Source organism: Nicotiana attenuata, unplaced genomic scaffold (genome assembly GCF_001879085.1).
Source record: "Nicotiana attenuata strain UT unplaced genomic scaffold, NIATTr2, whole genome shotgun sequence".
NCBI classification, from domain to species: Eukaryota; Viridiplantae; Streptophyta; class Magnoliopsida; order Solanales; family Solanaceae; genus Nicotiana; species Nicotiana attenuata.
Window position 1 is genome coordinate 798,333 of NW_017670365.1, and position 72,089 is coordinate 870,421.

The 72,089-nt window shown below is 38.8% G+C and overlaps 3 protein-coding genes across 3 annotated transcripts; 2 read left to right on the top strand and 1 right to left on the bottom strand.

Annotated features, from left to right (window-relative positions):
• Positions 1 to 16,900: 16,900 nt before the first annotated feature.
• Positions 16,901 to 17,418, bottom strand: LOC109238411. The gene is made up of 2 exons (XM_019404861.1): positions 17,081 to 17,418; positions 16,901 to 16,967 (listed from the first exon to the last, which is right to left on the bottom strand). Exons 1-2 carry the CDS (start codon positions 17,416 to 17,418, stop codon positions 16,901 to 16,903), a joined length of 405 nt encoding a protein of 134 aa, XP_019260406.1.
• A 27,655-nt stretch (positions 17,419 to 45,073) lies between these two features.
• On the top strand, positions 45,074 to 53,871 carry LOC109238428. Its single transcript, XM_019404894.1, has 6 exons — positions 45,074 to 45,310; positions 46,820 to 46,887; positions 49,062 to 49,845; positions 49,919 to 50,451; positions 50,745 to 50,849; positions 51,403 to 53,871. Exons 3-6 carry the CDS (start codon positions 49,725 to 49,727, stop codon positions 51,835 to 51,837), a joined length of 1,194 nt encoding a protein of 397 aa, XP_019260439.1. The 5' UTR covers positions 45,074 to 45,310; positions 46,820 to 46,887; positions 49,062 to 49,724; the 3' UTR covers positions 51,838 to 53,871.
• Positions 53,872 to 57,590: 3,719 nt separating this feature from the next.
• On the top strand, positions 57,591 to 59,747 carry LOC109238429 (UDP-glycosyltransferase 92A1-like). The gene is made up of 2 exons (XM_019404895.1): positions 57,591 to 58,686; positions 59,109 to 59,747. Exons 1-2 carry the CDS (start codon positions 57,631 to 57,633, stop codon positions 59,583 to 59,585), a joined length of 1,533 nt encoding a protein of 510 aa, XP_019260440.1. The 5' UTR covers positions 57,591 to 57,630; the 3' UTR covers positions 59,586 to 59,747.
• The last annotated feature ends 12,342 nt before the right edge of the window (positions 59,748 to 72,089 follow it).

The following is a 72,089-nucleotide window of genomic DNA, read 5'->3' on the forward strand; positions in this document are numbered from 1 at the left end:
AGGGAAGCTGAAGTTTTTTAAAAAGTGGGTACGGATGCAAACAAAAAGACAAAGCGGCTACAGGTTAAAGAGGGGCGCTCAAATAGGGCGCCCCGTGCAATTTTTACAATATATAGGGGAAGGAGATGGACCTTAAATTCCAAACGGGCTTTGAGTCGGCCTTCGGACCGGAGCTTGACCAACGACCTCAATTGCACCTCAATGAATCCAACAACCTCGACCAATACTAATAAGCTAACATTATAAAAACTATTTTGTATTTTTAAACTTATGTTTTAAAATTAAAACTAAAAGTTGACTGGAATCCTATTAAAATAATAAATAAATAAATAATTTTAAAATACTACTTTTAAAAGTTGCGTAAGTCAAAAATTACGTGCTTACAGATGCGGTATTGGTTGTTCAAGAGGGTAATAAGGATCACGCCATGGCGGTGACCAATCATTGTACTCCTGCCGGGTGTACTGATATCCAAGTCCAAAAGTCGTACCATGGCGCTTTAACTGTACCGGCTTGGTAATCCCTTAGAGATTCTTGCCGAGACCCTTGCCGGGTTCATACCCTGTCCATAACAATATGTTTTCAATCTTGTTACTCCACCATTTGTCTTTCTCAATTGCATTGACGCGCTCGATGCGATGGTACGTTTCTCCACCCAACTTCCTTCTATTCTCGACAACTGAAACAGTTTGATTGGTAATGGGATTACTTCCATCCCCATGGATGATTACTTCCTGATGATTCCATTCGAACTTCACGGCCTGGTGTAGAGTAGAGGCTACAACCCCAGCAACATGTATCCATGGTCGTCCCAACAGCAGATTGTATGTGACGGATATGTCCAATACTTGAAATTCAACATCGAACCAAGTCGGGCCCATCTGCAAGCAGAGGTTGATCTCCCTAATCGTGGCCCTTTGGGACCCAAAAATGCTTTCACATTAATAGTTCCTGCTCGTATTTCATGCAAACCTTTACCCAACCTCTTCAAAGTAGTCAGCGGACATATGTTGAGACTCGAACCCCCATCTATCAGATGCTTGGCGATGAATTTGTCCTCAAATTGCACTGTGATATGTAGTGTCCTGTTGTGACTTAGTCTTTCCGGTGGCAGCTTGTCTTCGAGAAAAGTGATCTTGTGGCTTTCCAATATCTGCCCAACCATGTTGGCCATTTCTCTACTAGTGATGTTATTAAGTACATAAGCTTCGTTCAACACTTTCATCAATGCATTCCTATGCGCCTCAGAATTCTATAGTAGTGATAGAATGGATATCTGAGCAGGGGTTTTAACCAGATGATCAACCACAGAATACTCTCCTGCTTGCACCTTTTTCCAAAGATCGTCTGGGCCAGTTTCAACGATAGGCTTCTTGGGAGCGGCTTCTTTACTTGTTCCTCCCAAATGCTCGGGCGTGTAAACCCTACCAGTCCTGATCATACCTTGTGTTGCACCGGTTTCTTCCATTTTCCCCTTTCCTTTCCTTCTTGCTTCCGTAGTATAGTCTCAAGGTATGACATTGGACTTAAAGGACGGTGTAGGTGCTATCGTCACGGTGAAGGATGTTAGTCACTTCCACCTCAAACGAAGTTGGCGTAGCTGAGGGCGTTGTTACTTCAACCTCAAACGGAGTCGGTGCGGCTACTTCAACCTCAATTGGTGACTGAATCTGCACCACAATAGGTGTGAGAATGACTGGAGGTATTTTAGGTTAATCCCCTTCACAAATAAGCCCGATTGATCCTTCCGGATCCCATTCTTCATCAGTTTCGATCACATTTACCCCCTCGCCCCTGTGACCCGGGAGAGGATTATTGCGGATATTAGGTGCAACCTCTTTTGCTTGTATAACCTTGGTGCCAATCAATGTCTGGATCTTATCCTTCAAAGTGCGACACTCATCGATAGTATGACCCTTCATGCCCAAGTGGTAGGCACATGTCTTGCTTGGATTGACCCAACGAGAGGAATTTTCCATGGCAACGATGGGAATGGGAGTGACATAACTGGCAGTCTTTAGTCTTTCATACAATTGGTCGATGGGTTCAGCAACCGGGGTTTATTGTCTAGGTGATCTGCATTCGGAATTTGGTTTGGATTTTTGGTAATTTTGGCAGGTTGGCGGGGAGTAGTAGTATAATGGCTGGGTGTTATAAGTATGATAAGTGGAAACAGGTTGTTGGTATCTGGGAGGCGAAGGCTGATATGTGAGTGGGGGTGTTTGGTATGTGAGAGGAGACTTTGGGCCTTGGGCCACCATCACTGCCCCTACTTCCTTCTTTTTAGAAATACCGCCCGACTGCAAAGCTTTGTTTGTAGCCTGGAGTGCCTCAAAATTCGTCACCATTCTGCTCTTAATCCATTCTTCTATTCTTTCTCCTAACTTGATGATATCAGAAAATTTATGGTTCTCAATAACCATCAGTCTCTCATAATACTGCGGATCGTGTGCTTGGACAAAGAACTTATTCATCTGTTCTTCTTCCAGTGATGGCCTTACTTTCGCAGCTTTAGACCTCCATCGAGTAGCATACTCGCAGAAAGTTTCTGTTGGCTTCTTCTTAAGATTCTGAATGTAGAAGATGTCTTTCTGTATTGAACCTGAACCGATCCATAAAATCTGACGCCATGCTTACCCAGTTAACCCATTTCTTCGGGTTTTGACTGATGTACCAGGACATGGCGTGTCCAGTGAGGCTCCTCATGAACAACTTCATGCGGATTCTTTCATCTTTACCAACCCCTACGAGCTTGTCACGATATGTTCTCAAGTGTACCTTCGGATCACCTATCCCATCGAACATTTTAGGAGTTTTGTAACCCTCTGGTAGTTCTACGTCCGACTGAATACATAAATCCTCATAATTCAAACCTTCGACGCCTTTACTCAACACCTTAGACTCGATTAGTAAGTTTCTTGAGCTCCTCTGCCATGTTCTTGATGAGAAAGTCCTTCTCGGCGTAAGGCTAAGCATTGCCTTCTCTTTGCATGAGACTAAGCTCTGTCTCTATCCTTGCATGAGGCTAAGCCCTGCCTCTATATTTGTATAAGGCTAAGCATTGCCTTCTCTTTGCACGAGACTAAGCTCTATCTCAATACTTACATGAGGCTAAGCCTTGCCTCCATATTTGCATAAGGCTAAGCATTGCCTTCTCTCTGCATGAGACTAAGCCCTGTCTCAAACCTTGCATGAGGCTAAGCCCTGCCTCCATATTTGCATAAGGCTAAGCACTGCCTTCCCTTGCATGAGACTAATCCCTGTCTCAAATCTTGCATGAGGCTAAGCCCTGCCTCCATATTTGCATAAGGCTAAGCACTACCTTCTCTTTGCATGAGACTAAGCCCTGTCTCAAATCTTGCATGAGGCTAAGCCCTGCCTCCATATTTGCATAAGGCTAAGCACTGCCTTCTCATGGGACTAAGCATTGTCTCCCTATGCATAAGTGTTGCTCTATTCTAAAACTTTGCACTATCTTCTTCTCTCGGGGCTAAGCTCTGCCCCCAAACTCTTCACAAGGCTAAGCTTTGCCTTGTTATTACCTTTGGTATCATGTCTCTACATTTCATGGGCTGATGTATAGCCAACTTGTCCGAAGGCGTCATAGTCTGAAGGCACCATCCTCATAGCCGGAAGACACCATGCCATGGCCTAAGGATCTCTCAGACTGCACATCATTATTCAAAGGCGTCATGGTTCAGAGGCACCATTCTCATGGCCCTAGAACATCATTTCATGGCCTGCGAACCCCTTATCTCATGATTCATGGCCCAGGACGTCATGGTCTAAGGACGCCATCTTCACTGTCCAAAGACAACCTTTCATGGTCCAAAGGGAATTTGCATCATGTTTGAATTCTCACGGTAATCTATATATTCGCATGCATTATGCTTTAAGCTTTGCAGGAAATCCAGGAGGTAATCGTTCTTCAAACAGGAGCAACTTTTGCTTCGGTTTCTACTCGTACCGTTTACACCTTGCCATCATTAAAAATATAACTGATTCCCATCAATTGCTCGCCTTCACTCTATGACCATTCAGATACCTGCTCCGTGATACGTCCATTACAATTCGCCTTCATAACTCCGCACAAACCCATCCGATACCACCCTTCACAAAAAAACCTTTTCCGGAACATACGATTATTCCTATAACAATTCCATCGGTTTCATTAACCGTTGGGTCCAGAACTACACATGACCTGATTCCTGTAAAACCAGGGATATGTAGGCAACTCAGAGACCAGGGTGCGGCCTATATTTCTCAAAATATCCCATTCGGTCAAAATCGGTCATCATTTCTATACCCGACAACTCTTTCATCCTTCCCGGGTAAAGAGGGGCAGCTGTTGATACCCAATTTTTTCCTCATATATCTTTTCAAATGCATACATAATTTTAAAAACAATGCATGAGCATCAATTGATATTTCTCCACAATTTCTACATTTTTAAAGGATTTTAATTAATTTATTCCTGGTATTTTTATTATATAAATAATTACTAATTACATCATAAATGGTTTTATAATAATTTTATTACTTAATTCTATCATTTTATAGCTATACTAAGCTTTAATTATTTTATGAATAACTATATTTACATCTTTAGGTTACAATTGCAATAATAGCCCATATGTGCAAAATTACTTTATTTTACACAAAAAATGACCTTTTATATTTTTATAATATTAAATAATTATTTTAAATTATTTCCATGCATAAATAGCATTTTTTAATCAATTGTTAGCTATTTTTATAAATTATTTTATCAAATTAATTGGGGTATTTAACATATAGCCTCTTTTAATTTTTGGACCTTAGCCCAATTTTTACCCCACCCCAATTAAATTAACCCATAACCCAATACCCAAACCCAACTACCCATACCCATACCCGCTTAATTAGACTCGCCCCAACCCCGGATTTAATCCTGGCCGTTGATCTTAGAAGATCAACGGTCCATGACAGCCCTTGCTTTTTAATTAACTAAACGACCCCAAACCCTACTCATTTCCCCCAACCCTCCGCCTCTGTATCCTTTCTCTCCTCTCTTCTCTCTCACCCCCCTCAAACCCTAGCCGCGCCGTCACAAATCCCTTCGATTAATGGGTTTCTTCTCCGATTCCAAGCCTTATCTGGCCTCCTATCTCTTCTGGTGTTATGATTTTGCGTATTTCCTGATGGAATCTCAAAGAGATTCGAACCAGATTTGGCTCAAACCCCTCATGTTATCGATGAATCCGTCTGTGTTCATTTCTATGTTTGTGAGTACTAATATCTTCGTATTTATGGCTTCAAATCTCTGGTTCAAACCAGATTCTTCTCGCCTCTGTTTATTTTTGTACAAACCTAGCTATTTCTGGCTAAATCAGTTTAGATCTCTTTAGATTTGAAGTATTTTGAGTTTGTTTAGCATTTTCTCTTTAAGATTTTTCCGTTTTACTATTATTATCAACCGATTTCACTTTTCCCTAAAGCTAGGATTTTGATTCCTAATAAGGATTTCTGCAAAAAAAAAAAAATTAAAGCAATTCTGGCCTTCTTCTTTACTATTAAGACTGATTTCTTTACTGGAGTTTCATCTTTGTGTTTCGATATGCTTAGGGTTCTCAATTACTCGACTATTTATCTCACTGTTCTTGACTGTTTACTTTAGCTCTGTCAACAAAAGTGGTTAATTGATTTATTTGCCTAATTAGGGTTTGAAATTATATTTTCTTTTAAAACGGGTATTTCTTCGAATGATTTTTACCTATTCTTTCCTTATATATATGATTCATAATTGGTACTACTTTCCTTAATTATATTACTGGCCTGATTTCTGGGCTTTGGTTATTGTGACCGACCTATAAATGGTCTCTGGACTTATTGCTTACCTTATTAAACCTCAATTCTGTCCACTAATTGATTTCGTATGAGATTCTCCTTAATTTAAGTGATATTTTCAAGATTCTGTCCTCTTAATTGATTGATGTTTAGCCCTAATTATTTGGTTAATTGATTTTGCATACCTTATTTATGTGCCCTTGATTTTCCTACCTTACTTGTTTACTCTACTGTATGCTATATAATTCTTTCACCATTCTGACTTTCAGAGAGACCTATGCTTACAAACACACACTTACACACTTACAGTCACACAACTTGAGATCTTTCTATCACTCTAATTTGCTGCATTGTCTAGTCGGCTGAAAGCCAAGGCTAGGCTCTTGGATTTCAATTGCCTTCACCTTCTTGTTTACTTTTTCCCTAACTGGTATGCCCTAATTCCTGTTATCTTCTTCTATTCTATATGCTTACGTAACAAGTTTTATGACATACCTCAACATGCTTCTGTTTGGTACATAATTCCTGACCATCTCTTTCTCAACTGTAATGCCCTAGTTCTTGTTCTCTTGTTCTGTTCCATGTAATTATATGATTAGTTTACCTCAAGCTTCGATATGCTTCTGTTTGCCATATGTCACACCTCCTTTTTCACTACTACACGCCTGGAAGAGTATAATAAAAGGAGTTTTTTCCAATTAAAGGACAATCGAAACGGGATTCGTTTATTAAGAGATTCAGAGTCGCCACTTGGGAGATTTATGGTGTCCCAAGTCACCGGTTTGAATCCCGAATCGAGGAAGGGTTTGACTCTATTTAACAGTCGCGAACCAGAAATCCGAGTAAGGAATTCTATTAACCCGGGAGAAGGTGTTAGGCATTCCCGGGTTCCGTGGTTCAAGCACGGTCGCTCAACTGTTATATCTGGCTTAATTATCTGATTTTATACAAGTATGAACCTATGTGCAAATTTTAAAATTATTTACCGCTTTTAATTAATTTTAAAGAATGGTGAACGTCGTTTAAAACATGTCTTTGGATCGCGTCACATGATATGCACCCGCAATCCTAAACATATTTTATTCAACGTTTTGGGATTTGGATTTGGGTCACATGAAATGCACACCCGAGTTTATAAAGGTAAGGTTATTAAAGAACGCGCCTAAAGCGACTAACGTGTTATTAACTTTGTGGGAGGCCATGAAAATTCGCTAAACGGCACGTCCCGAGTTCTAAATATTTTAATAAAGTAATTAAAGAGGGCCACACAATTTGTGATTTTATTTGGCGTGGCGCACCTCAATTTGTTTTTAAAAGGACATCCTAAAGGAACTACGATTTTCTATTAAAGTATTGTCTCTAAAAAGAAACTTAATTTGTTAACGTTATGAATTAACTAACAACAAGGCAATCAAGGACATGCGGGCCCCAAGCTCAAGTCCAAACTCGAACAAGGACGATCTCCGTTACTGAAAAAGATCCTTAGTTCGAGTCTGCTACCTAACTTGAAATGCCCAAAGCCTACCATTTAATTATTAACAAACACATTACTATTTCAGTTCTGGGCCTAAAAAGAGCCCAGTCCACATGAGACACGCCAAACAGACTTCACGAAAGGGGCTCACTTCGAACCCCTGTGACAACGATCAGACTAGCACCTTTGTAGCAATTATAATACACACGGCAACTCAACCTCCCAACTTAATGTTCACAAACGATCTCAAAATACTAAAACTATGCTTAAAGGTAGTCAAGATTTAAAACTAATTTATGAGACCTCTTGAGTCATACTGGCATTGAAGAATATGATCCATTAGCAACTCATTCATTATCGCCCTATTATGTTCATCTACACAATCTTGAACGAAACAACATTTGCGTGGTTTTCAGATATACACAAACACCTATTAATACCTATTTCCGTTGGGGACTTATTCCTCTAATCTATGTTGGTCATCTCCGTAAACATGAATCATTAATGCATCCTAACAACATACATCAATGTTAAGCATGACTGAAAATAGATCTAGATATGTATGAGTCATTTGATTTATCTAATACCATAACCCCTAAATTAACACTCAGATCACATCATTAACGACCAAATTCACAATTATGGCTAACATTCAACAAATAGCAGGCCAAGGAGTAACTTACACAAACTGTAACCAGACTAAGCTTGACAGTACAGGAGCCAACTCAAAATGGAATAAAATGAACATATAAACCTAGATCTATCATTACTGTCAGCAACATATATCATGATAAAACCATATGGAGTTATCCACCAAATGTAAACAATCGTTTGCAGCATATTCCTGGTAACTACATACGAGCCATGGATTGAAAAGAAAGGAAGAACAGAAGATTTAACAATGGGATATCAAACTTCATTCAAACATGTATTTCGCATTATACATCAAGTGATGTCCATGGGATTTTGGATAATACCTGGCAAGCAAAACAATAAAGAGATGAGAGGATCAGTAGTGCAAAGCAGTGACACTCAGCAGCAAAACAACCAATAGAACAGTAAACCCAGGTCAAATCAGTTCAAATCCAAGTTGAAATCAACCCCCGAATACCAAACTCAACTCAAGACCAAAAGAAAACTCCAATTCTGAACCCACAGTGATATCATATAAGGCTCAGAACAAAAATCCAATCAAAAGTGAACCAGAAAACTCGAATACCAGCAGATTCAGCTCATTTTCCTGCCTTTAGTCGCTTAAAACTATTTCAGAATCGATATTATGAGAATTTCCCCCAAAAGTTTCCAATAGAACAATGATTTTTCTTTGAATTTTTAGCCGTCTGGTTTTGGTGTGTTTTTGCTCTCAAAATCTCCAATTTTAGGCTCTAAAATTTCTTCGGGCCTGCCTTCTAAGGCAAGAAAGAGTGCCTTTATAGGCAAGCTAATAGGGCAACCTTTCAGATTTTAATTTACCCCTTAGGTCCCTGATTTTATGACTTGTTTGCCAAGTCATAGTGTCAAAATTAAAACCAACCCCTGCTAGAAGCTTCTAGGAACTTCTTTAAGCAGTTATCCAAGATTCTCTACTCTACAATTTCTAAATTACCCCCGAATGCCCTGTTATTTTACCCTTAAGACCCAAATTTAATCCCCACCCATGCCCCTTTGAAAGCTTTTGAATTTCGGAAGCCCACTTAGAATCAAAGAAGGATTCCTACTTTAAGGACTAGCCCAAAAATCCCTAAAGAAAATCCCCAGAAACTACTTAAAATGCAATCAGATTGAAAAGAAGCTAAGCGGCTATCAGAATTTAAACTCATTTATGCTCAGTTAAATAAGTGACTAAATAGACAATCATGTAAACAAATTAGGCCCAGTTAATTAAGTGACTAACTAGACAAAATTTATCAATTTATAGGCAATTAAAACCTGAATGATTTCAACAAGGCTGGAAAGCATACTTAGAAAGACAAAGGAAACAGTGAGGATTAAAACGGATCACCCCTGAATTGGACCAAAGCTCTGATTATATAAAAAAAAATGGGACGAGGAGAAGGACACTAATTTGAATGAGACCAAAAAAAAGATAACACCAAATGAGATAACAACTCACCACAGAAACTCTGAAGACGCTTGGTATTTTGACTCACACGAAACTGGTGCTATTCATTTTTCTCTATCGAGCAAGAGCGAAGGGCATCAGGTTGAAGTGAATCAACCTTCCTAGATCGATGCATGCCACCAGGTTTAACAACAACTGAGTTGAAAGTTTTCGGGCTTGAACTTAGTTCTAAGATTCGAGGAGGTTCGTGAGGATTCGGAGTAGGTTTTTGGAATGAGGGGGAAAAGGGGGTTCAGGGGTGTTACTTTTGTGGTGATTGGGACCGGCGCCGCCACCTCGAGGTGGTGGAAATGGGGGCGGCGGGCTAGGGCTTTGGAGAGTCTCTGATGGGGGGTGTGAGAGAGACGAGTGAAAGGACGGGGGGGGGGGGGGTTTGTAGTTCGGACATATTAATATTAAGCCCACCCCAGTTGAAGACCGTTCAATCAAAAGAACCTCGAGGGCTTTGATTCAATCTGGCCTAAAACGGTGTCGTTTCATCTAGGGTCGAGATCGGACCGGGTGGGGCAACTGGGCTGCGGGTTAGGGGTGGAAAATTTGGGCCTGAGGGTTCATGGGGTGAAATCTTGGGCTTGAATGTTTAAAACCAAAATTTGGCCCAACTTAACCTTCTCTCTCTCTTTAATTCCTTTTCCTTTTCTTTTCCTTTTCAACTTTCTTTTTAATTCCTTTTTCTTTTAAAAACAAAAATAAAACCTAACTTAATTCCTAACCCAAATTATCCTACCAACTTACATTAATTAACTTATATAATTATCATAACTAATTAAATACCAAATTAAAGGAAAACTAACAAAATGCAAAACTAAAAATTAAACGATGCTAAAATAAATCATTTTTTGAGATTTTCCAATTTTGCAAAACACTAGTTTACCAATTATTTTTAAAAAACAACATTAAACCCTAAATGCAAATGCAGTGTACACTTTTGTATTTTTTCATTGATTAAAATGCACAGACAAAAATGCAAACAATTAACGAAAAATACCACGAAAATCCACAAAATTGCAAACACTTAAAGCAATTATTTTGTTTTGAGTTTATGGGAGTAATTCATATAGGGCAAAAATCACGTGCTCACAGCTGCCCCTCTTTGCTCGGAAACACGAAGAGTTTTCGTGCAAAGATAAGTGAGCAAATACGAGCAATTTTTGCCCGTTTGAATACTCCGTGTGAAGCATTTTTGAAAGATTTGACCGCACCCTGCTTCTGAGGTTGCCTATATATCCTTGGCTAAAAAGGAATCAGGTCAGTGTAGTTCGGGAATGTCTGGTAGCTGGGACTACCATGGAGCTGTGATTTCACTGTTGCCGCTGCTGCTGCTACTGCTTACTGAACCCCTTATTACACCGTGTCAAAAATAAAAGAAACTAGACTAAGCTAAGATGTATGAATTACAAAAGATCCGATCTATATCTTCAAACTTGCTCTTGTGGTCCTTGTTGCATTGTTGACTTGTATTCTTCCGGTGGAATTCTTTTGTTGCTGCCTTGAATTGCACTCTGTAGTGTTCTCCCTTTCCCGAGTGATGCTTTGACCGCTAAAACTTGAAATGTAGTCCTCTGTTCTCCAGGCGGGCTCCTGACTGCTGAAACTTGAAATGTAGTCCTCTATTCTCCAGGCGGGCTCCTGATTGCTGAAACTTGAAATGTTTGCCTCTGTTCTCTAGGCGGGCTCCTGACTTCAACAAAATAGACAAAATCAAAGAAAATCTCTTGCCCAGTTTGGTGACTGGGCATCATATTACCAGACATTAATAAGAATTTGAAAACTAAAACTTGAATTGTAATACCTCTGTTCTCTATGCGGGCTCCTAACTGCTGAAACTTGAAATGTATGCCTCTGTTCTCCAGGCGGGCTCCTGACTGCTGAAACTTGAAACGTATGCCTCTGTTCTCCAGGCGGGCTCCTGACTTCAACAAAATAGACAAAAACAAAGAAAATCTCTTGCCCCAGTTTGGTGACTGGGCATCATATTACCAGATATTAATAAGAATTTGAAAACTAAAACTTGAATTGTAATACCTCTGTTCTCCAGGCGGGCTCCTGACTGCTGAAACTTGAAACGTATGCCTCTGTTCTCCAGGCGGGCTCCTGACTGCTGAAACTTGAAATGTGTGCCTCTGTTCTCCAGGCGGGCTCCTGACTTCAACAAAATAGACAAAAACAAAGAAAATCTCTTGCCCCAGTTTGGTGACTGGGCATCATATTACCAGATATTAATAAGAATTTGAAAACTAAAACTTGAATTGTGATACCTCTGTTCTCCAGGCGGGCTCCTGACTGCTGAAACTTGAAACGTGTGCCTCTGTTCTCCAGGCGGGCTCCTGACTGCTGAAACTTGAAACGTATGCCTCTGTTCTCCAGGCGGGCTCCTGACTTCTGAAACTTGAAATGTATGCCTCTGTTCTCCAGGCGGGCTCCTGACTGCTGAAACTTGAAATGTGTGCCTCTGACTTCTAAAACTTGAAACGTATGCCTCTGTTCTCCAGGCGGCCTCCTGACTGCTGAAACTTGAAATGTGTGCCTCTGTTCTCCAGGCGGGCTCCTGACTTCAACAAAATAGACAAAAACACAGAAAAATCTCTTGCCCCTGTTTCAATCAAAGAAAAATCTTGTCAGTTTAAAATGTGGTGGTTGGTTTGTGGCCTTGAACTTTGAGGATTGCTCCTTCACTTCCCATTATGACTGATTTCCACTCGAAGACCTTGCTTGTTTAGGACTAACCCCTTTCCTTATAAGATACCTTTTCTCCATTCAGACCCAATATCCTCTATTTGTTGCATTGCATGAACTGGCATCTCCCCAACCTTTGTGTCTCGTATGAAACCCAAAGCGCGTCTATTGCCCCCTACTCCGTGTATATGTTGTTCTTTCTTGGCTTAAACACTGGCCTCGGCCTTGAGGTCTATTGCTCCTTCACTTGTCATGATAACTGATTTCCATTCGAAGACCATGCTTGTTCCTGGACTAACCACTTCCTTTGTAAACCTTAACCCAGAAAATACCTCTTCTCGTTCCGACCTAATACCCTCTATTTGTTGCACCGCTCATACCGACATTTACCAAACCTTTGTGTTTTGCATGGGCTCCCAAGCATACTGATTGTTACCAACTCAGCGCGCATGTTGTTCTTTCCTTTTTTGAATCACCGGCCTTGGCCTCGAGATCTATTGTTCCTTTATTTGTCATGATAACTGATTTCCACCCGAAGATCTTGCTTGTTTATTGACTAACCGCTTTCTTTGTTACCCTTGACATAGAAAATACCTCTTCTCCGTTCTAACCCCCATACCTTCTATTTGTTGCATTGCTCCTGAACTGACATTTACCAACCTTTGTGTCTCACATGAACCCCAAAGCACGACACTTGTCATCCCCTCATTGCGTATGCTGTTCTTTCTAAACCACTGGTCCTGTCCTTGAGGTCTACGGCTCCCTCATTCGTCATGATGACTTTGATTTCTGCTTGGAAGGTCTCTCTTGTCACTGGTTTACCACCCTTTTTGTCAATCTTATCACAGGAAATACCATTGATCTGTTCACCCTAACCCTTCATCTGTTGCATTGTTCATGAATTGATATGTACCAAACCTTTGTATTTCACAAGGATCCCAAAGCATGTTGATTGTTACCCACTCCGTGCGCTTGCTGCTCTTTTCGGACTTATGCCACTTTGATGTGCTAGCCAGATCTTGTCTTGTGCAATTGGAAAGCTGGCGGCAAATTTTGCAGTCATTTCTCACTTGTTTTGACAGACTCAGGAGGAGGAAGTAAACAAGACAAAAGGAACAGAGTAAAGGATAATGGACAGAGATGATTCTTGACAAAAAAACTACAAAGTAGAAACCTATCGGGTGTGGATACCAACTCTAATGACCATGACATGCACCTGCGGCCTATACTGTTAAACAAATCTGATGGTCAGCTCTTGTTGTACCTTTTTGCCGTGAAACTGGGCTTCAATGCTCCGCTTATCCAATCTGATTCACAATCCTTATTCGACTTGTAGTGCCCGAAAGGTTTTCACCATCAAGCCTCTCTCATTTTGATCTTTCTCTCAACTCACCGTCGCCTTATGGTGCCCGTGAGGGTTTTCACCAATAAGACTCTCTCATTTTTTATTTCTCTCAGCTTTCATCGTCTTGCGGTACCCGTGAGGGTTTTCATCGATAAAACTCTCTCATTTTCCCCCTTTTTGTTTTGTTTGGACCGGAGTGTTGCCCCTGATAAGATTCACCTCTACTTGCTTGCCTTGGCATCTCTCGAAGACTGATCGGAAGGTCTTTATCTGGACCGTAATGTGGGTTTTGGACAAGGTTAGAAAGAAAGGATATTAAAAGGCTCAAAAACAATTCAGATGGGTTTGAAATTACAACCTTCGGAATCAGATTTCTCACAACAACCACAACTTCTACCCCAGTTTCTTTCTTGGGGACTTCTGGATTTTTATCTTGGTGTGACTGAACCTCAGAGAGAGGATGCTTACGTATCCTTTCGAAATCAAGTCGAACGCAGTTCATGTCATAGAAGTTACTTTGTTGTTGTGATTTCTCTTTTCTTTTTCTTCCTCTTTCTCTTCTTTTCTTTTCTTTCTTTTTTCTCTTTTTGTTGTTTTTGTTTTTTTTTTTCTTTTTTCTTTTTTTTTTCTTTTTCTTTTTTTTTTCTTTTTTTTTTCTTTTTCTTCTCTTTTCTTCTTTTTTTTCCTTTTCTACTTCCTTTTTCCTTCTCTCTCTTTCATTCTTTCCTTTTCTTTTTTTTCCTTTACTTATCTTTCACGCTTGTGTTTATGATCTTTGCTACTGNCCCGCAGATGCGGCCTGGGCCGTTAAATGAGTTTTTTTCGCAGAAGCGGAGGGGGTAACCGCAGAAGTGGTGTCGCATATGCGATCTGGGAGCCGCATATGTGGAAAGGCCTGGGCAGAGGTATTTAATTTCATCTGCGCGAAATTTCATAAGGGTTCACAAGTTTCACTTCGGACTTGGAGAATTTGGGCGAGTTGGAGGAGAGAAATCAAGGGACTTCATCAAGGCAAGAATTTCTAAGCCTAAAACACGATTTTATGATGCAAATACATGAATTTAGACTGAAAAATCAAGGAATTAAAGGTCAAAAATGGAGGTTAGGGATTGAAACCTAAGAGAGTAAAAATGGGAATTTGAGGGGTCATTTGGACTCCGATTTTGGTGTTCTTTATATGTATAGACTCGTGGCGAGATAAGGAATCCGTCGATGGTAAATTTACTGATTTTTGAGAAGTGGGCCCGGGGCTCGGGTTTTTGCTAATTTCGGGAATTTATCTATTTTTCGATTATTTTCGATTGGGTATTGACCGATTAGCATATTGTGATGTATTCATTGTGGTTTTGGTCAGATTCGACGCGCGAGGAGGTTAATTCGAAAGGCAAGGGCATAGCAAGCTAGGACTTTGGCCAACTTGAGGTTAGTAATAAATGTAAATGCTGTGTTGAGGGTTTGAAACCCCGAATTTGCACAATGTAGTGCTATGTGAGGTGACTTGCACGCCGGATAACGGGCGTGGGGTAGAGCACCGTCGGGGATTGTGACTTGGTCCGTCCCGCTTAATAAAATTACTACCTAATTGATTGTAGTTTTGTGATATCCTTATAAAAATGGATTAATTGTCATAATTGGGCTTCGTGCCAACTACTTGAATCCTTCAGGGATTATTTTTACTGGTTTCTTACCATATTTCTAGATATTGAACTCAGTCCTGGTATTTAACACTGTTTTTGTAAACTCAGCCATTTTTCTAAAAGTAGAAACTAAAGTAATATTTTTAAATGAAGTTTGGGCTGAATATTTTTGTATTATTGTGCCGAAAGGCTTATGTGATTTTGGACTGAGTATGGGATTGGACCGGAGTGTTGCCCCTGATAAGATTCACCTCTACTTGCTTGCCTTGGCATCTCACGAAGATTGATCGGAAGGTCTTTATCTGGACCGTAATGTGGGTTTTGGCCAAGGTTAGAAAGAAAGGATATTAAAAGGCTCAAAAACAATTCAGATGGGTTCGAAATTACAACCTTCGGAATCAGATTTCTCACAACAACCACAACTTCTGCCCCAGTTTCTTTCTTGGGGACTTTTGGATTTTTATTTTGGTGTGACTGAACCTCAGAGAGAGGCTGCCTATGTATCCTTTCGGAATCAAGTCGAACGTTGTTCATGTCATAGAAATTACTTGTTGTTGTCTTTTCTTTTCTTTCTTTTTCTCTTTTTGTTGTTTTTTTTTTATTTTTCTTTTTTCTTCTCTTTTTTTTCTTTTTTTTCTCTTTTCTACTTCCTTTTTTCCTTCTCTCTCTTTTCATTCTTTCCTTTTCTCTTTTTCCTTTACTTATCTTTTACGCTTGTGTCTCTAATCTTTGCTACTGATTCCGAAAGAGGGGTATGAAAGAAAATAAATAAGGCTCAAAGGGGGTAACAAAGGATAAAGTGTTTAGATAGCAGAACAAAATGCCTTCGTCATTCCAATCTTCAAAACATGCCAAGTACAACTAACATAGCTAAACAAACCACAGAAAACATTCGCAAACATCTTTTGATTGTACCAGACTCGGTAACCGTATCCACACATCCGCCTTCTACATCTGTTGAATACAAAGCACCATTGGACAACACTCTCATTTTCCTTACCACGAACGGCTCTTAACAATTCGGGCAAACTTTCCTTTAGCTTCAACCTGATGCAGCATGATGTATTCCAATAGGGTTTCCCTGTGTTTTATCTGTCCCAGTTTCACATGGTTCGGGCTTCAAATGATCTCAAAGTGTTCAAATCTGTTCTTATTTCCCTCAAGTATTCCTGTCATCTTCAAAATTGTGCCAATGTTTCATGACTAAACTAACTATTAAGCTCAGGCTAAGAGTTACGCATGCATGTCATGTCACTAGAACCAGCACGAAAAGAGCTATTAGAGGAGAAGAAAACTAAACAGAAATGACTAGAAATTACAGAAAACAGAGAATTGCATTAGACTGACGGTGAAAGAGTTTGGACAACAAAACAAGCACAGCAAACTGGGGTACAACCCTTAGAACAAGCCTAGACAACACTACATGAGATACTACGACCAAAGGAACTGTACAAAATAAAAAGATAGAAGGGCTTGAGTCACAAGACAATATCCAGATTACAACCCTGAAATAACCTGGACAACAGAAATGACAATAAACAAAGCCACCAAAGCTCCTCTCTGGCCGCCCAAGAAATGGCGCGTCTTTACAATTACCAAGCACGGTATCTTAGCCACTGAATTCTGCATCAACAATACTGGGAACTTCACAAGTCTTTATCACATTGTTCTTATCAAGCTGCTTTTGGGTTCCTTTCGCCGGCTCGTTCTTAAGATCAACCTCTGATAGTGCTGAAAGCTTGGTAGCCCTTGGACCTCCGAGGCTCCCAGAAGAATTCTCACATTCCTTTTCAAAATAAATCATGCCCACCATATGCGTCTCATTGTGCACGGGTGATGGACTTTGGCTGGTGTTTGCTGCATCCAGATTTTGTACGAGAATGTCGCCTGCATCAATAAGCTTCTGAATTGCTTTCTTCAGATCCCAACACTTCTCTATGTCATGCCCCGAGGCATCCGAGCAATATGCACACCTTTGAGAAAAATCAAACTTCTCTGACAGAGGGTTTGGCATTTTTATCTGGATTGGCTTCAACGTGTCCAATTGCTTCAGCCTTTGAAATAAACTGGCATATGATTCTCCAATAGGAGTGAAAGCCTTTTCTTTTTTCAGCAGCCTCTCGTTCTTAAACGCTTGATTGGGCCGAAAACCTGATCCAGGGGGTTTTCGGTATGCTCGTGGGGGTGGATAGGCATTTTGTGGAGCTGGGTACGGGGAAAGTGATGTACGACTTTGGGGTTTTTGTGGAGAGAAATAGCATTGGGGAGGCTCATCTGGTACACAAGGATATCCACGGGGACGATGTCGAAGCTGGAAGTGTCGACCAGGAAAGCCCATCGGATCATCTTTTCGGTTTCTCTTTCTTTTACCCAAGCTTACTTGGATGTTCTGAATGTCTTTCGAACAACTCACGATTTTGCCTGACTTGATTCCTTTTTCCACTAGCTCCCCCATTTTTAACACATCATTGAAAGGCTTTCCCAAGGCCGGAATCAAATGACTGAAGTAGGTAGGTCCCTGGGCTTGTAGGAAAAGCTCAACCATTTCTTCTTCACCAATCGGGGAACTGACTCGAGCGGCTTGCCCCCTCCATCTGAAAGGCCCAAAGCCTGCTATCTAACTTGAAAGGCCCAAAGCCTACCATTTAATTATTAACAAGCCAATTACTATTTCAGTTCTGGGCCCAAAAAGAGCCCAGTCCACATGAGGCACGCCAAACAAACTTCACGAAAGGGGCTCACTTCGAACCCCTGTGACAACGATCAGACTAGCACCTTTGTAGCAATTATAATACACACGGCAACTCAACCTCACAGCTTAATGTTCACAAACGATCTCAAAATGCTAAAATTATGCTTAAAGGCAGTCAAGATTTAATACTAATTTATGAGACCTCTTGAGTCATACTGGCATTGAAGAATATGATCCATTAGCAACTCATTCATTATCGCCCTATTATGTTCATCTACACAACTTGAACGAAACAATATTTGCGTGGTTTTCAGATATACACAAACACCTATTAATACCTATTTCAGATATACACAACACCCTTGTTTTCTCTTTGTTTTTATTCTCTCATTCCCTCTTGTTTTTCTTTTGTTTGTTTCATGCCTTTCCCTCTTTTCTTTTGCTTCTCTCTCTTATTTTCCCCTCTTTTCTTTTTCCTATTTTTCCTCTTGCCTTGGCCTTTCTTGTTTCTACTCTCCTTTCCTCAAAATTGTTTTTCCACTCTTTCTTTCCTTTTCTCTTGCTCTCTTTTATTCTTAATTGCCTTTTGTTTTTGGTTTCGGTCGAATCCTATGGAGATTGCCTACGTATCATGATCCCGCATGAATCAGACCAAGCATAGTTCTTGCAAATAAACGCAAAAATAAGGAAATAATTTTGGAACTTTTCAAATTTCATTGATAAAACCCCGATTACAAAGCTACTAGATTACTTGTTTTTCTTGAAAAGGAAACTACAAAAAAAGACTCAAAATAACAAAATACAGACTCGATGATTAAAACTAGATCAAGAGTACATCAAAGCTTCAAATCCTGGGGCCCGCGGGGCATCATTCGGCATCGCCGCGGGCCTGCGTGCAAGACCCCTTTGTAATTGCTCCAAATCATTCATAACCTGACGAACAAATATCATCATTGTAGCAAAGAAAGTGGTACGGCCCATTCTTTCGCCGGCTTGACATTTCGTGACAATATAATCTGCAATGCCTCTAATTCTTTCCCTGATCTGGCCTTTTTCCTGGAGTAGTCGGCTTATCTGCTGGTTGCGAGCCTCTAACACCTGGGAGTCGTGAAAATGATGGTCTTGTAACAGCTTTATTTCTTTCTCCATCTCGGCCATTAGCCTGTAGCACTGTTCTCTTTCAGCCCGAAATTCTTTGTCTTGCCGGGATGCCTTGTCTTCAAGGGTGTTCATCTTTCTTTTTAGCTTAGCAATGGTTCCCTCATAATTTCTTTTTATTTGTTGCACAAATTGAGCTCTTTCCTCTGTCTTCTTCGCCCATTGTGCCCGGAGTTTCGCCATATTCCCCTCAGATTTCTCCAACTCATCTTGGCCCTCTAAGACCTGCTTTTTCAGCACATTTATCAATCTCTCATCGGACCGACTTCTTTCTTGATTTTTAACAACTATTTTCATTTGTCGGATTTGCTCTTTAAGAACCTCATTCTCTTGAGTCAATTTCTTTTTGTCACCTTCATCAGCCGCAGCTTGCACACTCTTTTCAAATAGAAGATCTCGGACTTGCTGCTCCAGCGCCCCTATCCTGGCCCGGTATTCCTTTTCTTTGGCTAGCCAATCCCATTGTACCTGGGCTCCGTCAGTGAATTGTTGTACATGTGGCCTTTTGGCGGGTCTCTCGGGAATCTGAAACCTTTTGCCGAACCAGGTCAAGTATTTGGGGTTTACTTCGCCTTTAGCCCGATCCTGTACTATAGTCTTACGCTCAAGGTACTTGCACTCATTCCATATTTGTCGAATTTTTCCTTCCGGAAATGCAGCTTCTGGGCCTAACTCAATGATTTGTCCGCTCAGGTCTTCATCATTGTGAGCAGTTTGGAATCTTCCTAGTTGCCTCAGAACTCGGTAAGGAGCGTAGGGTTGGATGCTTCGAATTCCCATCAAAAGAATATAAGGTACTTCTGCTGATCTGTATACCGCCTCGGTAGCGGGAAGCCACTCGAAAGCCCATTCAACTTTATCCGCAGTCAAAGATCTCAAACAAGATAGCCAAGCCTCGGTGCCCTCGGGGAACTCAATACCTGTTACCCGGGTTCCAAACTCCTCGATACAACGCAGCCCGGTTAAACCATAGTTCATATACCCCGTGCGATGACAAAGGTGCTCCGGTATCCATAACTGTAACAACAGATTACAACCCTGAAAGAATTTTACACCCTCTCGGCATAAGGTCAAAGCTCGATACATTTCTGCCCCAATCAGGGGAACTACCGTGCTGTTAGACTTCTTTATAGCAACATCCAACATTCCTACAAGGCCAATGTCTATGTGACCGTCTTTTCGTGGACAGATCACGACCCCCAGAAAAGCTACCATGAAAGCCAACCCCCGTCGGGCCTCCCATTTATCTTTGTTCCCGGCGTGTGTCAAACCGGTGTTAGGCTCCTCGAAACCTCGCGGGTTGCCATATCGGTGGTATAGGAAATGAAGTGTGCAACACCCTTCTGCTAGATGCTTATCTTGAATGTCCCGACTAATGTTCAATAAATCCAGAAATCTGTGGAGGGTGACTGGCCTCGGTGCCAATGGGTATCTACTCCTGAGGTTCCCGTTAAGACCCGCATATCCCGCAATCTCCTCCATTGTGGGTGTCGTTGGGTCCCAGAATGGTATCAATGCCTCAATAATATCTTTTCTTGGTTTGATGTTCAACAATCCGACGAGACCACCCAAAACCTTGACCACCGTTTCTCTGCTGCCTTTCCCCAAGTCATTCCACCATATATGGAGCTTCAAAGGGATCTCACTCAGGACTGAGAAGGTTTCCATGATAACTGTACTCATCCTACACATTTATTTAAAGGAATTTAATGACTTATTTCATCCTAAAAGGAAAAATGTGGCTATTTAAAGAAAAATGGCTATTTAATGACTCATTTTGACTTAAAAGAAAAAATGACTATTTTTTTCAAAATTTTCATTTAAGAAAACAAAGACTCGGTTTTGCAAATACGGCCTTTCAGCACTTCCGGGAGGGAGGTTTTAAGGCTGTGCCCGCAAACCATTTAAAATGACTCAGGGTGGCTACAGCCTTCCGGCGCCCTTTTAGGGACATTTGGCTTATTTTAAACAAGAATGGCGTCACCCGAATTATTTTGACAAAAATTAAAGTTTTTGGTATTTTTTGGCTGAAAAGGGAGGTTGGACCCGATGAGGGTTGCCTACGTATCTCACATCCGGTGAGAATCCAACCAGCGTAGTTCGGTCAAATTTGTCAAAACCAAATGTATTTTTTGAACAATCTCTTTTTCAAATATTTTCCTTTTCATTTTCCGAATATCCGGCAGCATTTCGGTACTATTTGGGCATCGGTTTTTTCCAAACAAGTGGTTACCCTCACTTAGCCCCAACACTGCTATTTTTCTCAATTTTCTCTCATTACAAACAAGCTGGTCAACATGCAAATTCAAAGCAAATGAATGAACAAGTAGCACGTAAGATGCATCAGGATGGTCGTTTTATTTCAGGTCACCTGTCCTAGACCAACCCCTGTGTTGAGTCCCCTAAGTCAAATACACATGATGCGAACAAACGTTCCTACTAGGGATCCGGCATGAGGTTTTAAAGAACGCGCCTAAAGCGACTAACGTGTTATTAACTTTGTGGGAGGCCATGAAATTCGCTAAACGGCACGTCCCGAGTTCTATATATTTTAATAAAGTAATTAAAGACGGCCACGCAATTTGTGATTTTATTTGGCGTGGCGCACCTCAATTTATTTTTAAAAGGACATCCTAAAGGAACTACGATTTTCTATTAAAGTATTGTCTCTAAAAAGAAACTTAATTTGTTAACATTATGAATTAACTAACAACAAGGCAATCAAGGACATGTGGGCCCCAAGCTCAAGTCCAAACTCGAACAAGGACGATCTCCGTTACTGAAAAAGATCATTAGTTCGAGTCTGCTACCTAACTTGAAAGGCCCAAAGCCTACCATTTAATTATTAACAAACCAACTACTATTTCAGTTCTGGGCCCAAAAAGAGCCCAGTCCACATGAGGCACGCCAAACAGACTTCACGAAAGGGGCTCACTTCGAACCCCTATGACAACAATCAGACTAGCACCTTTGTAGCAATTATAATACACACGGCAACTCAACCTCCCAACTTAATATTCACAAAACGATCTCAAAATACTAAAATTATGCTTAAAGGCAGTCAAGATTTAAAACTAATTTATGAGCTCTTGAGTCATACTGGCATTGAAGAATATGATCCATTAGCAACTCATTTATTATCGCCCTATTATGTTCATCTACACAATGTTGAACGAAACAACATTTGCGTGGTTTTCAGATATACACAAACACCTATTAATACCTATTTCCGTTGGGGACTTATTCCTCTAATCTATGTTGGTCATCTCCGTAAACATGAATCATGAATGCATCCTAACAACATACATCAATGTTAAGCATGACTGAAAATAGATCTAGATATGTATGAGTCATTTGATTTATCTAATACCATAACCCCCTAAATTAACATTCAGATCACATCATTAATGACCAAATTCACAATTATGGCTAACATTCAACAAATAGCAGGCCAAGGAGTAACTTACACAAGTTGTAACCAGACTAAGCTTGACAGTACAGGAGCCAACTCAAAATGGAATAAAATGAACATATAAACCTAGATCTATCATTACTGTCAGCAACATATATCATGATAAAACCATATGGAGTTATCCACCAAATGTAAACAATCGTTTGCAGCATATTCCTAGTAACTACATACGAGCCATGGATTAAAAAGAAAGGAAGAACAGAGGATGTAACAATGGGATATCAAACTTCATTCAAACTTGTATTTCGCATTATACATCAAGTGATGTCCATGAGATTTTTGGATAATACCTGGCAAGCAAAACAATAAAGAGATGAGAGGATCAATAGTGCAAAGCAGTGACACTCAGCAGCAAAACAGCCAATAGAACAGTAAACCCAGGTCAAATCAGTTCAAATCCAAGTTGAAATCAACCCCCGAATACCAAACTCAACTCAAGACCAAAAGAAAACTCCAATTCTGAACCCACAGTGATATCATATAAGGCTCAGAACAAAAATCCAATCAAAAGTGAACCAGAAAACTCGAATACCAGCAGATTCAGCTCATTTTCCTGCCTTTAGTCGCTTAAAACTGTTTCAGAATCGATGTTATAAGAATTTCCCCCAAAAGTTTCCAATAGAACAGTTATTTTTCTTTGTATTTTTAGCCGTCTGGTTTTTGTGTGTTTTTTGCTCTCAAAATCTCCAATTTTAGGCTCTAAAATTTCTTCGGGTCTGCCTTCTAAGGCAAGAAAGAGTGCCTTTATAGGCAAGCTAATAGGGCAACCTTTCAGATTTTAATTTACCCCTTAGGTCCCTGATTTTATGACTTGTTTGCCAAGTCATAGTGTCAAAATTAAAATCAACCCCTGCTAGAAGCTTCTAGGAACTTCTTTAAGCAGTTATCCAAGATTCTCTACTCTACAATTCCTAAATTACCCCCGAATGCCCTGTTATTTTACCCTTAAGACCCAAATTTAATCCCCACCCATGCCCCTTTGAAAGCTTTTGAATTTCGGAAGCCCACTTAGAATCAAAGAAGGATTCCTACTTTAAGGACTAGCCCAAAAATCCCAAAAGAAAATCCCCAGAAACTACTTAAAATGCAATCAGATTGAAAAGAAGCTAAGCGGCTATCAGAATTTAAACTCATTTATGCTCAGTTAAATAAGTGACTAAATAGACAATAATGTAAACAAATTAGGCCCAGTTAATTAAGTGACTAACTAGACAAAATTTATCAATTTATAGGCAATCAAAACCTGAATGATTTCAACAAGGCTGGAAAGCATACTTAGAAAGACAAAGGAAACAGTGAGGATTAAAACGGATCACCCTTGAATTGGACCAAAGCTCTGATTATATAAAAAGAATGGGACGAGGAGAGGGACGCTAATTTGAATGAGACCAAAAAAAAGATAACACCAAATGAGATAACAACTCACCACAGAAACTCTAAAGACACTTGGTATTTTGACTCACACGAAACTGGTGCTATTCGTTTTTCTCTGTCGAGCAAGAGCGAAGTGCATCAGAGTTGAAGTGAATCAACCATCCTAGATCGATGCATGCCACCAGGTTTAACAAGAACTGAGTTGAAAGTTTTCGGGCTTGAACTTAGGATCTATGATTCGAGGAGGTTCGTGAGGATTCGGAGGAGATGGAGTTGATTTTTTGGAATGAGGGGGAAAAGGGGGTTCAGGGGTGTTACTTTTGTGGTGATTGGGACCGGCGCCGCCACCTTGAGGTGGTGGAAATGGGGGCGGCGGGCTAGGGCTTTGGAGAGTCTCTGATGGGGGGTGTGAGAGAGACGAGTGAAAGAGGGGGGGGGTGGAGTTCGGACATATTAATATTAAGCCCACCCCAGTTGAAGACCGTTCGATCAAAAGAACCTCGAGGGCTTTGATTCAATCTGGCCTAAAACGGTGTCGTTTCATCTAGGGTCGAGATCGGACCGGGTGGGGCAATTGGGCTGCGGGTTAGGGGTGGAAAATTTGGGCCTGAGGGTTCATGGGGTGAAATCCGTTTGGGCTTGAATGTTTAAAACTAAAATTTGGCCCAATTTAACCTTCTCTCTCTTTAATTCCTTTTCCTTTTCTTTTCCTTTTCAACTTTCTTTTTAATTCATTTTTCTTTTAAAAACAAAAATAAAACCTAACTTAATTCCTAACCCAAATTATCCTACCAACTTACATTAATTAACTTATATAATTATCATAACTAATTAAATACCAAATTAAAGGAAAACTAACAAAATTCAAAACTAAAAATTAAACGATGCTAAAATAAATCATTTTTTGAGATTTTCCAATTTTGCAAAACACTAGTTTACCAATTATTTTTAAAAAACAACATTAAACCCTAAATGCAAATGCAGTGTACACTTTTGTATTTTTTCATTGATTAAAATGCACAGACAAAAATGCAAACAATTAACGGAAAATGCCACGAAAATCCACAAAATTGCAAACACTTAAAGCAATTATTTTGTTTTGAGTTTATGGGAGTAATTAATATAGGGCAAAAATCACGTGCTCACACCATATGTTTACATTTTTTCTGACTAGTATGCCTTAATCCCTGCTAACCTACTCTGCTCTATATGCTTGTGTGGTTAGTTTACCTTAGCATGTCTAGCCCATGATTTCTGTTTACTTCTTTCTAGATTAATATATTGTTTGCTTGGTTATTTCAAACTTCAGCATGCTTCTGTTTAATATACGCCTACATGGTCCCACCTAGTGATAATTGATGGACTAGGTAATCTTTAGTAATGTGAAATCTTGATGGATTCAGTCGTATGCTCCCTATTCAGAACAGGTTTAGGTATTGCCAATATATGTGGTCAGTTTTGTCTGTAATCCAAGTGTTTATGCCATTGTTGTGATTGCCTTAATACTGGTATATTATCCATGTCTGAATTGATACCAATCTGCTAAATATGGACTCTGTTCTGTTTGTAGTCTTGCAATTTGAAAGTTTTACTACAATTACTTGAAATGCGTTTGGATTGGGTATGGCTTCAACTATTTGTTCCTAAAAACCAAACTGTTTTCTAAAACTGTCCCTTTCCCCTTACATATGCTATTTTCAAACTTCTATTCTTAATTATCTAGGTTCCTACCACCTCCATTGTGAGCACTGCCTAGGGTCCTTGAGACTCCTTTGAACTCTGACACATTGGAGCTGGTTTCCAATCTCTTATGAATTCTGTCTGAATGTATGGATATAGTGTGAGCATTGCTCGAGGTCTTTGAGGCTCTTTGGGAACTTTGATACACTGGAAGCATAACTTAAGGTGTTGTGCATCTTGCTACTGTTTCAAGACTGTTGTGTTGAAGGCCTGACTCTCAGGTTTATGTTGGGCTGCTAAGGCCCCCTATAGTGTAACAAATAGCTTTGTGTAATTCATTCATATTGGTCTGTAATAACGTAATATTTCCTGTAAAAACAGATATGGGGTTATTAGTAAAAGCCGGGGAGGGATTTTTATATATCTTTGTTCAAACTCGAGTAGAAATCCTGCTCATAGGTTATTGTGTGAATGTTACTGCTCGCCTAGAAATCATGCCTATAGGATCTTGTCTCATCGTTTGAAATCTGGAGTTCATACTTGGCATCCTAGAAATACTGCTTATAGGTTGTTTATCAATTCTGCATCAAGAACCCATGTTTCACGCATATTTCCAATCTCAATGTGCATTAGAGATCATGTATATATGATCTTCTTTGTGTAAATTACTAAACTTGTATGACATCCTGTTAACGTCTTTGCCCACTTAGATATCATGCCTATAGGAAACCAAAGTAAAATCAGTTTCTGCAATTTAGATATCATGTCTATAGGAAACAGATAAATCAGTCCAAACATCTAGAAATCATGTTTATAAGAGCTAACTGATTCTATAAATTAGAAAGCATGCCTATAGGATCTAAAGAGATAAAAACCTGTTTGTTAAGATCAGTAACTGGTTTAGATACCATGTCTATATGATTCTGCTTTGGTCCTCACTTAGGCAAGCCTGTAGGGTAATTAAGAATTCTGGGTTTAAAAGAAAAACTGTGGATTTTCTGCTGCTTGGAACATGCCCAGATTCAGAATACTAACAAAAATCAGTAAGCAAACTGATAGGTACTGCTGCTCGCTCTAATAAAGTTGTTATGCTATATTCTGTTTATGCTCATCTAGATATCCTGCCTATAGGGTCTTAAATTGACAAAATGCTTGTTTGATTTGTGTGCTTTTGTTGTTTATTTGTGGAGGTTAATATGAGCCTTTATTTGCTCCTTATGTGACAGTCCTATTTGAATTTTATTTTTCGCTTAGTTTCTCATTTTTAAGTATTGTAGGCGAGTCTAGATCCATCCAAAAATAAAAGTCCTAAACACCTCCAGGACTATAGGTAAGGGACGGGTAGTGCACGCATAAGGTACGCATTAAAAGCTACTGGAACGCTTAGGTAATAACTGAAAGATAGTAATTTGGTAGTAAAGAAAATGATGACCTGTGCGCTAATGCTATGTGTAACACCCCAATTTGGGGAAGGTTACCAAGTATTGCATGGAAATGATCCTATAGGCTAAAAAACGTAGGACCCCTTTAATTCTTGTTTTAAAGTGATTATCTATTTGTCTAAATTGTTTATTTTCCCATAAGACTAATTCGCTTAATTGAGTTTGGCCGGGACCCACCGTTGTGGACCTCGAGGGGTGCCTAACACCTTCCCCTCAAGGTAATTTCGAGCCCTTACCCAATCTCTAGTGATGTAGATTGGTTTCATGAGTTATTTGCTTTAGGTGCCCTAACACACCTTAATCCGTTAGGTGGCGACTCTTCAAATCTCTTACCCAATACCAAAAGGGAAAGGAGTTGTCGCAAGATGTCGAAACCCGGACTCCGCGAGGAAAAAGGGGGCGCGACATGGGGTAAGGTTTCCACGTATATGGGGTTGCTTTGATGGACTCCAGGAATTTAGGAGTAGTGATGGTCGTTGGTTGAGTTTTGGGGATCAAGGGTAGGTTGTGGTGCGTTTTGAGGAGTGTGGTAGGTGGTCGTTTATGGATACTGGGTTGGATGGTGATGATGTTGTGGGGCGTCAGTATTGGCGGAGGATTAGGATTTTGAGGAGGTGTGGCATACTGATGAGGTGCATGAGGATTTTGTTGGTTTTGTGTGTTTTGGGGAGGTGCTGGGTTTTGGGTATTTTGTTGGTTGACGTCGTGGACGTTCAAGGTAAGGGAAAGGTTTGCCAAGTTTCGGACCTGCTCAAGTTTCCCTTGTGGCTCCAGTATTTTCTATTCAACCGTAAGACCAAGTCATTCTGTGCCGGAATACTCCGACCATCCGAAGTCTCGACATTCTCTGCATGTGTAGCGTTGTCTTTCCCGATACTGCTCATATCATCCATTCTATCTTTTCCCTTGCTTTTAGGATTACTTGGAGAAGGAGGAGGTGGAGGACCTCTAGATCTGGTATGATATGCCGATGATACCAGTATGCACGAACCAACCTTAGGGGATGGGAATAAACAAACAAACAAAAGAAGAAAACAAAAAGGTAAACAAGTTATTAAGGAGCATTAAAGGGATATTTGCGGTATTTAAACACATATTGCGGAATTATAGATTCATGTCCTAGTTTGGGGACCTCATTGTGCCCGAGGTAGTCCTAAGCGACATATAGATTTGGAGAAAATCGATGCCAATAACAGCGTCATTTCATTAGTATGATAAATGAACCAAATCTCTACTAGATGATAGTAATTATAAAGAGTCACTAATGGCATTTGCCTTATTACAACCAAAGTCTAAAACGAGTCTAGAAAGCAAGTAAAACATCATTCCTAATCTATTTGGTCCTAGAGGAACCTTCTCCATGCTTGGCCTTCTTTGCTCCATCGATCAGATTTCCAAGGTCGCGCATGTCCAGCAGTAGATACGCCCTTGCTAAATGCCCTCCTTCGTTACCCTCTGCATTTTGACAGTCCGAGATCCTTTTCCTCATCTTTACCTCAAGCTCCATCAACCCCTGCTCCAAATATTCCAGCCTTTCTGTTGATTTAGTAGCAAATCTTTCCACTCGTTGATTGCTTCCATGTCCACTTTATGTTGTTCCAAATGCCTGGCTTCAGACTCGAAAACCCTTTTGTGCAACATCCTGCATTTGACTTGTGCTTCAGCAGCATCGTCTATAACCCTATTTTTCAGATTAATCCCTGGCTTGACATCCCTTGCTATATCATCTACCAACCATAATGGATAGAAATACACATGGCCGGTGTGATACCGATCTGGCTCGATGTTATCTTTCTCTACAATGATCATTTGATGCCACATGTGTTGTGCCTCGAACTTGAATGGAATGGCGTTCCCCTAGAAGTCTTCTATGTACTAAACCATTTTGGAAACTCGTGGTATAACCTGCTTTCTCCCAGCTTGCCTCCTAACCCTGATAGGAGCATAAGGATAGATCCCCCTCAATCCGATTAGCACTAGATGAGGAGTATCTCTCGACCTAATGATGAATTCACTGCTAGGGAACCATTCGAACATCCAATGTACCTTGTCATTAGTCAGATTGCTGATGAAATGTACCCAGCTTACAACGTTTTCTGGTTGCGCAAACCTGTTTGGGATAAAAGTCATTCTTTTCGAATGGTGATAGGCTATGTGGTCATTCCATGGTCATCGCAGAAGTTCTTGACAGTATTCTCCTCTCTGAAGGTGTTCCAACAGCCATACTTGCAGCAACAGATTGCAAGCCTCGAAATGCCTATAACCCTTTTTGCAACGGTCTAAAGCTCGGTACATCTCAACCAAAATCATAGGGACAATAGTGTAAGTTTGCCCCTCAATCCCCTGCATTAAGGTCTTAGTGACCATAGCTAGGCGAGTGTGGATCCTTTCTCCCTGTATTGGAAATACCAGCATCCCCAGAAAGCAGACAATGAATACAAAAACTCGGAGGTGAGTCCAAACCAAAGAAGTGATGGCAAACTCATCATGATAAAGGCGATATGACTTGTTGTGCCCATAACGCTCATAAAGGAAATCGAATGGTATGTAAGACTTCTTCAGACAGACTAACTCATTATTTTTCCTAAAACCCATCATTTTCAAGAAACCTCGAGAAGTGCGATTTTCGGGTACCAAAAAAAATAGGGCTATCCCATGGGAGCCCAGCGAAGCCTCCTATTTCTTCTAAAAGGGGAGTCATTTCTATGTCGCCAAAACGGGAAGACAACTCTCTTCTCATCCCAAAACATGGTGGCGACATCAATTAATGCATTGTTTGGCTGAATGTCTAAAAAGGAAGGTAAATTTTCGAGGACCCTTTTCACATGATTTTTGTCACTTGGTGAGAGATTTTCCCACCAATCCAGCAGTAAAGGTGGGATATTTTGAACCATGCCGAACCTGGGGACTTCGTGCCTCATTTCTGCAAAACAAATAAAGTTATCCCTTTCCCCCTCCGGATTTGCCTATTTACACATCAATGATCAACATATTTGCATGTTTTCTCCAAATAATGCACAGACCGTGACTTGTCCGTTGGGATTATGGAAATTCCAGTGGACTTTGGACAAGGCTTGCCTTAGCAAGTTATTACGCGGACATCGTTCTAACTCATACTAGGTTTGGACATGATGCATGCACAGTTAATATTAGAGTGGGGTTTTCTAGAAGAGTCTATACCGGTACCCTCAAGCGGACAACTTGAGAGGGAAAGGCACGGAACCGTCGACTACACCGCTGATTGACTATTTTTACCGCAAATAAGCCTTTCCAAATTTAAAGGGTGATTTAGGAAGAGCGCGGACACTCATCAAGCGCCGCTATGGTATTAATTACGCACGAGTGAAATATGATGTGGAGCATGCTTTATGCAAAGATTAAACAATTTTGCATGATGAAAACAATAAATGCAATATTAAATGAAACGTAAAAGCATAAAAAGAAAGGAAAAACAAGAAAAAAGTTAGTTCGCGCAATGTGGAAATTGTAATAAAGTAAACGAGGGAGTGAGGGCGGGGAGAGACATGATGTAGCAATTCTTTAGAAAAAATGTCTTGGAGCAAGCAAACATGACAGAAATAAAGGAAAATGCATGTTATGACCAAATTGAGCAGAGATTTGCGAATTCAAATAAAGGGAAAACGGGAAAAAGGGTGTACAGGTAGCAATAAAAGGGTAACGGGAGTGGGATATTCATGTAACAACAAAATAATAAAAGACACGTTTGTCAGAGAAGACTTATTCATACAAATCAAATTCGCTATGGCAAGAGCCTAGAAATATCCCCAGCAAAGTCGCCATGCTGTCGCTCCCCTTTTTCTTGCGAAATCGGATTTCGACACGTGACAACTCTTTTAAGGAAGGTGTTAAAAGAGAAAGTCGCCACCTAATGGGTTTGAGGTGCGTTAGGACACCTATTTGCAGATAACTCTGGTTAAACCAATTTGGGTCACCAAAGATCGGGTAAGGGCTCAAATTACCTCGAAGAGAAGGTGTTAGGCACTCTTCAAGGTCCACAACCGTGGGTCCCGGTCGAACTCAAATTATATGAATTAGTCAGCTAAATGAAGACAGAGAGAAACAAGAAGTTTGGGCAGTTTTATTATCAAGGACTTAGAATAAATACAAACACTTGATTTGAAGACAAGATGGGTTCCATGTTTTTTAGCCTAAAGGATCACCCCGTGCAACATAAATAATACTTTGTAACTCCGTCAAGGTGGGGTGTTACTCGTATTGTTCAGCGGGCACAGACTATCATCTCCTGCTACCCTATTACTATCTATAAGTTTGTTACCGAGAGCGCACTAATTGACTCTAAATCGTATCTTATGCGTGCACTACCCGTCCCATGCCTATGGCCCAGGAGGCGTTTGGACCTCTATTTTGGATAGTTCTAGACTTAACTTGGGCTGCTCAAAAATGATAAAACTAGGTGACATACAAAACAAGTTGGACTTCATGTAAAATCAATTAAGGTCTCAAGTTAGCCTCCACACTTAGACAACAAATGCACGCGAGCAAATTCTCACATTAAGCGTTAGACAGTTTCAGAATTGAGCCATATTAAAGCCATTAAGCCCTATAGACATGATTTCTATGTGATCTCGTGCAGGCAGTTTCAGATGCAAGGTGAAATCTTATAGACGTGATTATTAAACAACTATACAGTTTAGAGAATCTGGTATTGCATACTGATTATTGAAATTACAGATTATAAGTGATTAAACCTATAGACATGATTTCTAGGTGATTTACACAGTAGTTGGCAGTGACGACCATTGGAAATACTTAGAATACCCAGTTTGATCCTATAGGCATGCTTTCTAATAGTGGTAGAGTTAAGCAATGAAGCAGTGTTTGGAAAATTCGATATTAACACTTTAAGGCGATTGGTATTGCCCTATACGCAGGATTTCTAACGATTAGCGATTGAAACTGATTTTTATACTTAGCTCCTATAGGCATGTCTCCTAAGTGAGCAATTATAATATTCCCTCCGTTCCAGTTTATGTGAACCTATTTCCTTTTTGGTCCGTTCTAAAAAGAATGAACCCTTTCTAAATTCGAAAACAATTTAGCTTAAACTTACAATTCTACCCTTACTGAGAAGCTTTTATAACCACACAAATACTCTGGGCCCCTTTTTGACTTTTTTAGGACCACAAATTCCAAAAGTCTTCATTTTTTCTTAATCTCCATGCCCAGTCAAACAAGTTCACATAAATTGGAACGGAGGGAGTAACAATAGTGAATTAGCCAATCAAAGTCTTATAGGCATGATTTCTAGATGAATATTGGTGTTTAATGAATATGTTGCAATTATGCAAATTGAGAGATTTGTCATTTTATTTCCTATATGCATGATATCTAACAAAATATGTCAAAGCAGAATATGTTAAACGAATTGAACGCTCAGGTCCTATAGGCAGGTTATCTAACAACACATAGGAGCAGAACATGTTTGAATAGATTAAACACCTATAGGTAGGATTTCTATCCGTTTCATGTAATCATTATAATAGACCCATTTTCCCAATTTTACTAACACCCCAATTGTTATAATAGCATTATTACAGGCCCAAAGAATGAAATAAATTACAAAGTTACAAAATAACTATAGTGGGCCTGATGTGTGGCTATAATTCATGGTTTAGCACATTATATGCCTCGCGTTTTATATGCTTTAATGTTAAATTACACTTTATTTGAGCGTAATGGAGTCTATTTTATGTGTACGTGCATTGGAAATGAAAGTAAAGCTAAAGGGATGCTTAAACTTCGAAAGTGCGCTCGAGAACGGTGAAAAGGAGAAGCCAGGCCAAACCCAGCTCAACCAAGATTGAGCCTGGCGAGGCTAGCTTAAAGCCAGGCCCAACCAGGCATTAGCCTAGTGACGCTAGCTTAAATCCAGGCCTAGCCAGGTGTTAGCCTGGCGGCCAGCTTAAAGCCAAGCTGAGGCTGGCGTTAGCCTGGTGACGCCAGACATAAGGCTAGGTCCAATCTGACTTTTGAAGGCTTAAATCTTTTCTCAGCTTGACTAGGAGTTGACCTACACATTTAGGGCTTGTCCCAAACATATAAATAGACCCAAAATGCCACTTGGAAGGACTTTTGCAAACGGAGGCAAGAATAGCTCGTGGAACACTACTTGGGAATTGGAATCATTGATTTCTACATCTCTTTGTCGTTACTCTGTAATTTAATTATGCAAATTACTTTGGATATTGTTACTATGAGTATAAGTAGCTAAACTCATAATCTAAGGTTTTGATGGAACTTGTTGAAGGATGATTTTCTCGTTACGTTAATATAGATTGGCCATAGTATTTCTCTTTATTTGTTCAACTGTATGCTTATTGCTGTTGATTGAAGGGCGCTCAATTAACTATTCCTATTTAGTGTGCATTACTCTGGAGAGAGTGCATATTTAGGTAGTTGTTTGACATCACCACTCCTAATGTATATGAGGGATTAATACGAAGGGTTTAAAGGTGGGATTAGGGATAACGAAACCTTGGGTGCGATCTAGGTGAACTGTAGTTAAGGCTAGCCAGTGTAATTCGGGAGAATATGTCTAGTATATTGTTGTAATTGCTCGGGAGAGAGTTACAACAGTCAGAGTGCTCATGATAGATAGAGAGGACTTAGGCAAATTTATAGCAAACGTAGCGGAAAGGATTTCGACAATAGGGGAAATCAGAACCTCAGATCATTCCCATTCTTGTCTACAAACCGTTAATAGTTAGTTCTTAATTATTGCATTTTCATTTACACAATATTTAGTTAGTAAACATCCAACCTATTATTTAAATACTCTGAAGATTGAATACGTGAATTTGTGCAAGTCCATTAGCTGTGATTGATAGGTTAATTCCCTGTGGGATTCGACTTCGGACTTGTTAACCGGAATATATTTGCAGCGACCGCTTTGTCCTTTTTATAAGGCATATTTGGGTGTGATCAGGGCCTAAGACATGCCCAAAGTATACCCAGCCCGGCCAGGCCTTCAATTTCATATCCAACAGGCTTCACCACAGCCCAGAAGTTATAGCCAATCAAACCAAGAAAACAATCTTCATTTACACACAAAATAGCCAAAACCCAGTAGGCAGAGCTGATCAACAGCCATTTACACCAACCAATTGGTTTATTCAGTAGGTGAAAACGGGCAGAGTAGGGCAATTAGGACAAAGTGACAAAGAACCTTAGACCCTAGTGTGCCAGAATTCACAAGGGTCTCAAAATGGACCCAGAGAAGTGCTCACACTAGGGAGGTTGATAGAGGAGATTTGGGGGGGGGGGGGCTTGGCTTTCAGCCGGCCCAGAATTAGATTCATAACAAGAAACAATCAATGAAAAACAGTAATAAAGTAATAGGTTTGGAAAAGCATTTGCAAACACTATAAGATCACATAATGAACTCAAGAAGCAAACTAACACATTGGGAAGGGTGACATATGATAAGAAACAAAGAGCCTGGGATTGCAAAGTCAACAGGCAAGGGCATTAGACTAGTAAAACCAAGTAATGCAACCAATTTAGAACTTAACGGATCAGATTATGCCAAACTCAGGATTAAACAGTATAGTACAAACAGGATTAGATATCATAGAGGGTATTAGTCAAAGAGGATTAATTTATAGGACAACAGGTTGTTAGAGGTATAAAATTGGACATGGCAAGAACACATAGAGTGGCAACCATAGTCATAGGAGCATACTACACTTAGAGTAAAGGTCTTAAACAAGTTAGGACATGCTAATAACATCAATTAATCACTAGAATTACGGGATTAGGTAGAGAACATGGATTACACCATATAATCAAGGCAGAAAATTCGGCTTATCAATAACACCAAACTATATATGCTTCATTCTGTCCAAATTAACTAAGTTAGGTGCAAAAATATTATTAGGCTAGCATTTATAGGAAGAATCATACATAAAGAGAGTCAAGGGAATGCATTAAGATCATGAACTTCAGAGAACATGCTAACATAATAGAATGAACATTGCGAGGGTTTGGAAACTAACCAGTGATTGTTCAATAAACAAGAAAAGAGCAGCAGTAGGGACTCAGAGTCTCAAATGTGTCAAGTTCCCAAAGGTTTCAAGAACCTAGGGCAGTTACACACCCAAGAGATGGTCAGAAAAGTAGAAATCTGGTGGCCTTGGCTTTTAGCCGGCCAAGAGCCAAACAGAACAGAATAGTTAACAAATATAGAGTAGAAACCTCAGTTTTTAGTGATTTTTTCGTCTGTCCAGAAAAAGGGAAAGGGAATGGGTTTATATAGTGGTAAAATCAACACATAAGTAAGCAAATACAATCAATCAAACCATAAAAGGAAAGAATAATACATAAATCAAATAAAATCAGGTTAGGAGAAGAAGCCGGTAAACCCTAGTTTTTAGGAAAAACAAATATCAACTAAATATACACAAAAATAGTAGCATAGGATGAATATAGACACAAATAATACTCAAAATCAGATAATCGAACCAATTTTGGTTTGATTTGAAGAGATCTGTAAACCCTAGTTTTAGGGTAAGTAAGAATCAACAAAAATACATAAATATTCGTACTCACAATAGAACAAAGGATGAACATAGATAGAATAACAGAAAGATCAGTGATTTGAACTTATTTTGGTTCGATTTTGATGAGATTTGCTTGCCATGTTTAGGCAAGCACTATAGTAGAGTAACCAGTACCAAGAGGAGGTCATATATGGCAAGTAGTAGCCATGGGATCCCATATTAGACGGGATAAGGAGAGGATTTAGGGGCGGATCTTAGGAGGGAGAAAGGAGGTGAGGGATATTAGGGCGGCGGACCGGGGAGAATGAGATTAGGGTTGGGTGTTTGGGTAGTTAAAAGGGAGGGCTTGATACGGGCCGTTGATCTCTAAGATCAACATCCACGATTAAAAGGTAGTTGGGTTGGGTTATTAGAAACGGGTCGCGACCGGGTTATGGGTTGGATTAATTTGGTTTGGGCTGGGGTATTTGGGCCAGTGTATTAGGTATTTTGGGCCATTGTTTGGTCCTGAAAATAGGTTTAGTGTGAGGCTAGTTTTTAAATACCCAATATTTTAGCAAAAAATAATTTATAAATTAATTAATAAATAAAAAAATATTATTTGTGCACTAAAATGATTAAAATAATAACTTAACATTATAAAAATATAAAAAGTTATTTTTTGCATAAATAACGTAATTATACATGAATATAGGCTATTATTGCAAAAATGTGCAATTAGCCTAGAAATGCAAATGTAATTATGAAAAAATAAAGTAAAATATTTAAAAATATGCATGTTGGTGTAAATAATAAGTTTCGATCCTAAAAATAATTTGAAGGATAATTATTTAATATTTATACAATAAAAATGCAGAAGAAAATTATTTTAGGGCTTCTAAAAATCATGGAAAATTATGTAAAATGCTTGTATGGGTTTATAAACTAAATGATGATGCAAATATACTATTTTGAAAGTATATATATATGTTTTAAAAGTATGAGGAAAAAATTGGGTATCAACACCACTGTTGCCTCGTTAAAAACCTTACCGAAAAACCCATTTGGGGCAAAACCGGTTCAAGGAAAAAAGAGTGCAACGTGTGCTTTCAGACCTAAAGACTTCGTGCCGCTTCTTGTCGACCACCTACAAGTGTTAGTCTGAAAACAAAAGGAAATGAAATGGGGTCATACCTTAGCAGTAATATCGTTTTAGGTGAGTTACGTTCCAATTGCTTGGTAGTTGTTCTCCGCTCATCATCTCGAGCTTATAGGATCCTTTCCTTGTGACCTCGAGAATCTGTTATGGTCCTTCCAAGTTTAGACACTATTTTCCTTCATTCGAATTTTGGGTGTTTAGTGTGACCTTCCTTAGTACTAAGTCTCCGACATTGAAGTATCGAAGATTGGCCCTTCAATTTTAATACCTCTCGATTTGTTGCTTTTGCGCAACCAATCGAACAAGGGAGGCTTCACACCTTTCATCCAACAACTTCAGGCTCGCATTCATGGCCTTGTCATTTGATTCCTTTGTTACATATCGGAATCTGATACTTGGCTCCCCGACTTCGATCGGTATTAGAGCTTCGGCGCCATAAACCAATGAGAACGGGGTAGCCCCGGTACTGGACTTCGAAGTTCTGCGATATGCCCAAAGAACTTCGGGCAGGATCTCCTCCCATTTTCCCTTGGCGTCGGTCAACCTTTTCTTAAGGTTTTGGATTATAGTTTTGTTGGTCGATTTGGCTTGTCCGTTCCCATTAGGGTGATAAGGTGTCGATAAGATCCTTTTGATTTTATGATTTTCGAGAAACTTGGTCACTCTGCTGCAGATAAACTGTTTCCCGTTATCACATACAATTTCGGACGGGATCCCAAACCGACATATGATGTGGTCCCAAATGAAGTCGATGACTTCCTTCTCCCTGACCTTCTCATATGCTTGTGCTTCAACCCACTTAGAGAAATAGTCAGTCATAAATAAAATAAATTGAGCCTTACTCGGTGCCCATAGAAGAGGGCCGACGATGTCCATTCCCCACTTCATGAATGGCCATGGCGACAAGACCGAATGCAACAGTTCCCTGGGTTGATGTATCATCGGAGCATATGTTTGGCACTTGTTACATTTTCGTATGAACTCTTTCGCATCCTTTTTCATGTCGATCTAGTAATAGCCGGCTCTGATCACTTTTTGAACCAATGATTCGGCGCCCGAATGATTTCCACAGGTGCCCTCGTGAACATCCCTTAGAACATACTCGGTATCTCCCGGTCCCAAACATATTGCTAGAGGGCCATCAAACATTCTTCTGAACAAGGTTCCGTCATCGGACAAGCTGAATCTGGCTTCCTTTGTCCGCAAGGCCCTCGATTCTTTTGGATCTGAGGGAAGTTTTCTGGTCTTCAAATACTCTTCGTATTTATTTCTCCAATCCCAGGTTAATCTTATAGAGTTTATCTCGGCGTGACCTTCTTCTACTACTGATCTCGTGAGTTGTACGACTGCCCCCGAGTTGAGCTCGTCGTCTTCGGCCGACGACCCTAAGTTTCAAGGGCATCGGCCTCACTATTTTGATCTCGAGGTATTGCAAAGTCCATTCTTTGAACCGATGTAATGTTACCTATAACTTATCTAGGTGCCTTTGCATTCGTTCTTCTCTAACTTCAAATGTTCCGTTAACTTGGTTCACTACAAGGAGGGAGTCACACTTAGCTTCGATCACCTCCGCCCCAAGCTTTTGGCCAGTTTGACACCAGCAATCATGGCCTCATATTCGGCCTCGTTGTTAGTCAACTTCACAGTTCTAATGGATGGCTTCAGTACGATGCCAAGTCTGGACCCATTTACGTTCGATGCGCCATCCGTAAAGAGGGTCCAGATTCCCGAAGGCGTCCTGGAGTTTACTAATAACTCTTTTTTGACTTCAGGTATTAGGGCCAGCGCAAAGTCGGCCATGAAATCTGCCAAAATCTGAAATTTAATGGCTGTTCGGGGTTGATATTCGATATCGTACCCGCTGATTTTAACGGCCCATTTGGAAAATTGTCCCGAGAGTTCGGGTTTATGCATTATATTTCATAATGGGTAGGTTGTCATAACGCATATAGGATGACACTGAAAATATGGTTTCAATTTTCTAGAGGCACTTAGCAAAGCGAATGCCAATTTTCAAGGTAAGGATATCTGGTTTCGGCCTCGCCTAAGGTCCTGCTAACATAATAAATTGGAAATTACATACCTTGTTCACGGACTAGGACTCCACTTACCGCTATTTCTGATACTGCTAAATACAAGTATAGTCGTTCGTCTGCCCTCGGTGTGTGAAGCAATGGCGGGTTTGATAGATATCGCTTAAGTTCTTCTAAGGCCCGTTGGTATTCTGGGGTCCATGTGAAGTTGTTTTTCTTTTTCAGTAATGAGAAAAACCGATGGCTTTTGTCGGAGGACCTCGAGATGAATCGCCGCAGGGCGACAATGCGCCCGGTTAGCCTTTGTACATCCTTCACATTATCCAATACCGTGATATCCTCGATAGCTTTGATCTTGTGGGGGTTGATCTCGATCCCTCGGTTGGATACCATGAACTCGAGAAATTTACCGGATCCGACTCCAAACGTGCCCTTTTCTGGATTCAGCTTCATGTTGTACTTCTTCAATATACAGAAGGTTTCCTGCAAATGCTTTAAATGGTTCTCTGCTCGCAGTGACTTAACTAACATATCGTCAATGTAAACTCCCATGGTTTTTCCTATTTTTTGTTCGAACATTCGGTTTACCAGGCATTGGTAAATGGCACCAGCATTTTTTAATCCAAATGGCATTACGTTATAGCAGTATGTGCCATAGTTAGTGATGAAAGAGGTCTTTTCTTGATCATCTGGGTTCATCCGTATTTGGTTGTACCCGGAGTAGGCATCGAGAAAACTGAGGATCTCGCGGTCGTCCGTGGCATTGAAAATGCGATCGATGTTAGTCAAAGGGAAAGAATCTTTGGGGCATGCCTTATTTAAATCTTTGTAATCTACACATATTCTTAGTTTGTTCTCCTTTTTAGGGACTATATGTTTGCTAACCATTCCGGGTATTTGACCTCCCAGATGGACTCCATTTTAAGGAGTTTAGTTATCTCGTCCTTGATGAAAGCATGCTTGATCTCGGACTGGGGTCTCCTTTTCTGCTTTACCGGATGGAATTTCGGGTCCAGGCTCATCTTGTGATTAGTGATCTCCGTTGGGATCCCTGTGATATCGAGATGGGACCAAGCAAAACAATTCATGTTAACGATAAGAAATTGAATGAGTTTTTTCTTGAGCTTGGGAGTTAACCCCGTGCCCAGGTATACCTTTTGATCGGGTAGAAGCTCGATCAGTACGACCTTCTCCAGCTCTTCAACCATTTATTTGGTAGTGTTGGAATCGTCGGGGACCATAAAGGATGGAAGTACCCCGTAATCGTCGTCTTCGTCAGTCCCATTCATGTTCGGTTGGGTCGAGGCTGACACCGGTGTTTGCTATTTGGCTTTCTGCTTTGCTTTCAAACCCGATTCTTTTATGGATGCGAGTGTTGATATTGGAATTACTTCGTTGACGGAAAACATCTCCTTTGCAGCGGGTTGTTCCCCGTAGACCGTCTTGATCCCTTCCGGTGTTGGAAATTTTAATTTCTGATGAAGGGTCGAGGGCACAACCCTCATGTTGTGGATCCATGGCCTCCCTAACAGGGCGTTGTACCTCATGTACCCTTCAATTGCATAAACCTTGGTCTCTTGGGTTGTACCGGCTACGTTTACCGACAATGTTATTTCTCCCTTAGTAGTTTCGCAAGCCATGTTCAATTCGTTTAGCACTCGGGCCGCATGTACGATTTGGCCCTGTAGGCTGAGTTGCTCTATGACCCTCGATCGAATGATGTTGGCCGAGCTACCTGGATCAATTAGCACACGTTTAACTCGAGTTTTATTCATGAGTACAGAAATTACCAGTGCATCATTATGGGGCTGCATGATTCCTTCTGCGTCCTCGTCGTTGAAAGATAAAGGTCTTTCTGGTATGTAATATCGAGTCCGTTATTCTCTTGTGATTGATACTTTGGTGTGCTTTATCATCGGACTTTGAGGAACATCGACCCCTTCGATGATCATATGAATGACGTGTTGTGGCTCATCTTGTTCATTTTGTTTATTAGAATCCCCGTCGTTTCTGAAATTCTTCTTAGCTCGGTCGCTCAGAAATTCTCGAAGGTGCCCGTTGTTGAATAATCGGGCTACTTCTTCTCTCAATTGTCGACAATACTCCGTTCTGTGGCCATGTGTGCTATGATATTTGCATATGTGGTTGGGACCCTTTGTGTTGGATCAGTTTGTAAAGGCCGAGCCACCTTGTATCCTTGATGCGTCGGATAGCTGATACGATGGCAGCCGCATCAACATTAAAGTTGTACTCTGATAATCGTGGTGCCTCTTTGGGTTCAATAGGTCTATCGAAGCCGTTCTTGATCATTAGCCCTCGAGAACTTTGACCTCGATCACTTCTCCTTTCATTTCGTGCAGAATTTCGCCCTGATCCGCTGCTCCTACGATCTCCATTATACGGCTGATATCGATCTCTGTTCAACCTCGGTTCTCGGTCAATAGCCCTCTTGATTCTATTTACGGGTCTGATAGGATAAATGGACCCAGAAGAAGCCCCAAGTTGATCGTCCTCGCCCCCGATCTTTGATTGATACCGATTATGCACATCAGCCCTAGTATTAGCCGGGTATTCTATCGAATTCTGCTTCAACTACTGTGAAGCCACTGAGCTTCGAACATTGAGTCCTTTAGTGAAAGCTTGAACATCCCAATCATCAGTGACCGGTGGCAAGTCCATCTGTTCCATTTAGAATCGAGATACGAATTTTCTGAGCATTTCTTTGTCCTTCTGCCTTACCTTGAAAAGGTCTGACTTCCTGGTTTCGACCTTGATGGCCCCGACGTGTGCCTTTACGAAAGAATCTGCAAGCATAGCAAATGAGTCAATAGAATTAGGTAGTAAATTATGGTACCATATCATAGCTCCCTTTGACAGGGTCTCCCCGAATTTCTTTAGCAAGACAAATTCGATCTCGTCATCCTCTAGATCATTCCCTTTTGATAGCACACGTGTAAGAGGTGACGTGCTCGTTCGGATTGGTTGTTCCATTATACTTAGGAATCTTGGGCATGCAGAACTTCTTGGAGATTGGCTTCGAAGCCGCGCTCGGGGGGAAAGGTTTTTGTACGAACTTTTTGGAATCCAATCCCTTCAATATTGGCGGTGCCCTTGGGATTTGATCGACCTTGGAGTTATAAGTTTCCACCTTTTTGTCGTTTGCCTCGATCTTCTTTTCCCCCGACTCAACTCGTTTTGTCAGTTCTTCGAGCATCTTCATGATTGGTCTCCGATTCTTTCTCGTTCGATTTTCTTGAAACCGATTCGACCCTGTGTACAACTTCCTGGGATGGCTCGAGCTCGACCCTGCTCGGTGGTTGATTCTACTTTTGGAGTTGGGCTATCGTTGCCTGCAGAGCCTGCAACATTTCAAAGATCACGAGCAGGCCGATCCCCCCATCTTTACCGCCATGTGCGCTTTGAGCGGCTGATCGAACATCCCCATGGGCGCTTCCTTCGGGATCGACGGCCAAATTTTCGTTGATGGCTACATGTGAGCTGACGTCGATTGGATCTACAGCCGGAACTTCATCGAGGCCGACCGGGGGTACATCGTTCCCTGGTGCTATGTTATCATTTTCGCCCGTGGTGGCCGAAATCATTGTCAACGTGTAGGGTGCTGACTGAGAGTTTGACATTTTAGTCCTGGAATCAAAGATACTTCAAATAACAAGTGTAAAATAGTGTAGGTTACTAAAGTTTGTACCAGGTATTTACTATTATCCTTAGCCCCACGGTGGGCGCCAAACTGTTTACCCTTAAAATTGGATAACAATTGAATTTATACGCGGTTTTAAGGATACGTGATATAACTTGATACAAATTAAGAAGACAAATTAATATTGAAATTAACGATAATGAAATAAATGCAAACCAAAAAATTGAACAACCTCAGTCTCTGAGTTCGATCACTCTCGAGGCAAGAAAAGTCTCAACTAGTGTTAGAACTGAACAACAAGACGATGAAACTAGAAATGATCAGTGTATTGCTTTCTTTACGTGTTACAACGTGTCTTACGAATGATCAGAACCCCCCTTTATATAGTGGGGTTGTTCTACTTTTGGTACAATTCTATACAACGTAAAAAATCTCATGATTCGCTAATTAATTGGCCTCTTCTTGATATGTGCCGAGATTTCTGCCGTGATCCTCGGCCGATTACGAATATTCCGATTTTTCGTTACTTGGCTCGGTAAGTTTCCCTCGATCTTGCTCGGTCTCGATCTTGTTCGGCCTCGATCTTGCTCGGTCTCTGGGTCACGAGCTCGACGGTCTAATTTCGCGCCTTGGTTTGATATAACCCGAGCTCGAGCTTTGACCTGTCATGTTTCAGCCTTGATTGATCAAGCAATGGACGAACCTAGTTTCGACCGTTTACAATATCGTTGCTTTGGACACAGAAAAAAATGGAAGTGACTAAAGCAGAATACAAGTCAACGAGATATTTTTAAATGAAAAATAATAATAGAAGCAAAGTATGCAAACACAACGAGTCTCTATAATATAATAGCTCAAATTGCGTTGATTAAAGGCATTAAGATATATTTGGGTAGCATCACAAACTGGTTATTCATGTCATCTTTATAAATAAATGGAGAAGCTAGTGAAAGCAGGCGAAGCTAGGTTTTGAAGCTTGGAATTCTAATTTTTAAAGTTATTATTGAGTTCTAAAGTAATAATTTATATATATTCAATGAATTTTTTAAGACAAGTATAGAATTTGGAGCAAAGCTATTAAGTTCAGCCAAACCCGTAACCGAAAGGCTAGCTCCGCCACCGAGTGAAAGCATAGGCAAGAAGCAAGGGTGAATTTTTATTAGTAATACTGTATAGCTGACTTTGGACCAATTAACTTAATTTATAAGCGAAAACAAAATAATAGTAGCTTGAAGATCTTATTGATCTGCTTACAATGGATGAAGACAAGGTATTAAGTTCTTCTTTGTTAGTTTAGCTAATTTTTTTTTTTTTTTTTAATATGTTCGTTTTATTTTTGCTGAGGAATTACTAGTGGAACATCTTAGGTATGCTCTAAGGTGATACATAATGGTCGATGGAGAATATAATGTGTAAAAGTACAGGGTCTAATTGAATTTACCGTTTTTGACAGAAAATATGAATATATATGTGAAATATTACTAGAATTTATTTCGAACTCTCGAAAATAAATGGTGAACGTAACTCATCAAATTATAACTCTTGAACTCTCCTATGGTGATATAGAGGGTGTTTCGCTAAGCTTATAAGCTGGTCAAACTGGCTTATAAGCACTTTTTGGCTTATCTACGCGTTTGGTAAAATTAAAAGTGCTTATAAGTTAAGTGCTTATAAGCCAAAAATAAGCCAAAAGCCATAAGTTGGTCTCCCCCAACTTATCAAATTTCAGCTTATAAGCACTTTAAGTTTGACCAAAATATTTACTATTCTATCCTTAAAATACTTCTTTTTAAAACAAAACTCTTCGTATACCCAGTTCTTCAGCTGCATATTATTAATTTCAGCACTTTTATCCAAACACGTAACTGCTTATTTTTTAAATCAGTTTCAGCACTAAAAAGTGCTTATCAGCATCTAATGCTTATCAGCTACTCTAAATCAGCTAAACCAAACGGGCTCATAGTAGAATATTAACATGTACACCTCATATATTATAGAGAGATTGCTGACTTCTTACTTAAATAATTCGACCCTCTCTCTCTCTTTTTAAGCAAAACAGTGAATAAAAGAACTTCATTGCAACGTGGCTCAAGACTAGAATTGAAGCAATTGGCATGTTCCATTACTAGTAGACTTTGGGATAATTACTCACTATTGTGGTTTATTTATATATTTTTGAAATTAAATAAATGAACAATTATATTTATTTGATGCTTCAGAAAGTTCTTATTTATCAAAGTTGAAATTTAATGTCAAGAGATGATTTAATGCAACCACAGACCATTAATTTTTCTAATTTGAAATTGGCTCTTGTTTACATTATTTAACTGCCTATGACTTAAAACGATGGCTTATCAAGATTGTTATGGCTATCTCCAAGTCGTTTCCTCAATTGAAATCACTACATATATGATCATGCCATATAAAATAATTTTACCTTCTCTACACAAATATTTTACTACATTAATTATGTTTCGAACTCGAGAATACCTAATATTCACTACAACATTTTAGGGCTACAGCCACATTAATTTAGGCAACGCTCAAAAAGTGTTGCCAAAAGTATATGTAGGAACACTTTTTAGGCGTGACATTTGAGTAGAGTCTTTGGCCACGGGTTTTAAGGTAACACTTATAAAGCGTTCCGTTTAATTGTAAAGACAACATTTTCTAAGTGTTGCCTAAATATAAAACTTTTGGCCACACTTTTAAATTATATTGCAACGTTTTTGGACGGTTGCTATATTATCATACTAAATGACACCCTTTACAAGGGTAGCCTAAAAATTCCTTATAAAAAAATTCCCAAAAAATTTCCCACCAAAATTACACTTCATATTCCGCCAATTCTCACAAGTCCAAGATTGAATAGTACTTGGAAAACCCTATAGGAATACATAGCAAAAATAGTGCTTGGAAAACCCTACAGGAATAAGTAGCAAATCAGTTTCCACGCAACCGCTGCTCTAATACCCTCAATTGCTGCTTCTCTTTCTACGTTTGCTTCATCCTTGGTTGCTGCTCTTCTATTGCTTTTAGAATTGTAAGTTCTCAAGCTTTTAGAAATACTTATATTATACCAATCTCTGTTTTCTTTAATTTGCTAATTCCAAGAAAGAAAGAACTGGAACAAGCCTCTACAAAATTAATTTAGATAAAACCTATCTCATGAAAAAGTCTCTAATTTTTTTTTTTTTTAAATTCCACTGTGTAAAGTGCCTAGGGTAGTTATTTATATATTTTAAAAACCAAAACAAGTTACAAATTGTATGTGGTCTTTGATCCCATTGGGTAAGAGTAATACATATTTCCTATAACCAAATTTGAGCTACTGATACTCAAACTTAGTCGTACAATTTGATCTAACCAAGTAGTATACATCGAATGTATTTATGTAGTGATTGTCATGTATCTGAGTTGGTTCCATGCTTTTGTTATTTTTGTTGAGATTCCATCTTCCCGAATGTACTCAATTAGGTTGGTGATAGAGCTTCTGTTGTCCAAAAATAGAGTAAAAACAGTTGGCGTCGCACACAAAATTCAGTGTCCTGGCCTGTTGTTTGCTCCTATAGCCGATTGGATTCCCTTTAAGTTGACAAACCATTGTATGAATCGAATTCTTATTATGTTGAAGTAGTTGGATGTATTTGGATTTCCTTGCTAATATCATTCACTACTTTTATCAGTTGTCTTCAAACTATAGTACCTTGCCAAATTCCCATCTTAAAGTTTTGGTATTCCAAAAAAATGTTCTGTTCCAGAACTTTTGGTTAGCCGTCATGTACGTGTAATTGCCTATTTGTTTCACTGTACCCGTGATGACCTCTGTATCTGGACATAAACACCAATGAGGCCTGCACAGTCTCGATGTCCATGTTGTAAGTTTGGACTCTCATCCTTCTTGTATTGATAGTGATGTATGGATGATTCCAGTTTTTCTCGCATTGCCGTAACCTCCTCCATTATGTTCTTTACCGTTCTTGTTAATGGTCTTTCTCCATTGTAATAGAAACTTGTGTGTATAACCAACCATTGATAGGAAGTGTATACTGCATAATAGTATATAATTTGCAATTTATAGAAGTTTTCTCTCAATGGTTTGAAACTCGTGTCTTGCATGAGGATGTGTCCGATCTGATAAAATAGTTATCCATAGGACCAAATTCAATTGCCAAAAGATATTCTGGGTATCTCATTAATGGATATAGATTCCATACGAGGCAGCGTGATGCAAGGTGTAAAACGCAAAATAGTGGTGTTACATTTATTCTTCCTTATGCCTATATATTTTGTGCTCATATAATTTTAGGGTGTCACTTTTGGTTTCTAAAGTATTTGGTTACTATTAAGTGTGCCTCAATTTAGTTTCATAGCATGTGGAACCGTATTTCATCATATATGAAAAGAGGTTTAAGTCCTCTAGTTTTGCACTAAATATCCCGGGAAGTGAATGTGATTAAGTAGAAATTATAGTTCTGAATTTGTCACTAATCTTATTATTGGAGTATTGAAAAATATGCTAAAGTATACATATTTCTTCTATTGTTATCAGGTGGTGCTCATTCAACTAAAAAAAATTGTTGACTAGAAATTTTGAAGAAGCAGATAAATACTGAACAGGTATCTCTGCAACTCTATTTATCTATTTAGGAAGAATATGCTATTTGTTTTTGTAACTGAACAACTTGTGTTCCTCTCACTTAGCAATTTCCATCATTCAATTGGCTAAGTGAAAAGAAAATATAACCTTTCCCCGTTGATTCTAGTTACTCGTTTGTTGGTGTGGATTTTCAGTCTTTTGCTGACCTGATGCAACATGGCAAGAAGCGTGCTAGAGGCTAGTGACTATATTTACTTATACTTTACTATAGGAATTTGCTTGATCAAGTGTTTTATGAGTATATATTTGTAGACTTTGAAATAGTGTAATCTTGGTATTTTTGTAGTTGTTAATCTTCCTATCTGAGATTTCTGTCTGATTTACTGTCGTTAACTACCTTCCATGATATATTGTATGAACTGCAAGTGATCTTAGGTACAAAACAAAACTGAAATGGGAAAGGTAGTTTGACAGTAGAGGACAGACTGAATAAGCTATTAAAATGTACTTAACATATACAGCAATTCTTGGGGACTTTACATCTTCAAGATTGCCATTGAGCTGCCACATTGATGGGGTATAACTATATCCGTTTAGCCTTGAACAAAAGAAACTCAGATTTGTTTGTCACTTTAACTTGCAGTTATTCTCATTTTGATATTTGTTCATATTTTACTGTGTGTTGTTATTACAGTTCATCTATTCTTTAAAGTGGCAATTGAAATATATTCCCTATGTGCTTTTCGTGGTCTCAATTTATCTATGAGCTTTCTGATGTACCGGCTCATATCTTTGCTGAAAGCTAGATGGTGTGATGGACTAAAATATTATAAGTTCTACCTTCTTTCATAGCAGTAGCAGCTCATAGCATCATAATTTTAACCCTCAAGAATCAACAAAAATTTAATGCCTCCTGCAGTTTTGATAATACATCATATAATTTGTCCAGAGCTCATCACTAAATAAACAAAAAACGAAGCTACAATATATTGTCAAAGCACAAAATATATGCTCAAACTTACAAAATCTCATCAAAACAAAGAAAATATGAAGCTATAATATATTGACAAAGCACACAATATATACTCCAACTCGCATAATCTCTGCAAACTTCTATCTGTCCTTAGTCACCAGTGATAGTTCCTTCTAGTTCTCACTGATATTGGCGTCTTAATTATGTCTAGGTTTTCTGCAACTTGCTTTGTGAATCCTTCAACTTCCTTTTCATTTCCTGCTTGGTACCTTGGAGAAATTTGATTATCAGTGAAGTACCAAGAGTTTCTGCCAGCCCCTTTCGATAGAAACATCCTTGCTGTTTGATTTCTCAGAACCAAAAACTTCACTCTTAGGACTTTCCAACGACGGAATTCTGCTTTTCTTTCCAACATCATCGATTCATTGAAGATTACACCATTCCCTGGACGTATAACCTCATCATCAAGAATGTCATCTGCTGAATCATAACTTGAAGCAGATACTTGTCTCTTGAACTGCTCTTTAAACGTCCTCTATTTGAGTTCCTCCTCATCTCCATCAGGGAGTTGGTTGGCTTCAGAATGAAAACCATAGTTCTGAGTAGGCTGGATTTTCTCAACTACATCCCCAACATTCATCTCCTTATTGTTCTTCCCCTCTCCTGCACTAAACTCGGATTTTAAATCCTCACGATAGTCTGATACATTCCTTGGCTTCTTAGTTGGACTATTTGGGTCATCCGGATCACGCGATTCAGACCGAGAGAGTACTAGCTGGGATTCAATGTTTCTAGAGCTGTATTAAAGTCTTCATTTTTTAACCTGTAGTACTTCAGTTAGCATTTCTCAAATTAATTTGAGAGGGAGTGCTGAAAGTTTATATCTTGTTCTTTCTTTTTACGGTCTCTTTTTTTTGCTCCGTTTAAAACTATCAACAAATAAGCTGTAGGCTCAGGTGAAGCCACAAGGCTAAGAGTTTAATTCCTTTATTTAGTTTCTTGAATATTATGAAGTAAATGAAAATACAAGTAATTTTCTTCTTCTCAGAAGAAGATGTGTACTCAACTTTATTAAGAAATAGAAAAGCTTCCATTTTTTATTAGATGCATGTTAAATGATTATATATTTCATGATAGCTTGGTCTTAAATGTCTATTTTCTGCATAGTGTTCTGTATTCCTACTAGTTGCTAGACTAAAATAATTTTTTCTTTGTATGAAGGATAAATCAAGCAGCAGCTCTAAAGAAAAAGGTTTCGAATCCAAACAAAGCTGAAAGTCCAATGAAGAATATAGGTTTTGATTTTCAATACCGACCAAGTGCCGAATTGGCGAAAAAAATTCAAATTAAGAGAGAAAATCTCGCAAGTAATCACAAGGATAAAGTTATGAAAGAGCAGGCATCACTTAGATTTAAAAGAAAGAATAATATGCCTACAACAACAGAAGGACAAAGAAGACAGAGGTTAACTGAATCCGATGAATCGGTTCAAAAGTTAGGAATGAGTAAATTGCCTATATACAAATCAATGATCCAACCGCCTTCCAGGGAAGATCTGAACACTTCACATAACATTGCAACTAGAGGACAAAGTAAACAGAGGTTAGTTCAATTGGAGGAGCAAACTCAAAAGCAAGGAATGAATAAATTACATGCTCCAGTCATCTTCAAAAAAAAAAAAAATCTTAACACTTCACGTATGAGTGGAAGAAAACAAGGTGAAGGAGAGAAACAACTTGATATTCGGGAGCAACAAAACTGTAAAAGGTAAAGACAAACTCGGTCATACCGTCGACGAGTCTAAATCAATTTCTAAAAAAATATGGGATACACGTTGGTGGTGAAAATTCTCCTAATATCCAACCAGTAGATGAAGTCAGATTTATGTCATCCCCTGTTGTTGATGAGCATGAAATAGAAATGGATAATTTTGATGCACAAGCAGGAGTTGGTGACGATGAGTTTGTTAGAGATGAGGATGTAAATATTGATAGTGCTGCAGATGGTATGTCTTAAAATTTGTACTTCTTTTACATATTGTAACATTTTTCTTATGTCATGTTGTTACATTAATCTAGGGATATTAGAGAAGAAAAGAGTTCAAGGGCAAACGACAAGTAATAATATTCATGCAAGAAGTTTTGAAGAAAGAGAGGAGGTGACATTTGACAAAGGACAAGCAATGGGACCAACTGACAAGAGAGTGTCTGATTTGACCAACTTTATAGGAACAATTGCAAGAAATCCAAGATTTATCACCTTGGTGCATACTAGTTGGCATGCTGTGTCACATGATATTAAGCGACGAATGTGGGAATATGTCAATGTAGGAACAATCAATTTTTTAAATGTATACTTTTTTGTATATTTCCTACTAAGTGAAGATAAATATACGTTATTTTGCATAGTCCAAGTTCATAATTCCAGCAGAAGGAGAGAAGTGGGTAATGACCGGTCTTCTGATGCTTGGAGGCGACACAAGAGAAATATTAAGATGAAATATTTCAATAAGAATGCTACTGATGAAGATATGCTACAAAATCGTCCGAATGAGATACCAGAAGTTCAATTCCGCCAATTGATTGAGTATTGGAAGGATTCAGATGTCCAAGTGAGATTAAATTGTGCATTTCTACACTTGAACATATTGTTGCATTATATCTTTTTTTTTTCTTTTTGATTTATTGACTAATGTACTTCTTTTGGTGCTAGGCCATGTGCCAATTAAATTCTGAAAACAAGAAAAAACAAAAGTGGAGGCATCGAATGGGACCTATTAATTTTTGAAGAATACGCGTAGCATTGGTAGCATTTACTCGACAATTTATGAAAATTTTGACTTCCATTTTCTTTTTCGGAATACACTAATGTTTATCTTTTACTTTCTTTTGATTTAATTTGTAGCGTGCAACCAAAGAGAACAACGAGGAACCATCAAAGTCCGAAATGTTTATTGCAACTCGTACAAAGAAAGGAAAAGAAGTTCATACAGATACTCAAGTTGCAATAGTAAGTCATGATGCAAGTTAAGATCTTGTAATTATATAGCCCCTCTTGTTAACTGAATGTGTGTCTGTTGAAGTTTCAGCTTTTTAATTAAAACCATGTATTTTTAATAAATGTAGTTTTGTATATGTGTCTGGTGCTTATATCTTGTACTAATTGAATAACAAATTAGTGAAATTGTAGTTTCATTAGGAGATAACTCCTAATGAAGTATGTGTTCTTTAGACACTTGAACGAAAGCTCAAAAAAGATACTATTATTAAGAGCTCCTAGATCTTTACTAAAAAATAAGACAAGTTGAAGTTTCTCAAAAGAATTCATAGTTGGGAAAGAAACTTGATTTACCATGACCAAGATATAATTTGCCAAATTAAAACTAAATCACACTCCTCTTTATAAGTGTTGCTTTTAACAGCTTCCAGTGCAACATTCATTTACATCAACCCCTGAAAATATTTCATGTCTTTTGTAGGAAAAATAAAAGTTAGTTTATGTTATTTAGTATTCAATCTATCTTGACTTGTAAGTGATGTGCAGTAATATTTTTTTTTTACAGTCTGAACTTCAGAATCGTCAAAGTTTCGGAGAAACAACAGATGATGCATTGAGGGCTGTGTTTGGAAAGGAGCAGCCTGGTCGGGTTAGATGCTATGGTAGATCGGTGACGACAAGCTCTCTGAAAAAAGATGAAGAAATCACCAAGCTTAAACAAAAGCATGCCAATGAAATGACTTCTCTGAAAGAAGAAATGAAGGAAATGTTGAGAGAAGAAATGCGATCTTTTCTTAGTCAAGTGGTGCAAAACAACCATGAACTGAATTTTCATGATATGCAAGGGTGTGCTGGATCTAATATTCCTTCACCGGTTGATGCAAGTAGTGCACGAGCTATAAGAGGCCAAAATCTACCACATTCTTCTGGCTCAACTCATACTCCGAATCTTGAAAAGGTATTTATATTTCACACTTCCAAAAACCTACCTCAATCTTAACTTACAAAATCATGTTTACCCAAATTATTTACTTTTGATGGTTCTGTTATATGATAACGCTAGTACAAAAAAAATTCTAGCGGCAATAATAAGGGCTGCAAAATAAGTTCATTTTTCACTTGTTTAAAGGAAAAGACAAGTTATTCTTTATTACCACACAAAACTATTAGCTCTTTTCAGCGAAACATGATCTAGTTAAGGTATTTGGTTATGAAAAGAATTCAATTTTTGTTAGTGAGCTTCTGTTTGATATCTACCACCATTAGATGTTTCCCACTGAAACATGTTTGTGTTTCAGTGGAAGGCCCTTGTTATCTGTCCATTTTCTAGCGAGTTTAATTGCTATTATTATTAAATTAAGTGATTGTTGCGATTATACAAGGAGATAAATTTTTTGTCTTTGAACCTATACTTTAAATGTATTTTACTTTTTTCCTGTATTGACTTGTTAGAATGTCATTACAGAAGTATTAACTCACTACTGCTAAAAGCAGTTCATTAATATGACTTACAAATGGTATAAATACACAATCTTAACATTAACATACATATAATGCAATTGTGTTATTCTAATTGGGATTTACAAAGACTCTTAACAATGCCTTTTATTTCTTCATGAAAAGAATTTTTTACACTTAGCTTTTGGTTTTCTACATTTGTCACCTCTAATATGGGTAGTGAACAGTGAGCACCCTCACTTTTCTAACTTAGGGGATTAATTCTTTTACTTATGTTTTGAGCATAAATTATATCATACTCTCTATTCTTTTGCTTTTACTTCTTTATCTGCCTTTTAATTCTCATAAATATATCATATCACCTCTCTCATTCCCCATAAATTTTGAGTCTTTTTACTGAGTTTCATCAGTTAAGAAAAAAATGATATCACTTTCAGACCTTTGCAATGTTCTCACTGCTGTAGTTCCACTGTATATAGCAATGATCTTAGCTTATAGTTCAGTAAAATGGTGAAAAATCTTCACCCTAGATCAATGTTCAGGGATCAACAAATTTGTTGCTCTTTTTGCTATTCCATTGCTATATTTTCACTTCATTGCTTCCAACAATCCTTATGCAATGAACTACAGGTTCATAGCTGCTGACACTCTTCAAAAAATCATTGTTCTTTTTGTTCTAGCCATTTGGTCAAGAATGAGTTCAAGAGGTTCCCTTGAATGATCCTTTGTTAAAGGGTATGTATGGTGAAGCCTTAGGAAGTTTAATGGTCCAAATCGTTAGGTTTTACTCTAAAAAATAAAACTCTTACCTCTTAAAGATCAATAACTTTATCACTGGCATGGCAGAGAAGTTAATATCAAATCCCCTTTTGTTCTTAATAAGTTTAAATTCACCAAAACATAAACTTTATCCCAACTTTTTGGAGCCAAAATGCTAGCATATAGTAGTTTTTTTCCCTTATACCCACTGGTCCTAGGAAGGGAGGTGCTATTAATTTCTCACCCCTACCAAATCTCTTATTAGTTTTTTCCTTATACCCACTGGTCCTAAGAAGGGAGGAAAATGAACAACGTGTGTTTTGTGCAGAAAAGCACTATTCTTAACTGTCTATTGGGGTTATCAATCTAGGCAAAGCTTTCTGAGATATTGGGATGTAAGCAGGTTATTAATTTATGTTTTTGCTTCTCTTTGGCTTGTACCTCTTTTTATGTGTTTGACTTGGTTATGCTTTGTAGTGAAATAAACCTCATTAATTATTAATAAGACATGTTGCTATAACCAATGCATACTATATATAGGTTTTCTTCTAATTTTTAATTTCATTTTGAATGTGTCGGAAAATGCGGGTGATGTAATTGGAAATGGTGGCCACAAATGAATTTGACCTATCGACGCGAATGATTAAGATTTTTTTAACGATTGTGGCGTTTATTGTTATAAATACATTCGGTTTTGAATAGTTCATTGCTAGTGAACTTCTTGAAGTAGTAGTGCTTTATTAGTATGGGTATAGTACTATGCAAATTATATTTTTTTGTTGAAGTTTATTTCAAGTATATGCATTTGAATTATTTTTATTCTGATACTTATTATTTAATTTGATGCTTGAGATCATAATGTATATACTTGAAATAAATGCGAATACTGAGTTTAATGTAGGCAAAAATAATTTCTTAACCACACAATTGTGGCAAATATAAATATTTTAAAAATTATTTCATAGCATAGATAATTGCCACGCTTAGAAAATGTGACCATAGAGACTGGCAATTTGACGCTATGCTTGATCACTGTTGCTTTAGAAGCCACGCTCTAAAAGTGTGGTCTATAAAGCAAAAAAGGCCACACTTCAAAATTGTAGCTTTACGTCATAAAAGTGTGGCTATAGAGGAAATATAAAGTGTAGCTTTTTTGGTGCATCGGCCACACTTTTGAAGCGTAGATCCTACGACAACACGTAAAAAGCGTGGCCATAAGTCAAAGGTTACGATACTTTAGGCCACCCCCCTAAAAGCGTAGCCTAAAATCGTAAAGTGTTGCCTTTGATCAAATGCTACACTTGTTGACATCTTAGGCCACACTTTTCAGGGGTGGCTGGAGGCCTTAAATGTTGTAGTGATTTCATTTACTACAAGAAGCAATAGCTGGCACTAGTGGCGAACCCATAATTTTGTGCAAGCGAGTTCAATCTTAGAAATACATAACTTTAGTCGTAAAATAGTAGTTCTCAAGTTGGTACAAATAAAATATTTATACAAAATTTACACAGCTTTAATCGTAATTTATACATATGCACAGTATTATTTTTTGATGAAGCGGGATCAGTTGAACTCGCTTGCCACCACGTGCGTCCGCCACTGGCTGGCACCTCGCATTAGAAAGCCTGTAGACACCAATAAGGATTGGGAGTGAAGTGGTAAGTGTATCTTCATTTTTAACCAAAAATTTCGACTTCGAGCTGTGAATATGAAATACTGTAGTTGGGAGCACCTTACGTACCCCCGAATATGTATTTTTTGGCGCGACTTCAAATTTAGTCGGATCACAATACAAGTACCGAACATTGAGAGAAAAATCAATTAATAAAGGAAGCCTATAGATGGTAGAGGCTTAGTGCTAGTATAACAAAAGTTAGTCTCTAGCTAGGGACCTCAAAATTTTGAATTCTCTTTTATTGAAATTTTACTTGATCTGCCAAAAAAGGTGATATTATACACATAGTATTAAGCTTGCTAAAGATCGCCATAATTGCCGCAATATCGAATAAATTATTGAATCTTGAATACAAAGTTATGGAAAAAAATAAAGACTTTTGGAATTTGTGGTCTTAAAAGATTAAAGGGTAAAGCTTTGTGGGGCCATGATATTTGTGTGATTATAAAAGCTTCTTATTAAGGGTAAAATGGGTAAAATAAGGAGTTTAAAGTTGAATTATTTCCAAATTTAGAAATGTGTTATTTATTTTGAAACAAACTAAAAAGAAAAGTACCTCATTTAATATGAAACGGAGGGAGCATAAGAACTTAAAATAATTTGTAGCCACAAACCCTTGAATGTCTAATTCTACATGTCAGATCTACTTAATTAAACTCCCTATGGCATAGGGCCCAAAAAAAAAAAACATTTCACATGTGTCAGAACTTAAATTGATAGCAACGTCTACAATAAAAACAACCAGATGGGGCCCACAAGAACGCATTTAAGCCACAAGTACTATCAACTAATGCACAAAACTGAGTCAACAACCAAAATTACCCACAAATGTCAGGCAAGTATGTAGATGAAACATGCTCGTCTTTGTTAGGGAGCGGTTTGCTTTCTGGCGTGAATCCGAGTTTAGTCGGGCCTCAATATGCGTACCGAACACGGGTGAGAAATCCAAAAAAAAAAGAAACAGGCTAGTGAAGAAATTTAGTTCAGAGACGGATCCAGAATTTTAAGTTTATGGGTTCCTACAGAAATCTCAAGTTAATATACAATAATAACTGAAAGAGAATGAGTTCCAAGCCAAATATTCATATATATTTAATAATTTTTTCAATACATATACCAGATCTAAACAAAAGTTATTGACAGGAACCCGTAACTAATGCACAGGATCCGCCCCAGCCTCAACTGTTGCTTCTATAGTTCTATTATAAGAGAAATTATTTACAGGTTAGCATCTTGTAGTTCTCTTAATAATATTGTAGAATAAAAAAGTTGAAAAGCCAAAACAAACAAAAATTCAATCATTTTTGCGTTATTCGTGATACTGTTATGTCTGTTTACCATCACAATCTAATTATGCATGATACAGTCTAAGCTGTTACGTATATTTTTTTAGATTTATCTCAAATAAAAACATTATTTAATAATGTAAAAAATGGTTCAAAGATCTGTTTTATTTCGTTTTCAAATCTCGTGTGAAAATAAAAATAAAGATAGATTTTATAGCCACAAACCAATTGACCCCTAGATATAGCAGTTTACTACTCCTATTGATAGTAAGTTAGTAACTGCCTATTTGCCTTTGAGCTAGATTTAGTATTTTAAGGCATTATTGAAGGTGAAACAACAGAAAGATGATTATTGATTCACAATACTATGGTAGAATAATATCTAGGTTGTTCAAGAAAAATAAAAATATTGCCAGATGTAAAACCAATTCAATTAAGGGCGTGTTTGGTATAACGGAATTTTTTTTTCCGTGGAAAATGTTTTCTTGGAAAACAAGTAGTAATTATATTCATTTTTCGGTGTTTGGCACGCAAATTAAGGAAAATAACTTCTCAAGAGTATTCACAAAAAAATTATATACAATAAACATGAAGCCATAAACTTTCGAACCAACAACCTTCCGAACCCACAAATTTCATAAACTTCCGAACCGCTAAACTTTCGAACCGAAATCAAATCAAATCAAATCTGCAACACTAAAATGTTGAATAATATATGTTTTCCTTTATTGCAATTTTACTCTAGCCGCTAAAAAAAAAAAGAGTTAAACTTGTAGATTACGGTATGTCTTTGCTAAGCATCGCCACAATTGCCGTATATAGGAGTAATAAATTATTTTCTCTTGGAATACAATATATGGAAAGAAAACAAAACATGTAAATGTTCTTTAAAGTATCTCAAAAGGCCAAAAGTGATCACCCTTTTCACAACTAAGCTTTATATTTGACTTTATACCTATATTATAAAGATTTTTTTACACTGCCAATATAGTGTAATTTATTATAACATATACTTTTTTTTATCAAATTATTAATTAATGCATATCGTAGCAATTTACTTATAATTACTTTATAAGTGATTTAAAAGCATGATTTTTTTGTGTATCATCAATATATGAAATTTAAATTATTTTCGACTATAATGATTTGTTAGCTACAATTAGATTTGGTAGTGGAAAATACAGTCCGGTGCACTAAGCTTCCGCTATGCACGAGGTGCGGGAAAGGGCCGGACCATAAGGGTCTATTGTACGCAGCCTTACCCTGTATTTTTGCAAGAGGCTAAAAAGGGCAGTCCGGTACACTAAGCTCTCGCTATGCGCGGGGTCCGGGAAGGGTCGAATTCTAAGGGTCTATCGTACGCAATCTTACCCTGCATTTGTGCAAGAGGCTGTTTCCACGGCTCAAACCCGTGACATCCTGATCACATAACAATAACTTTACCAGTTACGCCAAGGCTCCTTTCGCTCCGGCAAAGGAAAGAGAATAATAATTGCATCACTTAATAATAGAGAGATCCAAGCAGTGGAGAAGAATAAAGTAACAATTTATATCCTCTATTTATATCAACTTTCTTCCTTTGCATTCATTCTCGAAAAATACAGAGAACCAAACAATGGAGAAGAATAAAGGAACAATTCTCTTCTTCCCATTCATGGCACAAGGCCATATTATACCTTTCTTAACCTTAGCTTTCAAATTAGAACAAAAAAATTACAACATAATTTTTGTAAACACACCACTCAATATCAAGAAACTCAAATCATCTCTACCTTTAAATTCCAAAATTTCTCTTCTTGAAATTCCATTCAATAGTTCTCAACATGGTTTACCTCCAAATACTGAAAATACTGATTCACTTCCTTATAAACTTACTTTACATTTTACAACAATTTCCTCTTGTCTTGAACCTTCATTTAGAAATCTTGTTTCTAATCTTATTGAAAAACCACTATGTATTATGTCAGACTTTTTTTTTGGTTGGTCAGCAAATATAGCTCATGAATTTGGTATATTTCATGTTATTTTTAGTGGGGCTAGTGGTTTTGGTTTGGCATGTTATTATTCTATGTGGCTAAATTTACCACATAAAAAAACAAGAAATTTTGAGTTTACTATGTCTGATTTTCAAGAAGCTGGAAATCTTGAAATTAGTCAATTAAGTCCAAGTTTATTAGCAGCTGATTCTAATGATCCTTATACAAATTTCAACTGGAAAAATCTTCACAATTGGATGAACTCTGATGGGATTATTTTCAATACAGTTGAAGAATTAGACAAGCTTGGATTAACGTATTTTCGTCGAAAATTAAAACTACCAGTTTGGGCCATTGGACCAATACCTTGGCCAGTGAGTGGAAAATCAAGAGCTGGTAAAGAAACAAAGGAAGAAACAGAGAAATGCATCAGATTTCTTGATGAAAAAGAACCAAAGTCAGTACTTTACATTTCTTTTGGCTCACAAAGTACAATTTCAGTATCACAAATGATGGAATTGGCAAAAGCATTGGATAATGCTAGTGGAGTAAATTTTATATGGGTTGTTAGACCCCCTTTGGGTTTTGACATAAATATGGAGTTTAGACCTGAGGAATGGTTGCCTGAGAGGTTTGTTCAACGCGTTTTCGACGATCAAAATCGGGGACTCATAGTGCCAAAATGGGCTCCTCAGGTCAGAACTGTATAACCATCTTATCTAAAAGTCTAAATTGTTAGGATTTTATAATTTTCATGTTGTTTAGTTTGTTTCAATTATCGCATTCTCCAGTTGTTCCTATTTTGTATTACTTATTCTTTTCCCTCCGCCCCTTCTCTCCTCTTTCTTTCTTTTTCTTCTTCTTACCCCCCTCCGCTTCTTCTCCTCCTCCTCCATACCTTTCTGAATTGAGGTTCTATTGGAAACAACTTCTCTACTTTCATTAGGTAGGAGTAAGGTCTGCGTACACACTACCCTCTTCAGACCCCACATGTGGGAATATACTGGTTAAGTTGTTGTTGTTGTTTTTATTACGATTTTAATTACTTAATTATGTCATATCTCAACATGGTCCACTAACAAGACTTTATTTACTTAATTATGTTATGTCTCGACAGGTTGAAATCTTGGCTCACAAATCGGTTGGAGCGTTCTTGACGCATTGTGGATGGAATTCAGTGTTAGAATCACTTGGAAATGGAGTGCCATTACTTGGTTGGCCTATAGCATCAGAGCAATTCTACAATTCAAAGTTTTTAGAACAAGATGTTGGTGTTTGTGTTGAGGTGGCTAGAGGGAATAATTCTCAAGTTAAGCATGAGAATATATTGGAAAAGATTGAGTTGGTTATGGGGGAAAATGATAAAGGGAAAGAAATTAGAAGGAACGCTATTGAAGTTAAAGAAATAATAGGAGATGCTATTATAGATAATGAAGATTTTAAAGGGTCTTCTATTAAAGCAATGGAAGATTTTCTAAATGCAGCTTTGTCTATGAAGAAAATGTCTAATGGTGTGAGGACAAGTCAAGAAGACAATATGAAGAAGATGTCAAATGATGTAAGGATTAATGGAAATATGTTGAAAAGCCAATAAGATAATTTTTCTAGTTAGATGGTGGTAATCATATATAGAAAATAAACAAAAAAGAAAGAAAATAAGAAAATATTAGATGAAAGTGCATGTTTGCTAGTGTGTGTGTAAAAAATAATATACGAAAATTTGTGCTACTTTGTGTTTATTGTGTATATTAGTGTATATTGTGCTCATTGTGTATATTATTGCATTTTTGCTACAACTCGTTAGCTATGGAATAAAACAGGTCGATACGCACAACATCTAGTATCTATTGTTTACGGCTAGGACTACTGCAGTATCCAATCTCAATCACTCCCCTAGCTTTCATCTCACAACGTCAGTGTCGGCCCAACAGAGTATTTTTGCTATTGATGTTTTTTCTATCTCTATGTATTTCACCGCTCCACCGAAAATTTCCTTTGCCCCTACCGTCCTTCAGCTTGGCATTTCACACCGCCTATCCAGGATTGAGCTTTGAATTTGACGGCAGACTTAAAAAACCACCTACAAGCGCTTTACGCCCAATTATCCCGGATAACGCTTACTTCTAGATTAAATCAACCAAATTTGAATCCTGAATCAGTTTCTAAAAATAAAGTTCATTGACTAAATAGTTGCCTTTCTTTAAAAGTTTGGAGGGTTACAAACAAGCATCAGCAGATTCTAGAAAGGTATAATACACGCTAATTAATTCATTCATTCAATGAAGTTATACAATTTTTTTTAATGAAGTTACGCGTTGACTAATGCTTACCTCTAGATTTAGTTTTCTTGACAATGACTAACAATTAATCTAAAATACTGATGCAATTAGAACCAAGTCAAAAAGAATATATTGGTTTTCAAATTACAGGTGCTCCTGAAATACTCCTCCTAGTTATTTTGTCTAACCTTTTTTTTTTCCTTTCTGGAAAGTCTCTCACTATCTCCATATCTTAGCTATAGCGTCATCCTCATTATCTCTGCCGCCACCTTCAAGTAATATATGTAGAAAAATCAAACCAATACACAGAGCCTATGCAGCTGTCATATTCAAAATCCTTTAAGAGTCGTGATGGCACCGGACACCATGTCAGGTAAGCCAACACCAAGAAGTTAATTAAATTCTCATTTTAGTATTTTTGAAATTATTTCTTTTCCTTACATTAAACAATAAATAATGAACTTTACCGAGTAAATAATGATGTCTTTAACAAATTTTCAATACTGAATAATCCCATATACATCCCAGAACCCGGTGTCACAAGTGCATGAGCAATTTTCTAGAAATAAAATGTAATACAATAACTGTCCGAAATACAAATTGGACAGATAAGAAAATACAATACTCTGAAAGAGACTCTGCTGGCTGTGGGTCGTCTCGGGAGATGCAGCTCACCTAAGTCTCCGTATCAACCATGCCGCTGCGCCCAATGAGGCCACTAGACATACATGTGCATGTGCAACAAAAATGCACAGCAAGTGTAGTATGAGTACCAAGACAACGCATACCCAGTAAGTATCCAGTCTAACCTCGAAGAAATAGTGACGAGAGGTCGACTTCTACACTTACTTGTGGTCCAATAATATAATACCGATAATGTGAAAAGTCATGGATTTTACAAGGCAACTGCAAACTCAATAATCATGAAGTAGGGAAACAATCTTTTGCTAATAGAAATCTTCAAACTTATTTTCATCTTTTAATAATTTACAATCTCCGGCCGATGAGGCCATATCAATTATCAATAATTCCAAAATAATCAATCAAGTCATGCGCAAATCATGCAGATGTCGTATGGCCCGATCCAACATAATATTTAAACTGTGCACTGCCAGAGGGTCGAATGGCGCGAACCATAGATGCATCTATTACCCCGCTCGCGAATCATCAATGCGACGCGATCAAATATAAATAAAAGAATTACCCCGCTCGCGAATCATACGTGCGACACAGTTACACATAGATAAATACGTTCAAATAGTCAATCAAGAATTTATCAGCGAAACAATTACCCAAAGAAATGTCAACTGCTCTTTTAATGGTCAAGAAAGTGATGTTTAGCCCTTTTAGAAATTCATTTACCAAGTTCGATATAATTAAGCATTTGAATCGACAATAAGGTTACAAATATTGCAAGTATAGCATGCTTTTGGGTCCTATACTACCAGGACTTAAGCATAATAGTAGCTACGCACAGACTCTCGTCACCTCGTGCGTACGTAGCCCCCACAAATAGGAGCACATATTTAATTACTTTACCTATGAGGATGATTCCCTCTTACAAGATTAGAAAGGAGACTTACCTTGCTCCGAAGTTCCTTAACCTGCTCCCAAGCCCCTTCCGACGACTCAAACCGATGCCCAACGCTCCAAAATTAGTCAATAATTATGCAGACCCATAAATATATGCTCAAAACTCATAACAATTCAATTTATATCAATTCCCAACTCCGCTCGAAAAGTCGATAAAATCACCCTCGGGCCCACGTGCCCGGATTCCGAATTTTTTTCCGAAGATAAACTTTACCCATAACCCCACAAACTCAAATATATAATTTGTTTCCAATTCCATGCCCAAATTCGTGGTCAACATCCGAAAATACCAATTTCTAGGTTTTTTCTTCAAAATCCCAAGTTTCCACTAATTCCCCATGATTTTTATGTTAGCATCTAGATATAATCCAAGTATTTGACTTACAATAGGTGGGATTAACTTACCTGCAAGTTGCTAGGTGCAAGCCCTCTCAAGAAGCTCCAAAAATAGCCCAAGAATGGAGAAATGAGCAAAAATGGCCAAACCCCGCTATTTAATGTGTTCTGCCCAGCGATTTACGCACCTGCGGACTCCTCACCACTTCTGCGGTGCTCCTTTGCACCTGCGCCCATTGCCGCTTCTACGACCATCATTTGCGCTCCTGCGCTTGCACAGAAGCGGTCAAGGCTCCGCACCTGCGATCCTTCACCTGGGCGGCCTTGCTCCGCTTCGGCGACTTCTAGGCCGCTTCTGCGGCTCCGCACCTGCGGCCAAAAGCTCGCATGTGCAGTTACACCAGATGCCAGCAGCCTCAATTCTTCTTCAAACTCCAAATTCGATCCGTTAATCACCCGGAATCCACCCGAGGCCCCCGGGACCCCATCTAATCATACCAACCAGTTTTAAAACATAACGTGGACATGCTCGAAGCCTCAAATCACATCAAACAATGCCGAAATCATGTATCGCACCCCAATTCAAGCTTTATGAACTTTAGAACTTCAAACTTCAACATTCGATACCGAAACCTATCAAATCACGTCAGATTAACCTCAAATTTTGCACAATAGTCATATTCGACATTACGGACGTGATCCGACCCCCATATCAAAAGCCAACTTCCGGTCAAACTTCTCAAAAACCTTCAAATTTCTACTTTCGCCAAACGACTCAAAAATGACCTACTGACCTCCGAATCCACTCCACTTGCGGACACGCTCCCAATACCAGAATCACCATACAGAGCTATTCCCAGACTCGGAGTTCCACATGGACATCGATACCATTAAAATGCAATTCAACCCAAATTTATGAAAATTTTCAAAAATGCTAACTTCCACAATAGGCACCGAAACGCTTCCGGGTCATCCAAAACTCGATTCGGACATACGCCCAAGTCCGAAATCATCATACAAGCCTGCTGAAACCTTTAAATCTCGATTCTGAGGTCGTTTACTCAAAAATCAAATCTTAGTCAATTCTTTCCACTTAAAGCTTTCGGAATGAGAATTTTCTTTCCAAATCCACTCCAAACTTCCCGGAATTCAATTCCGACAACGCGTACAAGTCATAATACCTGAAGTGAAGCTGTTCATGGCCTCAAACTGCTGAACGATGCGCTAGAGCTCAAAACGACCAGTCGGGTCATTACAGTAGTGGAATATTAATAGGAACGTACCTTTAGCCATTGTTATTCAAGAGTTGTAGAAAATCGCCTTAAGAAAACTTTGACGGAAACCTAGGAGCCTTCTAGCTGTGCCTATCGTAGGATGCCAGACTGATGGAGTCATAGGCGTATTTATAGGTAGGCTAGGGACTCTTAGGCAAATACTTTAGCCCTAGGGACTTCTCCATAACTTATAATTACCCTAGGGACTCCTAATATATGGTAATTTTTTTCCATCAAAGAAACTACCATATATGCATAACTACAAAATATTATCTGATATATTATTTTCTTTGGGAGACAAGGTAAATAATTTATTACCTAATATGTGTGCCATACTAGAAGTCTCTAGAAGAGACGGTAATTTCTAATATTCTCCCACTCGGCCCACATATTAAAATCAGATAATCCTTTATGAGAGATAAATATATAATATGACCATAAACTTTATCACTCAACAAAAAGTTATGCAACAATCACTTTAACTAGAATATATTATTACACGAATCATGGCGGTCATGCTTTTAAACAAACACTTCCTTCCATGTATTACAATGCACAATATATTCTAATAAAGTGTCTAACAAATTTACGAATGAACTTAATATAAGTCATTCGGAGTCCAACTTTATTGATCCAATGATCATAAATAATACATGAAAAACCAAAAGTGTGCACTGTCATGTATATCAAAGTAAACATAATGTTTAAACAAACTATTAAAGAGCAAAGCAAGACTAAATTGAGCTACTAATCCCATATGGGCTACATGATCCTTGAAAATATTAGCCAGCAGACCTTTAGTCATAGGATCAGTAATCTAACATGCTCAAAATTCAGATCTTGCTTCTTCACATAGTCTCTAACCATCAAGTACTTCATGTCGATGTGCTTGCTTCGGCTGCCACTTTTATTGTTCTTAGAGAAGAACACTACAGCTGAATTTTCACATAAGATTCTCAATGGCCTTGATATGGAATCGACAATCCTAAGGCCGGAAATAAAGTTTTTCAACCATAACACAGCGGGTGCTCTGGATGCACCACGTTCGCATCCTCGACCTCTACCTCGACCCCGACCTCTGATGACACTAGCAGGGGGCGCGAGTGCCTAGTCATCTCCGGTAGCTCGTGTCCTCACTATCTGTGAGAGAATAGAAGACAAAGGTTTAGAATTTTGATATAAAAAATCTCGCACGATATGGAAATCAAATGAAGTGGAAATTTTTCCTAACACTTATATAGCCTCTCGTAGATAAGTACAGACGTCCCCGTACCGATCCGTAAGACTCTAATAAACCGGCTTGTGATTCATCACTCCTATGAACCTAGAGCTCTGACACAAACTTGTCACGACCCAAGTTCTCTCTCCGTGAACTGTCGTGACGGCACCTAGTCTCTACGACTAGGTAAGCCTAACAAATTGCGGAAAAAGGAAATAAAGATACGAAACTAGCAATTTACGGGTAACAAAATAAAGAAGTTTAAAATGCCGCTCGGCATATACAATATCACTCTATCAAACTGAACAAAACACTCCCAAAATCTGAAATCTCATGAATCACAAGCTAAAGAGAGTACATAAGGTTTCTAACTACAGAAATCTAATAACAAGGAAAAAATACAGGGAAAAGCCTATAACATTAGGGAGAGTAGAGAGGGACTTCTAGGTCTGCGGACGCGGTAGATATACCTTGAAGTCTCTGAGTCGCCTCGCCTCACGGATAGTATGGCTAAGTATAAGAACCTGGATCTGTACACGGTAACATGCGCAGGAAAGGGCATGAGTAAACCTCGGCGGTACCCAGTAAGTTCCAAGCCTAACCTCGGTCGAGTAGTGACGAGAAAGGTCAGGGCCCTACTGGTTATAGATATAATAAGGTAAAATAGTATATAACGTAACAGTGTAATTAAAGATGCTATCAGTCAAATAAATATGAAATCTCCGAAAGGAAGTAACTCAGTAAGCAGAGATAGCAACAGGGGATCTCCAGGGATAACGTCCCGTAGTCCCAAACATAAATGTGCAGAGGATCTCCCGGGATACCGTCCCGTAGTCCAAAAGTAAATAGCTAGTACAGGGGGATCTCCCGGGATATCGTCCCGTAGTCCCAAATATAAATGTGCAGGGGATCTCCCGGAATACCTATCCGTATTCCCAAAGTAAACATACAGGGGGATCTCCCAGGATACGTCCCGTAGTCCCAAAGTAAACACACAACAGTCTCAAAAAAGAAATCTACAGTTCTATCCAAGTTCGTATCAAGAAGACAGGAAAATTCTACTCTAAACATGCTACACAGAATTCAAGTAAGTAGTTAAAGCAGAGAAAACAGTTAAGTCACATAAGCATGCTTTCCTAAGCCTAACAGGAAACTTCAAATACAAGTATTGCTCAATGAAAAGAAAACACAGATATTTACTTAATGAAAATGGGGGTTTTCAAAAATTAGCACGTTTATGCACTCGTCACCTCACGTACACGGCATTCACATAACAACAGTACCAAAATCCTAAGGGGAGTTCCCCCACACAAGGTTAGGCAAGCCACTTACCTCGAATCAAGCTCAATCAATCCGAAATCATGCTCTTGCCACGAGTATCCAACCCCGAGTGGCCCAAATCTAATAAATCAATTTCATAATGTAAATATAACTACAATCAACGAGTTTAGCTAAAGGAATCGAAGCTAAGTCAAGAAAATAGAAAAACGCCCAAAAATCCTCCCCGGGCCCACGTCTCGGAATCGGGTAAAAATTACGGATTATGAACACCCATTCACTGACGAGATCGCTCGTACAAAAATCATCCCAATCTAACGTTAAATTCTCACTTGTTTTAATTAGCTTTAACTCAACCTTAGAATCCGAGGCGTGCCATTTAGCAAAAATTCCATGGCCCTCGCAAAGCTAAAATGCGTAGTTTCTTCAGCCGCGTATTTTAATAATCTACTTTCCTAAACTCGGGTGCACATTTATGTGACCCAAATCCAAATCTCAACGAAGTCGAAATGTGTCAAAAATCGCGGGTGCATTTATGTGACGCGGTTCGAGACGTATTTTCACGACGTTGCAATTCTCTTAAAATAATAATAATAAAAGCAGTTCAAAGTTAAAAAGCATAAGCTAAAACATGTTTTGAAATCAAATAAATAATCCAAATATGACAGTTGAGCGACCGTTCTAGAACCACGAAACTCGGGAATGCCTAACACCTTCTCCCGGGTTAACAGAATTCCTTACTCGGATTTCTGATTCGCGGACTGTTAACAGAGTCATAATCGGTTCGGGATTCAACCGGTGACTTGGGACACCATTAATCTCCCAAGTGGCGACTCTGAAATCTTAATAATAAATCCCGTTCCGATTGTCCTTTTAGTGGAAAAACTCCTTTACACCCTTGCGGGAGTAAGGAAAAAGGAGGTGTGACAGTGACTACTTATACTTCAGAGAGGTTGTCTCAGATCTACATTCGGGAGATAGTTCGGTTGCACGGTGTGCCTGTTTCCATCATATCAGATAGAGGCCCTCAGTTCACTTCCCATTTCTGGAAGAGCCGTACAGAGTGAGTTGGGGACCCGCGTACAGCTTAGCACAACATTTCACCCGCAGATCGACGGGCAGTCGGAGCGGACAATTCAGATTCTGGAGGACATGCTTAGCGTGTATGATTGACTTTGGAGGGTAGTGGGATCACTTCTTGCCCTTGGCCGAGTGTGCTTACAACAACGGTTATCTGTCCAGCATTGAGATGGCTCCATTTGAGGCTTTATATGGTCGGCGATGTCGTTCTCCTATCGGGTGGTTTGAGCCTGGTGAGACTAAGTTGTATGGTACAAATTTGATGAAAGATGCCTTGGAGAAGGTAAAGTTGATTCAGGAAAGACTTCGCACAGCCCAGTCCAGACAGAAGAGTGATGCAGATCAGAAGGCGCGGGATGTATCATTCATGGTCGGCGAGAAGGTTCTCTTGAAAGTCTCAGCGACGAAGGGTATTATGAGATTCAGAAAGAAGGGCAAGTTGAGCCCCAGGTTTATAGGCACATTTGAGGTGTTGAGCCAAGTTGGGAAGGTTGCCTATGAGCTTGCTTTACCCCCCATCTTATCGGGAGTTCACCAGTTTTTCACATATCTATGCTTCGGATGTATCACACCGACTTGTCTCATGTGTTATACTTCAGCACTATTCAGCTAGATGAGAGCTTGGGTTACGCGGAGGAGCGAGTTGCCATTGTTGATAGACAGGATCGCCAGTTGAGATCCAAGAAGATTTCTGCGGTAAAGGTCCAGTGGAGGGGTCAACCAATCGAGGAGGCGACCTGGAAGTTCGAGGAGGACATGCGGAGCAGATATCCACGCTTATTTAGCACTTCAGGTATGAATCTAAACCCATTCAAGGATGAATGTTTGTTTAAGAGGTGGAGAATGTAACGACCCGACTGATCGTTTTGCTTTCTAGAACCCCATTCCCCTAAATAAGACTTCCCGTACTTGCTTTTACCGAATTATGACTTGTGGGGATGGTTGGTTCGGGATTTAGAAGAGTTTGGGTTGAAATCGGACCACTTGGTTCCTTAAGGTTGGCTTAAAAGGTCAAGTTTGACTTCGGTCAACGTTTGGAGTAAATGCCCTCGGAATCAGGATTTGAGGGTTCCAACAGGTTCGTATGATGATTTCGGACTTGGGCGTATGTCCGGATCTGGATGATCGGGGAGCATTTTGGCGCCTTATAGTGAAAGTGATTCCTTAAGGATTTTGAAGTTCTTTAAATTTGGTTTGGAGCGGGTTTTTATGATATCGAGATCCGAACGGAATTTCGAGATCGAGAATAGTTCCGTATTGTCATTTAAGACTTGCACGCAAAATTTAGTGTCAATCCAAGTAGGATAAGTGTGTTTCGTTACATTGGAGGTAGATTGAAGAACTTGAAGTTCATAAGTTTGATTCAATTGGTTTTAGGGGTGATTCTTAGATTTAGAGTTGTTTCGGGCTTTCCGAGGGTTCGAGTGAGGCCGTTTGATGATTTCAAACTTGTCGGTATGTTCGGGCAGGGCCTCGGGGGACCTGAGCGTCAATTGGACGAGGCTCGAGTTAAGTTAGAAAATATTGGAAGGAGCTGAAGCTCCAGGCATCTGTCATAACTGCACCTGCGATTGGCCAGCCGCAGGTGCGAGATCGCAGAAGCGGCCAATCCCTCGCAGGTGCGACCCAAGAGGGGTGAGCCCAGGAACCGCAGATGCGGCTCCTCTTCAGCAGAAGCGGAATCGCAGAAGCAACCCCTAGACCGCAGATGCGGCCCTAGCCAGCCTGGCCAAATTCCCCAGATGCGGACCTTCCCTCGCAGAAACGAGACCGCAAATGCGGTCCCCTAACCGCAGGTGCAGAAATCGCAGAAGGTAGTGCCTTCATTTAATACGGGAAATGTGTCATTTTTGACACATTTCATTCATTTCTTGGGCGATTTGGGAGCTTCCAAAGAGGGGATTCAGCCTAGCATTGTGAGGTAAGTTATTTCTACATAATGTGAGTTTAATACATAGTTTAAGGGTATATTACACCATGTAAATTAGTGAAAATTGTGGGTTTAGAGTAAAACCTAGGGTTTTGATAAAAACAAGATTTAACCACGAAATTCGTTATGGAATGAAGTAAAAATCATATATTCTTGATCCTTAGGTTATGGGTAACAACTTCCCTCGAGAATTTCCGGAATCCGGGCACGTGTGCCCGGGGATGAATTTTAGGAAACTTGTATTTAGGGTTGGGAAATTACTTTAATAGTTAGAATATGAACTCGTGAGCTTGTATTGACTAGTTCTTACCCCGTTTGAATAGTTTTGGATCGTTTGGCTCCGAATTGAGGGTTTGAGCGCGTTCTTGAAATTGGAAGTAAGCTTTGGAGCAAGGTGAGTCTCCTTTCTAACCTCGTAAGAGGGAAATAACCCCCTAGGTGAATCAAATAAATGTATGTGACTATTTGTGGGGCTACGTACGTACGTGGTGACGAGAGTCCGTGCGTAGCTACTATTATGCTAATTATCCGGGTAGTTTAGGACCCTATCATGCCATACTTACAAATGCTTACGTTCTTGTTTGCTACTGGGATCACTTAGGACATGCTAGAAATTGTAAATAAATATAAACGGATGTACGCACTTACTTGAGAACTTGTATGATTTTTTGACTATAAATGAGCAATGTGTGCTTACTTGATAATAATTGCTATTTGTGGATCGGGCCGATCACCTCGGTAGAAATAGGTGCATCTATGGTTCGCGCCATTCGATCCTCTGGCAGTGCACAATTATTATTATGTTGGACCGGGCCGTACGACCTCGGCATAATGTGCGCATGTTATTTATGTGGAACTTTTCCGAGATATACTCTGCTTAAATACTTTGAAATGTACTTATTACATGACATGACTGAAATTAATATACTGTTAAGAAGTAATATCCTATTTCTCCTTGTTTTGGGATTGTCATCATATTCATGCTATTCATGCTTAGCGTAACACCTAAATATTATTAATATTGACCTTAGTAAGTGTCAAGTCGACCCCTCGTTACTACTTCTTCAAGGTTAGACTGGATACTTGCTGGGTACATGTTGTTTATGTACTCATACTACGCTTCTGTACTTAGGTGTACAGGATCTGAGGCAGGTGCATCTAGCATACCAGAGTTCTCTTCTTTTGTTTTTGTTAGGTACTGTCTGTTCTGTTTAAGGCAGTAGGATAGTAGCATTTTTTTGTACATTCTACTAGTTGCCCTAGTACTTGTGACACTAGTTCCTGGCACACACTGTGTAGACTATTATTTTGGGTTGTATCTCTATTACTATGAATTTGTTAATTATTGGCTGTTTTAAATTTAAGATTTAGTAAATGGCGGGATTGGTTGGTAAAATAAATGAGAACTCACTAGTTGATTAGAGTTGGCTTGCCTAATAACGGTGTTGGGCGCCATCACGACCTATAATAGAAATTGGGTCGTGACAGTAGGATGCCGGACTGATGGAGTCACAGGCGTATTTATAGGTAGGCTAGAGACTCTTAGGCAAATACTTTAGCCTTAGGGACTTCTCAATAAATTATAATTACCCTAGGGATTCCTAATATATGGTAATTTCTTTCCATCAAAGAAACTACCATATATGCATAACTGCAGAATATTATCTGATATATTATTTCCTTTGGGAGACAAGGTAAATAATTTATTACCTTATATGTGGGTCACACTAGAAGTCTCTGGAAGAGATGGTAATTTCAAACAATATCAACACGAATCTGGTCAATATTATAATTTAGGATTAATTATATATGGTATTTTAATAGGAGAAACTTTACGCGTTCGTGATATGGAAGCACTCATTAATACTTGCATTAGAATATAGACTGTCTGAATCACACCTAAGTGTTGATACCCAATTTTTCCCTACCTATTTTTATACTCAAAATACTCTCAAAATAGCATGTACATGCATATATAAGTGTGCCCAAGAATTTTGACTTTTTTTTCTTTCTAATTTTTAAAGCTTTTTAAAAATTATTTTAGTATTTATTTTAGCAGTACAAAATCCAATAATTATTCCCAAAAAACTATCATTTTGGCGAGTAATTTATTTCCATCCTCATATTTACGCCACAATATAATTAAGGTGATTTTAGCATATTTTTATAAAATTATTTGATAATTTTAAAGCTAAATTGTATAAAATTGCAATTGTAGCCTATATTACGATTAATAGCGTTTTACAATTATAAAATTGTTCCCAGTATTTTTAGATTAACGTTTATATATTATTAATTAGTTCAGTACTTTTAATTTGTCTTTAAAATCGTTTTATCTATTTTAATTAAATTAAAAAGGGGAAATTGGCTATTTAATATATAGCCCATCTGCATTTCAATTATAGCCACATTAATCCCCTTAATTGACCCCATTCCAGGCCCAATTCTGGACCAGTCCAACCCAACCCCTAACCCGTTTAAATTACCCGACCGGACCCTATTCTAATCACAGCCGTTGATCTAAAAGATCAACGGCTCACACACACCCTTTCCATTTTTAATCTACCAACACCCCAACCCTAAATTCATTTTTCTTTACCTGCCGCCCTCGAATCCCCCTTCCTCTCCAATCCTCTCTGCAACCTCACTCAAACCCTAGTCGCCGCCACCCAATGAACCCTAATCCCCTTCGATTCTCACCGGAATCCATGGCTTCTCAGGCCATGGAAACCTCATACTCACCTCCTATTGCTCCTATATGCCTGATACTCGAAGGTTTGAGGCTAGACTTCAAAGGTCTCCACTCAGACCTCCGCCGACTTGAGGTTTCCGGCCATCTCCGGCCTGGCTCCGGCGTATCTTAGCCTCCTGAGCCTGTTTCCAGCCTTATCCGACTTAGATCGGACCTTTTCCAAGCCTTTCTCATTCTAGGGTTCATCTGAAACCCTAGCTGTTCGAGGTTTTTCTCCGATTCTCTTTAGATCTGTGTGTATTCATGCTCTATTTTTGAGTTCTCAAAAGATTTCCCCAACTTTTCTTTAAAAATTTTACTTTCAAAGTCACTTCTTTCCGATTTAGGGTTTCTGAAAATGCTTGAGTGTTTTTCGGA

Excerpts from the sequence above, each read along its gene's own strand:
- LOC109238429 (XM_019404895.1), top strand. The coding sequence starts at position 57,631 with ATGGAGAAGAATAAAGGAACAATTCTCTTCTTCCCATTCATGGCACAA. Across the intron at positions 58,687-59,108 it reads TGCCAAAATGGGCTCCTCAG|GTTGAAATCTTGGCTCACAA; the intron begins GTCAGAACTGTA and ends ATGTCTCGACAG.
- LOC109238428 (XM_019404894.1), top strand. The coding sequence starts at position 49,725 with ATGTCATCCCCTGTTGTTGATGAGCATGAAATAGAAATGGATAATTTT. Across the intron at positions 50,452-50,744 it reads GGAAGGATTCAGATGTCCAA|CGTGCAACCAAAGAGAACAA; the intron begins GTGAGATTAAAT and ends TTTAATTTGTAG. Across the intron at positions 50,850-51,402 it reads CAGATACTCAAGTTGCAATA|TCTGAACTTCAGAATCGTCA; the intron begins GTAAGTCATGAT and ends TTTTTTTTACAG.
- LOC109238411 (XM_019404861.1), bottom strand. The coding sequence starts at position 17,418 with ATGGGCTTTCCTGGTCGACACTTCCAGCTTCGACATCGTCCCCGTGGA. Across the intron at positions 16,968-17,080 it reads ATAAAAATGCCAAACCCTCT|GCGACATTCTCGTACAAAAT; the intron begins GTCAGAGAAGTT and ends TTATTGATGCAG.